This window comes from Chaetura pelagica, unplaced genomic scaffold (assembly GCF_000747805.2).
Source record: "Chaetura pelagica isolate M959 unplaced genomic scaffold, ChaPel_1.0 scaffold46, whole genome shotgun sequence".
Taxonomy (NCBI): Eukaryota; Metazoa; Chordata; class Aves; order Apodiformes; family Apodidae; genus Chaetura; species Chaetura pelagica.
Window position 1 is genome coordinate 6238309 of NW_009954102.1, and position 52176 is coordinate 6290484.

Here is a 52176-nt window from a genome sequence, read left to right on the forward strand (position 1 = left end):
CCCCCCCCCCCCCCCCCCCGGCCGCTGTTCTTGTCATCCTTGGGACAGGCAGGAAAGCTCCTGCCGCTCGCTGCAGGCAGCTGCCCTGGCTTGACACAGGAGTGTTTTCCAGCTGGTTTACCTTTCCAGGTAGGGCCCTGGCCAGTCAGCACTCGAGGGCTACAGTCCCTGTCTCCGAGGAGAGACGGTAATTCGGTGTGTCAGGCACACGCCGCAGCTGCTGCGGCTGGGGTGGGGGACTGAGGAGTGCACTTGCTCTTGAGCTCAAGGTGGGTCTTAGCAAGCTGGTGCTGGCTTGACAGGAGTCCGAGTAAACAAGAAATAATCTAAAGCTGGGAGGGCATTAGCTGGGAAAGAAACAGACTCCTTGCTTCTGAAGGCAAAGGGTGACTTCATGCAGTGTTGGAGCAGCCAGGGGCTGCGTGTGGTGCTGGCTGGGTCCTCCCAAGTGCCTGTTTCCTGCTGGGAGAGCAGTGTTGCTGCACATCTAGAAGATGAGATGCTGATGGGGAGTTTGAGATATGGAGTCCCAGCTGGGATCCTAGAGGTCAGTTGGGAATGGTGGGTATGGAGGGAGGAGAGGGGAAACGGGAGGGATACAAAGGTGTCGGGAAATACAGCAGCGGTTTTGCAAAATGAAGCTGGGACTCTGAGCAAACACACTTGTATACTGCGTGTATGCTTGTGTACTCAGACCTCTACATGTGCTGATTATATGAGCAGATGAACTGTAAGACAGAATTCCTGTTTGCTCATGAGCTGGCAGGGTGCTCCTGTGTCCACCAGCCAGGCTTTCTTCATCCGACAGCTTAGTCTTCCAAATTTTGGGCAGGTCCTTGTGTCCCCACAAGGAGTTAATGTCTTCCCAGGGTGGTGGAAGTGCATTCAGATCAGTAGTTGACGGGTCTCCTTCCTGGTGTAGCAGACCCAAATCTGCCTGGCCACCAGGCAGCAGTTGTGTAAGGCTGGTGATGGTCCTGATTTCCCTTGCTTGGCATGGGGTGTTGGGCAAGGTAGTTTCCACCATGTCCCCCAGTGCCCTCACCTCAACCCAGTGCCATGTCACCTTGTTTCAGACTCTGGGCTTTTGGGAGCCTGGGGCTATTTCATCTGCTCAGAGCAAAACTGTGGCTGCCAGGGATGCTTGTGAGCTCTGGTCGGCGCTGGCTGCAGGAATAGCTGCTGGGTTTTCCTTCATGGAGACCAGATGTGCCGGTCGGTGCTGCTGTTCTGGCACGCTCGGCTGCCTGCGTTTCACTCTCGCAACGTAGCAGGGAGACTGGTGAGCAGGGTAAGCCCCGGACTCTCGGTTTCACAAACCCCAACCCAGCTGAAAGAGCTGGTCACGTTGCGAGGAGCAGGAAACTTGCTTTGCTCTTCGATACTCTCCTCACTGGCGACTTTTTCGGAGTGAGTAACTTGATCCTTTTTGCAGAGAGTGAGGCAGGAGATGGGCTCCTTCCAGCTGCAAAGTTGCCGTAAGTCTTGCAGACCAGTTTTATTTGCCTTGCTGTGTTTGGTTTAGTATTTTATTCTTTTCTCCTTAAATGTCGCAAGCGACTTCCCGGTGCCGGCTGGCGGAGGGTGCAGCTGGCCTTTGGGAAGGGTGGCGGGCTGTGCAGCCTGTCCCCGACCTGTGCCAAGGCATCACCATGGAGCCTGATGCCATTTCTACCCAATTTTACTGGTTTTGCTCAGAAGCAGTTCCCAGAGTACCGATTTAGCTCTGTCGGTCCCTGCTTACTTACAGCTCTCCCTGCCTGTGCTCCTGCTCTTCTCTCCTGGGCTCAAGTGCCCTTTATTTAGTTGGCATTTGCCTTTGTACATTAAAAAAAATATATATTTTAGATGTATTGCAGCCTCCCCCTGGGGCTGGTGGTGAGGCATTGCTTAACACCACCTGAGATGTTGAGTGTCTTGAGGTGTCACCCATTTCGGGACACAAATGCCTGTTGGTTCCACCGCCTTTCAGCCGGCGCACTGGCTCTCTGGGACACTGAGCAGATTAGTGTCCCAGATGAGCAGCTCTATTCCCAGCTGCATTCCTGGTGCACGTGCCTGGGAAACTTGTGTCCCCTTAAAAGCTGTTTACTGTGCAAATTGCCCATCAGGTCTCTCTTTAAGCGTGCAGTTGTTTAAGAGGGTGGTGGAGGCACAGCATAGATTCAACTGCTGAGATGGAATCATCAAGCTGGGTCGTGGTCATGCCTGTGTCAGCTGTGGGGTGCTGCTGGCTCAAAGGGTTTGTTTGTAGCTGAGCATGAAGATCCTCTGGTCTGAGACATTTTCCCAGCATGGAGGTGAAAATTGAGTGAGGCCTTGTGCAGTCTGGTCTCCTGAGAAGCATCCCTGCTTATAGCAGGGAGATTGGAACCTGAATGGTCTTTAAGGTCCTTTCTAACAACCATTCTGTGGTTCTATGAAAATCGGAGCGTTCCCAAGCTGGATTTATTTTTCTTGTGGTGAAAAACCTCCAGGTGTTGGAATAGGTGGACACAGCTGGGAATTGCCTTTGTCCATGGGATATGGGGTGTTAGTGCTGAGCAGTTTGGGATCCTGGCTGCCTCATCCCGCTCAAGCCTTTTGGCTTCAGCATTGAGAGCTGCTTCTTCAGCAGGCACTGAAGTGGCTGGAAACCAGATCTGCTCTCTGTTGTGGTCTTGCACCAATTCCCTGTTTCTGTGTTTTTGGTTACCCTATACACTTGCTTTGGTATTGGAGTAATGAACTGAAATCTAGTGACTGAGCAGTGCTTACTTCATTACTTGCTTTTACCACGGGAGCTGAGTGTATCAGCTAGAAAGGTCTCATTTTGCATCCTGCTGGGCAGTTGTGAGGATATGAAACTAAACCAGCAGTCAGCCCTTTCTGTGTGTCAGTTTTAGCCAGTAACCAGGTGATAGATGCTCTCTGTTACCTCCTCACTATCTTCCCAGGGGAAGACAAAAAGGGGAATAAGGGAGGGAGACTTTAAGGTTGGGGAAAAAACCCAACAGAGTAGGTTGAAAGTAGTAGCAATAATAATGATGATGGTGAATTACACAAATATGTAAATATGGAACCGACGCTCCTCAGTCGGTAATTCCCAACCAGAGAAGTCCCAAACTGGACTCAGCAGCAGGTTGGGGGGGGGAGTAGATGAACAGGGTTGCGGGTACGAGGCTTGTTAGGAAGGCGATTTTAATGGCGTGTGGGGGGGGGGGGGGGGGAGGGAAAAGGGGAGCAGGAGGAGGTGACCTGTCCTGGTCCATGATATTTTTCAGCAAGAAAATGGGATGCAGGAGCAGCAGGAGAGAGAACAAACCCCAACCCTGCCAGGACACCAGCCAGAGGAGGGTGCTGGGGCTCTCTGAGGAGCCATTTTATACCGAGTGCCATGGGCAGGAACAGTGTGGTTGTTCTATGTTGGTCACCTGTCCCACCCTCTGCTCCCCACAGGCACAGCTGTCCCCCCACTGCCACAGCTGGGGGCATCCCAGGAGGTCTTGGGTCAGTATGGCTATAGGAAATTTTCATCCTGGTATTCTCAAACCGGGACACTATTGAAGACATCCTGCTCCTGGCCTTCTCGGACATCTGAGTGGTGCCAGCCACAAAACCTGAGCAGCTAGGTGTTTTAGGGACCAGAAACACCAGTAAATAGTGGATGCTCAATGTTGTTCAGCCTTCCCCCCTGGGACTTGCTGTCCCTAAACTTGGAAATGTGTCTGCAGCTGAAGATCTGGGGGTGTTCAAAAGCTCCGATTCTACTCTGCTTGAGATAGGGTTTAAAAAAAAACACAACACAACGAGCTCAAGTGAAAAAACCCCAAAACCTGATGCTGTTGCAATAGTGCAGGTCTCACTTCATCCAGTACCTGACGGGATTTACAAAAAGGCTGGGGAGGAACTTCTTACAAGGGCATGGAGCAACAGGACCAGGGATAAGGGCTTTAAACTGGAAGAGGGGTAATTTAGGTTAGATGTTAGGAAGAAGGTGGGGTGGAACTAAATAGTCTTTGAGGTTCCTTCCAACCCTAACCATTCTGTGATGATGATTCTATGAGTGATGAAAACATGCTGGAGATGGGAAGAAAAGGGAGAGCAGGATGAAACCCATGGCACATGCTTTTGCCAAGCTTGTCCACCGATTTTCTGAGGGCTGTCTTGGTGCAGAGGAAGAAATCTGGATCTGAGATGGTAGCACATAGTTCATCCCCAGCAAGGCAGGAGAGCTGCTGCCTGTCCTGCCTCTCCTGATGCCCCAGCACTGGCACAGGGAGGAGGATGAGTAACTCAGGTGACCTTCCACGCAACCTCAGGTGGCTGGATCCTGCTATGCTTGGTTTGCTAATTCAGGGTTACATCATGAAGATTACAGGCAGCAGGTTTCTTTAGAGCCAGCTAAGTGCTTCGTTAAATCATGTCTTAGGGGAGGGGAAAAATAAAATGCACCCTGTAAGCCTTTGCTGCCTGCCAGGGCAGCCCTGCTTTTAATTTTAATTTGATGTGTTGTAATTAGCCTGGCCACTGCAGGATCCTTGTCAACTCCTGCAGGCTTGCCTGCTTCTGCCTGCTCTATAATTGCTGCTTCAGGAGAAAAAAAACCCAAAAATTATTAAAAAAATAATAAAATTAAGTGTTTTGTATAAGATTTGAGCTGTAAATTATTTAGCTGTGTGTTTCCAAGAAGCAAGAGACTGCACCAAAAATGATGCGGCGTGGCTTGCGGCTCTGCTGCGATGTTCCTTCTGCAGAGTCATGTTGTTGGGAGGCTTTTTTTTTTCCCCTTCTGAATATATTCTTCCTGGCTGATAGCCCAGAATAGGTAGCAGAGCAAAAGCAAGGGCTTGTGTAACATAGCCAACTGATTTATGTGCTGCCGAAAAGCATTAGGGTCTCTGGTCTTTCTGCCTTCAGTGTAGGAAAGCACCTTTGGAAGTTCAAGGTAATGTTGGCTCATTCCTCCCTCTCTCTCCTAACTCAGCCTGTAGATGTTTGAGAATGTGTTTGCGTGCTGTGTGAGGTGGTGTCAGCCTTTCTTCTGATATGTCTTTAGGTGTTGGTATCGTGTCTGCTGGCATAACTGATGGTAAATCCAGGGACCAGAGGTCTTCTGGAGGAAGTGTAGGTTCTGCTTGTTAGACATGGCTTTTCTTGGTGGAGAAACCTTAATGGAAAGGAATTAAAGGAATAAAGCCCTGGCATTTGGCATAGATAGAGATAAACAGCTTTGTAGTCATCATGTATGAAACCCCATCTGGGTGCAGTTAGATGTCTGAAAATTGGAGACCTTTTACTTGTGTCTGATGCAATGAGGAACTGAGTTACAGCAGAACTTCTCAGAGAGCTTCAAAATAGCATCGTGTTTTCTCTCCTGTTGCTAACACATCTGGTTTAAAGTGGGTTCAGATGTGGTTGGAGGCTTGAAGTAGAATATCCCTTGTAGTCTCACTAAACCCTATGCTTATGCAGGGTCATAAAAAAATCATGGAAGGGCAGAGGGGCTGAGAAATACTCCGGTAATGCCTGTTGGCCTGGGTTGCATCCTGGTTGGCATTATTTAGAAAGGTAACTATTTGAACAAGTGCCGATTAATAAATACAGAGGAGGAAAGTTTTATAGGTCAGAGCTTGCCACCTGCGTGTGTTTTTTGTCTTCTTGACAAGTACCTGGCTCGTGTTGGAGCCTCTCAGCCTTGAAATGCAAAGCTACTCTGAATTCTCCTCAGGTGGCCAGGTAGCACGTACTGCTGAAACACAATTAGCAGTATTTACTGCCCTGGCAGGGCTGCAGTGTAAATGATGCTTAGTCTCACTGAGAAACCTGGTGTCAAATTTAAGGAATTATAATTGTAGCTGTTGATGTATCCGGAGAGTGTGCTGCAGTCTGCTCTGGTTTACTTCTACCCCAGCCTTGCTGAGCTCCTTTCCCTCCATGTGGGAACACCTCTGTGGTCCTGCAGCTCTGCGATGCGCTTCATGATCCTGCAAGGGATTGCGGGCAGAGAGGGCTCCGGCCACATGCTGTTGTTGACTAATACCTCCTGTCTGTCTTCCAGCTGCTCCTGCTCCTTGGCACCGCGAGGAGCCAGTCAGAGAAGACCTCTGAGCAGAATGCCATCAGCCTCTCCCCTGGCAAGTACCGCCACTTTGACCGTGCCACCAACAAAGAGCTGATCTGCGACAAATGTCCTGCAGGAACCTACGTGTCTAAACACTGTACGAAGAGTACCTTAAGAGAGTGCAGCCCGTGTCCAGATGGGACCTTTACTAAGCATGAGAACGGCATAGAGCGGTGCCATCCTTGTAGAAAACCCTGTGAACTGCCAATGATTGAGAAAACTCATTGTACTGCCTTGACTGACCGCGAGTGCACTTGCCTGTCTGGTACGTTTCAGACGAACGATACCTGCATCCCTTACACGGTGTGCCCGGTCGGCTGGGGCGTCCGCAAGAAAGGAACCGAGACAGAAGATGTTAAGTGCAAGCCGTGCCCTCGTGGTACCTTTTCTGATGTGCCTTCTAGCGTGATGAAGTGCAAAACGTACACTGACTGCTTTGGGAAAAACATGGTGGTGATCAAGCCGGGGACGAAGGAGAGTGACAACGTCTGTGGTTCTCCAGCATCTCTTCCGAACACGTCTTTGATTTCGTCAAGCACTGAAGCAGGTGAAGAGCCCTATGAAGTTCCACCAACCGCCCATCTTCCCAAAGGTAATGTCCATGTCAGTAAAACAGACATGTTTTGGGTCGTAAGATTGTGTTCCTGCCTCAGTCAAGACAGGCTTTAGGCTGTTAAATGGAAGCCTGGTCTAAAGCGTAGATTGTGCTTTTGCTTCATGGCCAGAAGGCAGCTCCAGGGTGCATCAGCTTCCTCTAAACTGCATTTAATAATGTTTCTGTTACCACTGGTGGGGAGGACCAGGTTGAATTCCCCACTATCTCATTTAATTGAAGTTAATATCATCACTGCCTTGAGGGAGATGCTTTTGCTGTGGCTAGTTGCAGTGGTGCTGAAGAACCCAGTTTGAGGTGGTGTTTAGCCTCACAGTGTCTCTGGTGGTGCATTTTAAGTAAAATGTTAACTTTTGTTGGTTTGAACACCTGAGTTGGTAAAATAGTGTTAAGAGTGGTAGACCCCCACTGCTTCTTTGTCTCAAAGTTTGGTATGATATTGGTGTGCCATTGGAAGAAGTTGGGAGGTTATTTCCTGAACTTTGAAATCAACTGTAGACAATTAGGTAGAAGTTAAAGCGTATTTGCTGTTTGTACCCAGCTCAGAGTGTTCGGGGTAGCCAAGTCAGAGGTAAATTCAGGTTACAGAATCACAGAATTATGGATGCTGGAAAAGACCTCTGAGATCATCAGGTCCATCCTGTGACCTAGTACCACCAAATCAGCTAGACCATGGCACTAAGTGCCACATCCAGCCTTTCCTTAAAGACCTCCAGGGATGGTGACTCCACCACTTCTCCAAGCTGTCCATTCCAATATCTGATCACCCTTTCCATAAGAAGGTGCTTCCTAATATCCGGCCTAAACCTCCTCTGGAGCAGCTTCAGGTCATGCTCTCTTGTCCCAGAATCACAGAATCTTAGGGGTGGGAAGGGACCTCGAAAGACCATCCAGTCCAACCCCCCTGCCAGAGCAGGATCACCCAGAGCACATCACACAGGAACGTGTCCAGGTGGGTTTTGAGTGTCTCCAGAGAAGAAGACTCCACAACCTCTCTGGGCAGCCTGTTCCAGTGCTCTGTCAGTCTTACAGGAAAGAAGTTTTTTCTGATGTTTTTTCTGTAGTTGCTAGTTGCCTGGGAGAAGATCCCGACCTCCATCTGACTACAACCTCCCTGCAGGTAGTTGTAGACAGTGATAAGGTCCCCCCTGAGTCTCCTCAACAAACCTCATACCGTTGGCCTCAGTCCGTTGATCCAGCCTGTCCAGGTCCATCTGCAGCATCCAGCAGATTGACACTCTTCCCCAACTTGGTGTCATCTGTGAATTTACTAAGGGTAGACTTGATCCCCTGATCCAAGTCATCATTAAAAATATTTCATAGGACTGGGCCCAGTACTGATCCCTGGGAGACACCACTGGTAACTGGATGCAGGTTACAGGTTGTTCCACCTGCTCTTTGGCTCAAATGGGCTGAGACATGATCTTCAAAAGCTGCTTCCAAAGTAAGCTCTAGTTTTTGGCCACAAAAGCCCTTCCTCTTCTTGCAAGGCTTTGGTCAAGCAGCTGGCAGGGACCTGAGAGCTGTTGGTTGCTAAGAAAACCCGATCAAGATGGAAAGTAGCTCTTAGAGGAAGGTTGTTTGCTTCAGAAACCTGTTTTGCAGTTGGTGCATCCATGGCTGCTTACAGTGTTGATAAAAGCATTTGTACTTCCTTAGCAAAACCAGGTAGAGGTAGCTAAACTAAGCCTCCAAATTTTCATGTGTTTCTAGCCCAGATACCATGTTTTCCACATTTGGAATTAAGCCCATGTTTGTAAACCTAGGAAACCTCAAAGTTGTAGGTTTTCTGAGAAGTACTGAATGTAGGAGAAACACAAGTTGACAACATACCTTTAATAACTTGTTTTTTAAACAAGTTGCCACTAGACTTAACCAGCAAGGGTCAGTTTTATCCTGAACCTATCTCTGTAACTATACCCATTTGTTCCTGGAGCCAAACCTCAACTTCACCTCTTCCCTTCCTCCCTGCCTGGCATTGGGTTTCTGTCTGCTGGCCCAGCAAAAGCTCAGGCAGATCTTAGACTGTGACATGATGCCGTATCACGTCTCCAGTGCCATGACACTGAGCTCTCCTCTCCTTTTGCAGGTTTGAACTCTTCAGCCCCCGATTTTGTCCCCTCTCCTGTGCCACACGCATCAAGTGGCACGGCAGAGCCAGCAGGCTTCTTCAACAAAACATTGGCTGATGAGACAGAAGCCACCAACGAGACGGACGGTACCAACAGGGCTCCTGCAGGCTCCATCCCTGCCAGCCAGGCACAGAGCTACCGGCACAAGCAGACCAGTCAAGCGCTGGAGAAGCAGCCATCACTGGATATGGCGGGGCGTGAGAAGTCCAGTGCCCCATACAGGCCCCCCCGGAGAGGTTCACAGAACATCCACCAGCACTTTGACATCAATGAACACTTGCCATGGATGATCGTTCTCTTCCTCCTGCTGGTCCTGGTGGTTATCGTCGTCTGCAGTGTCAGGAAGAGCTCAAGGACTCTGAAGAAGGGACCCAGACAAGATCCCAGTGCCATTGTGGAAAAAGCTATCATGAAAAAGTCCACCACCCCCACGCAGAACAGGGAGAAGTGGATCTATTACTGCAACGGGCATGGTGAGCAGTGGTGGCTGTGGGGGGTAATGTCCTCTCCACCATGCCATGTGGTTCTTTGGTGGGGGGGGGCATCCTCAAGTCCAACGACCAGTTGCTTTTCTGACTTCCTGGGTCTTGTAGCAAGAACAAAGCCCATATACTGGTTTCTTAGATGTTTCTTCATCCTTGCTGTCTCCCCCTTCCTGTTCCCATGGTGTATTCTCTAGAAGGAAGGGTTAATGAAGGGAATGTCACCTGCTTGCCCCAGCTCCTCTCCTTATTTTCTCAGTGACTCAGGCATGGGTCCAGTTGTCTTTTCGTGTGGCCCTTTTTCCCTCACCCTGTCTGTTTCTGGAAGGCTGAGTCATCCCCCGCCTCTTGGCAGCGCCTCAAGGGCTCTTAGGGTTCTTAGCCCTAAATCCAGACTGCTGGCTTGTGTTTCCAGTCCTTTGCCCATGCTGGAGCCAGGAAGGTTGTCCTTAAAGGCTGTCACGGGAGGAGTACAGCTCCATGAGTGCCATCGGGTCTTCCTGGAGGCTTTGCTTTGTAGTGTTTTCTGTTCTTTTTGTGGATGACTTGTCAGCTTTTTGATGAGACACTAAAGATGACCAGTTGTGGGCTTTAAATTTGTAAAAGTTAGTGATAAATTAATGGTGGTATGAATGTGAGCACCAAGCAGCTGTGATCTCCCTAGCAGGCTGCATGGTTCTTCCTCTGCAAAGCTACAGAGGCAATTTTGACCCTCCTTGTCTTGTACAGACAGCACTGATGAGTCCTTACTTTGGGTTGAGGTTGCTTAACTTTAAACATTTGTTTGCAGTTAACCTTTAGAAAAGCATATTTAACAAGGGGAGGAGGGCAAACAAAGAATGAATTGGAAAAAGATAGGAAGGTTTAGGAGATCAGTCCTTGATGAAAGTCATTCTTGAGTGCTTAAGTACAAAGCAAAGAAGGCTTTGAGTGGGGTGCCTTCTGTCATGTACTCTTTCTTCCTTCCTGCTGATTAATAGACCTACACTTTATTTGCCTTCATTAATGCATTTATGGAACCAGTAAGGTCTTGTTGGATTTAATTTTGTGCCTTCTCTTTTGTTTGTGCTACTTACTCAGTTTCCTTTTAACTCTTCTGACTTCTTGGAGTGTGGTTTCTTGAGCTTTTTTCTGGTTGCAATAGCATTTTCTGGTAACCCCTGTGTTCCATTGTCCCTAAGATTTGTCATACCTGTTGCATGATCCTTGAGGCTATAGCGAGTGATCTGCAGTGGGGTTGCAGAACCTTATTTCTGGGCACTACCAGAATTACTACATTACTTTGGCCATGGTTCATTAGCCAGAAGTGGCTGGTTGTTACTAACTTGTAGTAACTTTATTTTTTTTTCCCAAGATCTTAAAAGTTGGTTTTCCCAACCCAAAGGTGGTTTAATTTCTGACGCTTGCCTGGTTTTTGAAGCATCTCAAAGCTAGGGGCCGAGTTTGTACAGGGTGGGAAGTGCTTGAGTGCTAGGACCAGAGTGAGATGCTTTGAGAGGATGCAGTTCTGGTTCCTAACGTGGCATTTCAGACCCCATGCAGCTGGCCCTTCTCCTGGAGGCCATGTTAGAGCTGTCTTTCTCAGCAGTGCTCTGCATGTGGTCACCAAACATGATTCAGGCTACAGTGATGTGTGGTGAACAATGAAACTGTGTTAGCCCGTTCAGTTATAATCCCACCTCCCAGATCTCATTATCCTCTGGGGGACAGCATCATTCATGGGTCCTCCTGTGCTTCCCAAGATGAATCTCTTCTGTTATCCTTTAGCATCTGAATTCATCTAGAGCATCAAATTAACAAGATGCTTGCTAAGTTTCCCCTTGTCTTGGGGGAATAAGCTGGACCTAACAGCAAAAGCCATACTTAGATGACAGATATGACAGCCCATATCTGATCGAGTTGCTCAGGTCTGAAAGTGAGTTGCCCTGTTACTCAGGGTTCCTTGTTGGGCCGTTTTGTACTTCCCTCCCAGTCGTTCTTGCAATAGTCATGCTGGTTCCATGTTGGCCTGGGTGGCTTCATGACTTCCTCTGCCACTGTCCTCAGTTGAACTGTGTGCACTGAAGGCAGACGGGCGAGTGCAAACCGGTTAGTGCTTTGTCTTGTTTCCAGTGCAGCTCTGGCATTGCCTAAATCACGTTACATTAGCTGGAAGTGCCTTGCTCCTTAGTTCTTACTTCATGGTGGTGCTCTGGCATGTCGGATGTGGAAATTGTTCTCCGTAGTGATGTATAAATCCCTCTTTGGTTTTCCTATTGAAACACCCGGCTTGTAAGGCTGTTTACTTGAAATGAGAGAGGATGTAGTGCTAGAGAGGAACTGACCTTCGATTGACTAACTGGCTGTACAGCTGAGATGTACTGCAGAGCTGCAGCCTCATGGCTTCGCTTTCTGCTGCTCCAGCAATGTTCATACCCAAATTGTGCTTCGTCCTGAAGCAACGTTTCAGACAAGGGTGAATATAGCCAGGAACAAACTTCAGGCTGTTGCAGAGGGAAAATCTTTCCCCTCCCAAGCTGCTGGCACAGATCCCTCCGTGCTAGGCAGCCAGAGCAAAGACTCCATAGATGTGAGTGCCACAGCTGCGCCCCAGGTATTCAGGTGTCAGCCTGGTCTGTGGTTGCTCTAGGGCTGTGGAGGGTAAGCTGTTAGGTTTAAATCATCTTCTGAGCTGGGTATAAAGCCCAGGATTTCGTGTTGGCAGTGTGCTGACATCCAGATGACCTCCCCTCCTGTATGTTGGCTGGCCACGCCAACAAGGAGTTGGGGCGTGTTTATTGCTGGGGTGAAGCCTGTGTACGTAGCTGTTACGCACAGTCTCCCCTGGCTCCTGCTACTTTACCATCTCCTCCCTCCTAATCCTTTCAGTAAACAGCCTTAACCTTTGAAAGGGAAGAGACAGTGTCTGACGTAGGTGCTGCAGCCTCTGGTTGGAGGAGCTATGCTTGGGTGGCTGCCAACGCCCCAGCACCCTGCGCGCCTCCGTGATGCCGATGGGAGTGCAACTGGCATCCAGGGCTTTGTCAGTTTGGAGGAATTTCCAAAAGATTTTTATTACAAATTTCTTTTAGCCCATCAGTTCTGAGTGGAGCGTGGTCAGGGTGGCACCAGCACTGGAATGCTGTGATTTGGCTTCTTCCCGAAAGAGAAGAGTGTTTAGGGTGGAAGTAGTGGCTCAGACCCTTGCCCAGTTCCTCACGATGCTTGATATACTGGATGGCTTACATAGTTGAGATATGTGTGTGATCCTGAGCAGTGGATGTTGTCACGGGACATTTTGCTTGTCCTCATCTGCCCATGAGCTGGTGTCTATGCCCTGTGCTCTCTCTGCCCATAACACGTGCCTTAAATAACAGCCCAAACCTAAAAATAGCAGTAGCTTGGGAGCCTGGTGTTAAAGCAAGACCCGTGTCTGTAACATGGATGTGTTCCAGCCAAGATGGCAAATGCCAAGGATTCTTACTGGATTAAATTGTCTAGAGGTCTGGAAAGTGCTTGCAATGACTAATGGCCTGAGTTAGCAGCTGGCCTACCTGCATGTCTGTCCCTGTGTCTGTCCCCATGACAGGAGCTCTCCCAAATCCCCCAGGTCTTGTCTGTGCAGGAACTTGAAGGTGGAACATCATCCATGATGCATCTGTGGTTGAAGAAGCGGGGCCTCTTGCTGCTTCAGCTGGCTTTTACTTTCTAGCCAAGCAGATGGGAAATACAAAGGGGAAAAGCAGTTTGCCAAACATTTCCAAAGAAATTATTGTGGTGCCTGAATGACACAGGTACTGGGCTGATCATGCCTTGTGGGTTTGATCTCGTGTGACTGCTTGCCTTGAGAAGATCAAGAACAGCCTACACCCTAGAAACATTTTCTTCTGAACAGTCCCCTTATTTAGCAAATACCAATTTTATTTTTTCATCTGTTTCCAAGGGCAAGGAACTGAGCTTTTAGTAAAAATGGAGAACAGAAGCCTGTCTCTTGGACATACTGCAAATGCCAAATTTGGCATCAGTCTATGTCCAACATGAAGATGGGCCTGAAATCATGTTGCAGAAATTGCTGATAGTGTTGCCTTTGACTTTCACCCATTGAGTAGCAGAAGATAAAAGGCAAGAGTCTGTGTAAAGTGTTATGTTTTGGGGTAAAGTCTCTGTGCATAAGAAGCAGCTGCCTGACATGATGTCCCAAGAGGCAAGAAGAGAATTTGATCCATTATTTTTATTGGAGATGAGAGATGGAAGAACAGATCGTGGCAGCACTGGTCTGCCATGACGTGCCACTTCCCTTTTATTTTTCTTCAAGTCTTGTAATTGCACATTACTGGAGTGGGTGGTGAGAGCAAAGCCAGAAAGCCTCTGGTTAAATAATGAGAGAAATCAACTATTCTGCAAGAGCTGTTTGTGGCTGAGATGGAGCTGAGGCTTGACTGCAGGTAGAAAAGATCAAGTACTGGAAATGGCTCAGGAGTGAAAGCACAGTGGGGAGTTGAGGGATGATGCTGGAAAGAAGGGAAGCGCTGGGATCTGGGGGTCTTGGTTGCTCAGCTGTAGGGGTGCCCAGTAGTCCTTGGCTTAGCAGCCTGGTTGCTGTAGGAGCAGGGCATGGCTTGAACTTGGTCTGCTCCCAGGAAAGTTGGAGAGAGTGCTGAAGAGGGACTAGAGCCTTGCTGGAAAGCCCTGTGCCATGGAGAACCTGAGTCTGTACTGCAGCTCCTGGTGTTAATATAACCAATGGGTGTCTTGGCTGTGTGTGTCAGGACATCTCAGCTCATTGCAGGCTTGTCCTCACATGGAATCAGATACTCAGTTATGGTTAGTGTTGGAAGATGCTTATCAGAGTAAAATTACTTTGAGTCTTGGTTTTTGTTGGTTTTTTTTTTTGAGACAGCACTTGACTAAACAGGCCCACAAGTAACTGGAATCTTTTCTGTAGGTCCATTACCTCATGAAGGGAAGCAGGTACATGGAAAAGCCCAGCAGTGGAGATTTTTCCACAAGCCTGGTGTCACTCCCTTCTCAACTGGTACCCTAAATAAGGAAACCCAGCTGTAGGGATGGCATTTGCAGGTCTACAGGGTGACTCTACATGCTATTTTAGGTTGTCTCCTCAGGGCTCGTATGGATAAATGAGATGAAAACCACATAATGGTTTTGTTTTGTAGGGTTAGTTTTTTCTTTGATCCGGTCCAGAATGGATTACAGCTTGGTCACAGGAGCATCAGGCTGGGAGGCAGGGTGAGGATTCAGGAGATGCTCCGTGGGGTATCTCTTGTGCATGTTTCCAGAGCATGAGGAGGAACCATGGTGCTAAAAGCTGCACCAGAATCAAGCTGTGGTGGCCTCGAGGTTTTGTGTCCTGACCACAGGTAAGAAAAAGGTGGCCAGCAGCACCTTGTGAGGACTGTTGTGCCTGTTGCTGCTGACATGATTTGGTAATTGCGGTTACACCTGGAGAGGAGCCGCCCTGGGCTTGTGCACGAACCCTAATATGACTCTGGCAGGAAGAACATGAGATGAGGGATTAATGTTTGTCTACTTGCCAAAACGGAGAGGCAGAAGGTGGTGTTTGTTTTTCAAAGCAGCTTGTCTTCCAGGAGTGCATTAAGAAGAGTGTGTCCAGCAGGTCAGGGGAGGTTATCCTGCCCCTCTCCTCTGCCCTTGTGGGACCACATCTGAATTATTGTGACCAGTTCTGGGCTCTCCAGTTCAAGAGGGACAGTGGTATACTTGAAAGAGTTCAACAAAGGGCTACAAGGATGGTTAAGGGACTGGAACATCTGTCTTACCAAGAAAGGCCGAGACCTAGGTCTTTTTAGTCTAGCGAAGACTGAGGAGGGATCTTATTAATGTTCACAAATATCTGAAGAGTGAGTATCAAGAAGAGGGGACCAGTCTCTTTTCAGCGGTGCCCTGTGCTAGGATGGGGGGGCAATGGAAACAAACTGGAGCACAGGAAGTTCCACCTCAACATGAGGAAAAACAGAGTGACGGAGCATAGGAGCAGGCTGCTCAGAGAGGTTGTGGAGTCTCCTTCTCTCAAGACTTTCAAGACCCATCTGGATGCTTTTCTTTGTAATCTACCCTAGGTGACCCTGCTTTGGCTGGGAGGTTAGACTCAGTGATCTTCAGAGGTCCTTTCCAACCCCTACCATTCTGTGATTCAGGCCCCTGCAGCTCCACTATCTGCAGTTAACTATTGGTCCTCTAGTGTCAGCCTGTCCACCTCTAAAAAGTGAGACCCAGGCAGAAAGGGAGCTTGTTAAATTGGAAGGGGCAGGTATGTGCTGAGCCCCTAAGAAATACAGATGCTGTTGGACTGCTGAGCCTTGACATGGATGTTCCCTTGCTGGAGCTTCTTTGACTGTGTGGGAGTTCCAGGCTACATATGTGCTCCAGCATGCATGTGGTGCTTCACTTTGGGGTGGGATGAAGCCCGTTGTCTTGACGCTGACCTCTGCCATGGGAGCTTTGGAATGACATCTGATGTTTGGAACAACATCATAGACCGTAGAGCACTTGCCAGTACCTGAAGGGGCCTGCAGAAAAGCTGGAGAGGGGTTTTTTACAATGTCATGTAATGATTGGTCAAGGGGGAACAGTTTCAAACTGAAGGAGGGAGATTAGATATTAGGAAGAAATTCTTTCTATGAGGGTGATGGGTCACTGGCCCAGGTTCCCCAGGGAAGCTGTGGATGCCCCATCCCTTTAAGTGTTCAAGGCAAGGGGGGTTGGATCTTTAAGGTCCTTTCCAACCCAAACTGTTCTATGATTCTACAGTCTTCCTCAAACTACTGTACTTAAAACTTTTTTCAGGTTTGTCCTAAACTTATCCTTCACCTTTTGGGAAGCTATGTGGTTTCTAAAGGGTGTATGAACAAGCTGACCAAGGCTTTGTGGTGGAAGCAAGCCTTGGAAAAGGCAAGCAAGGGACATGGCTGTTCTGCTTAGAGAGGAGGAAACTTAATAATGTGCAAATTTATCATATCTTGCTCCTGAGCCTTATTGCATTAGCAGGCCTGAACACTGGTGCTCCATCACTTGTAATGTGTGTTGTTACACAAGCCATCTGTCTGCAACGTGCTGAGGTCTTTGCGGACCTGTCTTGGGAAGCTGGTATGTTTGCTTCCAAAAAAACCCCAAACAAACCCCAGAAAAACCAAACTGTTCCATGGTTAAATTTCCTGGGTGGTCCCTGGATTAATTTAATAAGCAATGGGGATTTGTGCCTGCCCATTAAGGTGTAGAGCTGAGTGTCAGAGGCAGGGCAGCCCTGCAGGTAGAGGAGGGCTAGGAGAATTGTTGTTGTAGAAAAACACACTAAGCTCAGGGGTTTTTTTGTCAAAAACTGGGCACCAGTTTTTGCTCCAGAAGGACTGTGATTTCTCATGTCAGTAGGGCTCTCACACATAACTGCTCAAATAACAAGGCAGATTATTTTTTTTCCTCTCTCACCAAGGCTTCGTCTGGGGAAAAAAAAAAAAATACAGGAGGTAATTTTAATCCTTGGGTTGGCATCTGTGGGTGTCTGGATATTTATATGGCTCTGCTTGCTCAGGGTTACCAGCTGTCCAAGAGGGTTATAATGAAGATTAACTCTGCAAAAGCCATTTAAAATTTAATAATTACATAAAATGCTTATGCTGGCTGTTCCCTTGTAAAGCAAAGGACGAACAAGTCTGTTCTGCAGGTCCCCAAGGCCAGCACATGGAGCTATGCAGGAAGGGCATCCTGTGGGCATTGGCAGGAGCTCATGTGGGTCCCAACGAAGTTGGACCAAAGGTGCCCAGAGATGATGTGGGGGCTCCATCCCTGGAGGTGTTCGAGGGCAGGTTGGATTGAGCTCTGAGCAGCCTGTTCTAGTGGGAGTTGTCCCTGCCCATGCAGGGGAGTTGGAACTCGATGATCTTTAAGGTCCCTTCCAGCTCAAAAAATTCTGTGATTCTTTGCTGTTGTAGAGGTGACTTCCATGTACTGTGGTGGGAGGGGAGGTCTTATCTTGTGCTGATGCTCAGTTTCCTGGGTCCAAAACATGTTTTTAATAACTGCATGTGGCAGGGATCACAGACTTTCCTCGACTGCCTGGTTTGGTTGAGTTATTTTCCATGGAGTGTGTGGGAAGTGTTTGTCTGGAGTCAGTTTCCTGCCCTGCAAGGTTTTAATTTTTTTTTTCCCTTTAAAAACAACAAACACCACCATTTAGTGGTTTGTTGCCCAAACAGCACTTGCTGAGGATGTGAATCACTGGCTCCTGGGAGGGTCTGGTACCATCACTATCCTCCATGGGAAAACTAGCAAATGGCTAACAAGTCTTTATGAGTGTGTCATCTCCTCTTGTCTGAACAAAGGCTCTCGTTAGAATCATGGAATGGTTGGGGTTGGAAGCTGCCTTCAAGGTCATCCAGTCTAACCCCCCTACCATGGGCAGGGACACCTTCCACCAGACCAGGTTGCTCCAAGCCCCATCCAGCCTGGTCTTGACCACTTCAGGTGATGGGGCATCCACAGCTTCTCTGGGCAATGTGGGCCAATGTGTCACCACCCTTACTGTTAAAAAATTATTCCTTGTATCCAATTTAAATCTTCCCTCTTTCAGTTTAAAACCATTGCCACTTGTCCTGTCACTACACAACCCTGGGAAAATGTCTCTCTCCATCTTTCTGATAAGCCCCGTTTGTATAGTGAGAGGCCTCAATAAGGTCTCCCCAAAGCCTTCTCTTCTCCAGGCTGAGCAACCCCAATTCCTTCAGCCTTTCACCATAGCAGAGGTGCTCCAGCCCTCTGATCATCTTTGTTGCCTCTTCTGGACCCTCTTCAAAAGCTCCATGCCTTTCTTGTGCTGAGGACTCCAGAACTGGACCCAGCACCGCAGGAGGAGTCTCAGTAGAGCATGTAGAGGGGAACAATCCCCTCGCTTGACCTGCTGGCCATGCTTGTTTTGATGCAGCTCAGGACACAGTTGGCTTTCTGGGCTGCAGAGCACACATTGTTGGCTCATGTCCAGCTTTTCATCCACCAGTACCCCGAAGTCCTTCTCAGCAGGGCTGCTCTCAATCCCTTTGTCCCCCAGCCTATATTGATACTGGTGGTTGTCCTGACCCAGGTGCAGGGCCTCCCTCACACATCTCCAAACCTCCTAGTTTAGTACCTGAAATATATTTGAAGGGGAAAGAAACTGAGTTTCCAACAACCTTCCCTTTTCAGCAGAGGTTGGTGAAATTTTCACATTTTGGAAAGGTATTTGTGTTGAGGATTTTTGGATTTGCCTGGTTTGGCTGAGCTGTAGTGTCTTTATCAACTGGTTGGGATATGCCTCATCCTGACTGGCTTGTACATGCAGGCTCTTGGTGTGTGCTCAGGGGTAAAAATAGGCAGCTGTGGCTGTTTCACATGAGTCAGGAGGATATTTGGAGGAGGCAGGTGGGCTGAGCTCAGGAACAGCGCTGGGCTTGCAGTGATTTGGAGCTTTTTGCTGAATGTATGGGAGGATGGGCCCGCATCACAGCAGTTCTCCTGTCTGATGTGTGTGTGCTCTTGGGCTCAGCTTTCTACTTGTGATGCTCCTTCCTCAAGGTCTGTGCAAGGGTCAAAATGTAGCCAGCCTGTTATGGTCAGGATTTATAACTGCATGTGGTGTACAAATGAGTGCTCCCTGTTGCTGGCATTCAAAAAAAAATCAGTGGGTAAGAGGTGGTGCTGAACTGAAGCTCCAGGTGCTTTAATTCACGTTGGTGCTAGGATGATGGAGGTCTGTTCCTGCAGGTCTCGTGAGTGAACTGGTGGGACCTGTCCCTGCTGATAAAGGACTGGTGCCTGGAGTCTCCTGAAATCCAGCCTTTCTGAAAATTCATGGAGCTGACTCTGGAACCCTGGAGAGATGAGCTGCTCCCTAGATGATGTGCCTCAGATCCTGGAGGATCTCCTGAGCTTTGGTTGCCAGATCTATAAGATTTCACTTAATGTTGTGTTAATCCTTTTCTCTGTGCTATGTCCCTTCATTATTAGTGGGACAGGAGGACATGTGGCTTGGGAGGGCTCTGTAGACTTAACCATGAGATTTCCTCTTAAAGGTGGCTGCTTCTCAACAAGGTGTCCTCTGAAAATTACAAAAAAGTGTTTCGCTTGAGCCCTAAAAATGAAAATAATGGTTGCTTTTTGTTTGAGAGAGGGTGGAGAGAGGAAGGAACTGAAGCTGCTCTGTGGCTAGGCTGTGGTTAGACTTTACTGTATCTGCTGCCAGGTGCTTGGGTGTAGCCTTTTGACAGGGTAGCTCTTCCACTTCTCTTGAGTCTGCTTGAAGATCTGAAAAAGTAATAGCAGAGAAGAGAAATGATTTCTTGCAGGTATGGTGTGTAAGCTTGCCAGCACTGCTGGTCATAGCCCTGTACCACACTGGCTTCTTGTCCTGCTTGAGGCCAAACGAACACTTGAGAACTGGATTCATGTCCAACCTGGAAATAGCAGGGCTATGGTAGAGGAGTGAGGCTTATCCAGAACAAGCTTAAGAGAGTCATTAAAGCTCAGCCAAGTCTCTGTCTGTTCTGGCTGTCAACATGCCTCACTGTACCCATCATTCTGTGTGTGTATGTCCACCCTTGGGCTTCTCATTTGCCTGTGCACCACATATTGGCCTTGTCCTGGCTTGAGGAGGAATTCTTGATTGCTCTGAGGTTATCACCACTTCAAAATACTAGGTATTTATGAGAAGTAGCCTATCACTACATTTAGAAAATTGCAATGTTTAGATGGTGGTGATTGAAGTGCCACCTGCCTGGGTACCCAAGACATACGTGGATTTTATAGATCCTTCACGTGCTGTTGTTGCCTCCTCTGGGATAGTCACGGCTCTGCTGAATGCAACCCTGGGGGTTTCATAGCACGGGCTCCTCTTTAATTCCAGTGTCTGAGGCAAGCAAATGGTGATGGTCCCTATTGGTGATGATGAAGAGGGTGGTGGTGCCTTCTGCATTACCTGCAGGGTGGTGGCAGCTCTCCCAGGCTGTTCCTGTGGCCCATGTTAAGACAGGAGGAGGACTTGGGCTGTTCTATCTGGTATTTGCAAGCTCAGAGCAGCTTTAATGTCCCACTGACATGGCTGTGACCAGCCTTGCGTGGGAAGCATGAAACAGGTGAGTTAAAGCACTGTCCTCCTGAGCTTAACCATTTCATTAGGGATTGCTGGGGTCTGGAGGGCTTTGAGCATCATCTCAAGCCTTGGCTTGCAGATGAGCATGGTGGGAGAATATTCAAGTGGTTTGGCGGTTGAAGAGGACCTAGGACCTAAGGTGGAGTTGGGGTTTTTCTCTCCATGCACAATGGTGGGCACCTTCCTATCCCAGCAGAACGCTCTGGTACTACTAGTGCTCTGCAGAGTAACTTGCAGGGCTCCTGAAAATATAGAAATAGTAGAACTGTAAGCTTATTATAAGCATTAGCATCTTATTTTAGTTTTGAACAAGTGAATTAAGTTACTGTGAATGGCTTGAGCAGTAATACTTGGCAGCGTGCAGCTGTAACTTGTCGTGTCATGGTTTTAATCTTATTTTTCAAGAACAGAGAGAGCAGTGGTTTTCTAACCGACTGGAGCCAAATCTGCGCTCGCGTCTGTGTCTCTTCTCTATCTCTCTGGGGTTTTGTTTGCACAATATTGTAGTGGATGTAGCAAACATATGGGGCTTAAATTCATTTAATAGTTGCAAGAAAATGAGTTTAAGGTTCTTATAGTATTAAGGTAGACATTTCCAAATTCATTTTTAATGGAACATTTGTTCTCCAAAGATTATTACGCGCCATTAAGCCCTCTGCTGCCTGGTGCATTCTCGTGCCCTGGGATCTTATTGCCAAGGGATATAAACATGTTTATGGGGCCACTTTATGGAACGGTGAGATTAAATATATACTAAACTTGAAAATGTCAGTAGCAGCACGAGCGCTTTGTCATAAATCTTGTGCAAGAACACTAGGATGTAAATGTTGTGCCACCGTATAAAACTGGTGCAAATCAAGTTGTGACCAGCTTGCAAGCTTTTATCACCAGTAGAGCAGCCGTAAATGCTGGGATTTATCAGCATTGAATACATAGATGGGAGCAGGTAATATATGGGATTTTCCTTTCCTGGCAGGACTAGATGGTGCAACACAGAGGTCGTAAACCAGCAAATTATGTTTCAATTCTTCTGTATAACTGATGTGCGTGGGAGTGGGCAAAGCTCCTACCTCTTGTAACACTTTGACTCATCACAGGACAGCATTCTTGAGAGCACCTTGTTCTGCTCATTTTGTGTATGAAATGGACAGAATTTTATATTTATATACATATATGTAAAAATGGGCAGCATTATCTTTAAATCCATATATCACTTCACCCAGAAAAAAAAATAAATCCCTGAATACAAAGGTAGAAAAAGCTTTGAGATCATGACTTATGTACTGAGACAGTGACTTTGGCACCAAGTAACAACTTATGCACTGGGATGTCTCTCCATATAGATATATAATGGGCAGCACCAGACTGGCTCGTCCCTCTTTGCATTACTATTGTTACCCTGGTGCAAAAGCTTTGCAGAGCTTTTTCTACCCTTAAAGTCAGGGATTAGTTGTTTTGGTTTTTTTTCCCTGGGTTGAGTGATAAAATAAAGTGTTGGCTGCATAAACTTAGTGTTCTGATGGTTTTATGCCAAAACCAGTTGAAATTGCTGGCTTAAAGGATCTGACTCCAAACATGAGTTAGCTTTTGGGCTTCTTACTGACATGGGTATATGATGTCTGAAGGTGCAGGGCTTGGCTGTCAGCATGAACTGGGCTGTGTGTCCTTCCTGCACAGGACTGACAGCCAGCCTGGATGGATACAGAGGCATCGAGGGAGAGGAATTTGTCTTGTCTTTGATTGAGTTAACAAGGGGAGTTAAAAAGCTTGATTCCTGCTATGATGTTGAAATGTGATGGGCAATAACATATTTTTGTGCCTTGGATAATGAGCCACATCATAAATCTCAGTAGTGTATTTGCAGCCTTTTCTTGTTCCTTAATGCTGAAGAATATTTTCTTGTCTTGGGTATACTTTGAATAATGAAAAAGGTTTTTTCCTCCCCCTCCAAACTTCTCTGTAGTTAAAACCAAGCTCTGTGGTTGCTTTTTGGAGGGCTGCATCCCTCACACGGCGTTGGTAGAAGAACCACCGATCTCACATCTCCATGTGAGATAGGACACGCCCACTGCTGTAATTCAGCTGGGGAGGGAGGTTTGGTGGCTGTGGTGGAAGGAGGGTAGGGATATGCAAAACACAGTGTGTACTTTGGTGTTTACTGTAGAGCAGGCTCAACACCTGCTGCAGATGCTCTGAGTTCCCTGGGGTCATGGCTACATTATCTACCTCAGAAGTGAAAACTGAAGTCTATGTATAGCAGGTCCTGATGAGCTTTTTTTTTTAGTAGTAAGGGTGTAGGTCAGAAATATTTATATGAGGCTGTATTGAGTTTTTAATGTGTATATATGTGCTTATACACACATACATAAAATATCTATATGACATATAGAGATATATAAAATCTGTATGTCATATATCTGTGTATATATACATGTGTATAAAAAAGGAGATTACATATATATCAGGCTGTAGAGTTTAGATACATATATAAAAAGATTCCAGTAATCTATATCAGGCTGTATGGTTTCTACATACATACAAAAATATATCAATATATCTATATCAGACTGTATAGTTTTAAAATTTGTATATATATGTATGTGTCTACCTGGCTTTATTGGGGCTGTGACCTGAAGGTGCAGTTGGGAGTTTTATCTAAACTGCATTAGAAATTGTTAGATTTTAGGCCAGCAGTTAATACCCTGACTATGACAATTCTCCACAAGCAGCTGGTCTTGCTGACACTGCTGTGGTGGCTGCAGAAGGAAGGAGGAACCATCCCTGTAGCACTGGGGGTGTGCTGGCTCGCCAGGAGCCCCAAGGTGTGGTTACCTCTTTGCAGCTCACCTACATCAACCAATGGTCCATGTGGTGGGTTGAAACAAGGCATTACTCAGTTTGATTGAACAGGTTTAATTAGCTATTATGGCTTTATTTGAAGGTTTAGCTCATGACCTCTGAGTCGATGGAAGGACGAGTGTGCTGTTTGCGTTGCTGCCAAAGCTAAAGGCAGGAAACCCTCACCGTATTGAACCAACGTGTCTCAAGGACTTTTCTGGGAGAGGCTCTGCCTTTTTTTTGTTCTTCAGATGCTGTAGAAGATCTTCCATTCACCCAACACTCTCCTTGTGCAGGGTAACCTGTCCTGTAACTCAGTCATCCCACCAGTCTGTACTAGAAATGGCTCTACATGAGATCATAGGTGCTGTGTTATGGAAATGTTTGTCTTTATAATGATGCTTTGGTGACTCACCTTTTAATCCAGCTTCTGTTCAAAGTGGTGGCTTTGCAGGTACATGGGTGAGCACGGTTGCCATTTCCCCTGCTCCTGCAGCCATGCAGTGGCTCAGAACCAGGGCTTTTCCTGTGCTGAAGAGCACAGGGAATTTTACTGTTAAATGAACATGATTAATTTTAGAGCATGTGTCTCAGTTGGACCAACCTGTGGGTCTGTCACCCCTTATTTACCTAGCAGGTGTTGAGCATCTTACAGATGCTGCTTGCCTGCAGAGCTCCCTGGAGCCTGGGCAAGCTGTGGAAGGTCTTTAATGATGATAATAAAATCTGCAAAGACCCCCCAAAGCACGGCTGTGCGGGGCTGGGAGAAGCTTTGCTGAAGCTTAGCTCTGCGATGCCGGGAGGCTGCTGGTGCCCGCCCCTCACCTGCAGCGCTTCTGCCCCTCAGGTATCGACATCCTGAAGCTGGTGGCAGCCCAGCTGGGGAGCCAGTGGAAGGACATCTACCAGTTCCTCTGCAACGCCAGCGAGCGGGAGGTGGCAGCTTTCTCCAACGGCTATGCGGCCGACCACGAGCGCGCCTACGCCGCCCTGCAGCACTGGACCATCCGCGGGCCCGAGGCCAGCCTGGCCCAGCTGATCAGCGCCCTGCGCCAGCACCGCCGCAACGACGTGGTGGAGAAGATCCGAGGCCTGATGGAGGACACCACACCGGTAACTCCCACGTCCCCTCAGAGCTCCTCTGGGGCTCGTAGTTTAAGCCTTAATGTTGCTTTTCAGCGAAGCTTTGCCGAGGGTCGCTCAAAACCTTGTCCGAGTTTGGACAAGCTCTTGAGTCCCGTGTGTTGTGGTTTCTGGGTGTCTTTGGAGGTCGCCAGGAGAGCTTGGTGCTTGAGCCCTTGTGTCGGGGAGGAAAAATCATCCCCCTTTCAACTTGCTGTTAAATGTTCCTGCTAAACCCCCAGGGTTTTCTGAGAAGGCCCTTCAACACTCAGCGTTGTAGAGCAGCGGGTCGCTTCCTCCAATGTTGTGATGGCATCGTTGGGTTTCCATGTGTGGTCACCTCCACTTGTTCTCCTCTGCAGCAGCTCTGGCCTTTAAAACTGGCCTGTATTTTGGGAGAATAAAGAAATTGCTGCAGAGTATCCTGCAGCAGAGTCATAGCTGAGTTTAAGTCATCAGAAGGTGCCTTGGTGATCTTTTCAGTTTGTTTTGGCCATCTCTGCCTTACCTGTCAGTATTTTTTTTGGTTTTTTTGGCTCTGAGAATTTGGTGGTCTTCTGGAAGTTTTCATAAAGTTGATGGATGGGGCTTCTTCTGAATGTGGAAGCCAATGTGGCAACACATGGATGGAGGTGAGGGTAGTTGAGGGAGGGCTCTTCCCCCTACACCTCCATGGGCATTTGGTGGGGCTCTGGCAAGCTGGACCTTCATGTATAGCAAAGACTGTGGGGCAGAGTGTTTTTCAAGGTAGTGGATTCCCAGGTCTGATTTCAGCTATCCCAGACTTCCCTCATAAGAGCAACCATGTGTCACGTGTCCTGCATGATTTCGTTTATTGCACCAAACATCTTGATCCCTAGTAACTGTAGTGTGAAGTCACAGGTTTCCACGTGTTAGCAGGAATCCTGGTTTTGAGACACCCAGAGTCAGTTGTGTGCCAGGCATCACCATGTGCATCCTGCCTAAATTTTGGATAGGCTCACTTTGCCAGCTTCTCAATCCCTCCTCTTCCCATTTAGCTGCTGTTCTCTTCCTTCCAGCTCCTGGTATTTACACAGTGTGTAGCTTTCTTACTTCTTACCATGCTTCAAGATATAATATCAAAGAGGGAAAGGAATGAAATTAAAAGCCTGAGAGACAGCTCTGGTTAAGAAAAGGAGAGGCAGAGAAAATGGTCATTTTGCACATGTGAATGAAAGTTTCTAGTGTGTGCAGTGTCCCAGAAAGCCACATTGTCCTCTTGCTCTCCTGGAGCAGGTAGTAACCTCTTTCCTCCTAGTTAACGGCTTTGACTTTGAAGGCTACAGCAAAGTGCTGGGCTAGGACGTGGGGCTTGTTCGTCAGCACAACACCTGATTACCAGATGTGGGTGTGCAGTGCTCAGTGTTCCTCATCACTGCACTGTTTCAGCCAAAGCTATCAGATGCTTCTCAAATAGCACAGAAATGCAGGTGGTAGCTTCAAGAACAGGGTTTATTGGGTGACCCATTGGGATGGTGGACTCCCGACGATGGAGTAAACTCAAGCTGTTTCCTTGCACGTGCCCATAACTCTGAAAATGCAGCACTCAAATACTCTGGAGAATGAGCAAACCCAAATCTCTTGGATACTTGTAGGCAAGTCTTATTTTTGGACTGGGTGACCAGCTCTCCTGGAGGATCTTCCTGTTTGTTCTTTGGAACAGTGTGTTGTATTCCCCAGTGTTCAGCAGCACCTGGAGCCTGGTGATTCCCTGTGGCTTCCACTTGCTTTCCTAGAAATTAGTGAAGTTGGTTGGCTAATATTTTCGGGAGTTATGTTCAGGTGGGTTTGCATGAGAAGCAGGGCTGGTTTCAGCAAAGGTGAATCTTTAGCTTTAGGTGTTGGCTGTTCCTCTGTGGTCCCTCCCACCCCAAAGGTCCACCGTCAGTCATGAAGTAGCGTGTAGGATGTTGAAGCTCAAAAGCACCCCAGGGTGCAGATTCAGCATCACAGCACACTGCATTTCTGCAAGGTATTACCTGCTGTAACCTGACTAGCTCCTGCCCTGTGGATGCAGGCAGTGATGGAATGGCCCTGGGAGGGATGCAGGAGGCTGTGAGAAGCAGCTTACACAAGGGAAAATGAATCCCTGGAGCCTTATGCTGGCAGCTGAGCTGCATCATGGTGGTCCAGACCACAGGCAGCTAGGAAACCAAATGTCAGGGCCAGGCGTTGAGGTCGTTTTGTTTAGGGTTCTTTTAATCTGTGCTAGTTGGAAAGCCCTTAATAAGAGCTAATCCACGTTTGGCTCTCAGTGGTTTGTCTGTCCAAATGCAGACAAATTGAGGTGGTTTCTCTTTGTATGGAACAAGTTTCATAGAAACATAGAATTTGGGTTGGAAAGGACCTTAAAAATCACCTAGTTCCAACCACCCTGCATGGGCAGGGACCCCTCCCATTAGACCAGTTTGCTCTAAGCCCCATCCAATGTGGTCTTGAACCCTTCCATGGATGGGGCATCCACAACTTCCCTGGGCAACCTGTGCCAGCGTCTCACCACCCTCACACTAAAGAATTTCTTCCTAGTATCTCATCTAAATCTCCCCTTTTCCGGTTTAAAACCATTACCCGTTGTCCTCTTACTAAAAGCCCTTGTAAAAGGTCACTCCTGAGCTTTCCTGTTGCCCCTTCAGATACTGGAAGCAGCCCACTCTTGTCCGGGCTGAACAACCCCAACTCTGCCTGTCTTCATAGCAGAGGTGCTCCAGTTTGATCCAAAGGAGCAGGTCACCCCACTGGTGGCAGCCATGGGTACAGAACTGCACCTCTTCAGCAACTGGCCCTGCAGAAGCTGTCTTGAGAAAAACCAGAATGAACCAAAAATAATAAAAAGAGCTATTTTTTGTGTATGTGCTGTGGAGGAAAGGAGGACTCTCTTAAGCAATGCAAATACATTCATCCTCCCTGCAGCAAGCAGTGTGATGCCTTTGGGGTGACCCAAGCCAGCAGTGAGCATCCAAACTTGCCAGTGTTTCCTAGATGAGCCCAGGAGGGATGCGTGGGTGGCTGTGCCATCCATGATGTCTTTGACCCTGCCTGTCATGCCTGGATGTAAATGGGTGCTCCTCCATTTCTCCTCATGACTCTGTATAATAAGAAAGCACTAACATCTCCAACTCATAGGTAAAAATGGTGTTACTGGGTGATCCAGCTCTGGGACAGCGCCTTGGTACCCTGCACCCAGGTAGCCTCCCTTTCCCATCCCACCTACTATCACATCCTCGTCCCTTGAGCTGGTGTCTTGTCTTTACCCTGTGAAACCTGCAGAGCCAAAGCTCCTCTCTCATAGCCTCCCACTCCCACAGCAGCCTTTTGGGCTCTGCAATCCAAATATTTATAACCCTTGATAGGAGCAGGGGAATTTATGGGAGTCTGGAGTGTTACAGTACATGGCAGGAACGTTTTCCTTCAAGTAGGGAACAGCTCCGCTGAAGGCTCATCGGCTTTTTCAGCTGCAGGAGATTAGGCTGGTTTTGCACCACGCTGAATGAATTTAGGTTAAAACCAGATTAGCCCTCTGAATCTCTTTGCTCGGGGTTGTTTTGCTTTTTTTTTTTTTCTTTTTTGCAGCTGATCCAGAAAATGTGGTGAGCACAGTAGCGGTGGGAAGGTTTTTCAGGGTGCATGTAACTCTCAGGGCTCCCGTTAAAGGTCGGCTCAGGCCACGAACGTTTCTCCAGCCTGAGGTTTGCAGGATCTCTGCCCTTGCAGGCAGCTCGCCGGGCGGCAGGGCACGAGCCTGGGCGCTGGTGAGCAAGCACAGGCACACCCCGAATTAGTGGTGCTGACAACAACAAAAATAGGGGGGAAGGGGGCAAAGGAGAGGTTTTTCACTGCCATCACAGCAAATTACAGTTTTCCACTTTGGGGTTAAAAGCAGCGAAGTTCAGTGTAGTGCAGGCACTGGGTAATGGGGATTTTTTTGGGGGTGCGTAACAGCATTTTGCAGATACTGAGGCGTGTCTGTGCTCCCCCAAGCTGGCCTGGGGCATTGCTAGAATGGCTGTTTGCTTTCGTAAGTGTCCTACTGTGAGCAATGCTTTAAGCTCTTATCTTTTTATTTATGTCTCTCCTGGCCTCGGCTGAAATACTTCAGGGAATAGATGGAGGGGAAGCAAACAGCCTTGCTCGTGGCACTCAGCAGCTCAGCCTCAGCAAAGCTAAAAACCAGATAAACTAATAGGGAGATGTTGAAAATGGAGTGGGGAGCAGCAGCCTTGAGCCCAAGAAGATACAGGTCCATGGCTAATTGCATGCTGTGGATAATCCCATGAATCAGCAGATATGCCAGGGCTGGGTCTGGTGTGAGGTTAAGCTGTGGGGTTTTGGGGGCTGCTGGAGGGGAAGAGGATATGAAAGCAGCCCCATGTCCAGGCACACAGCTGTGGCAGTGCCTTCTGGTTCCTTTTCTTCCTCTTTTTCAGGTTAAAACCTGCAGCTGGAGGTCAAGAGCCTGAAGCAGTGTTCCCCAAATCCAGCCCAAACGGCTCCTGCCCATCCCCTTAATTTCCTCTTTTGGCAAAGCACAACTGGGTTGGGCCCAGTAATTAGCAATTAGTTTTGCACTGCATTAACCTCACACGTTGGCAGCAGAGTGAGGGTGAAGCTGCTGGGTGGATTCCCCAGCCTGGGGCTGAGGTCTGAGAGCATTTCCCAGCTAGGAAAAAAAGTAAAAATTGCATGTAAATTTTCCATCTAGGCTTGCATCAGGCTTTATTTGAGGTGTAAAGCTGTAGAATAAATTGCCCAAAGCCCCAGGGAAGCTAGGGTTGGTTAGGTCGTGCTGGATTAGGCATCACTGTTTTCTTCCAGGTTTGTTCTAAACCATGAGTTGGTTTTCACCAAACCAAGGCTGGGTTTGAACTAGGCTGGAGAAAGGGCAGTAAGCAAAAACTTAGTTGATTTATGAAGTAATACAAATATAAGTGCAAAAATACCAATTTTATAGTAGATGCAGTTATAATTGAGGTTTCCCTGCTGTGGTAACCACATCTTGGGTGTGTATTCACAGTATACTGTGCTCAGGAGCCCAAGGTGAAGCTAGAAGATGGTGGTGTCAGAACAAGCCAAACTTGGTATTGATGTACTCAGTCTGTAGTTGATATTGGAAACTCCTTATCATGACTTCAATGAGTCTTCATCATGGTTTGAGTTGAAAAAATGGGTGGGCAAATCCATAGAAAGGAAAAGCCACCAGGAGCCCTCCTGGAGGCACCATCTCCTGCATGGAGAAGCATTTGGCCCACGAATGGCTGGGGCTGGTGGGGAAGAGCTGCTTTCTCCATAGATAATTGCATTTTGGTTTTGGTGTCTGAACACTTCCCAGACCTGATATTGCCTATCCTGGGTCACGTGAAGCTTGACTTGGTCTTCTCCAGGGCTGCCTTGTGTTGAGGGACGCAATGATCTTAAAGGTCTTTTCCAACCAGAATAATTCTGTGATTCTGGCACCACCACAGAGATGGTGTGGAGCAGTCTTCTGAAACCTGATCTGTGAGGTGAAGGGGACAATGTGGACATCTGGGCTTTCCCACTTCACAGTGCTGAACCCTCTCATGCCCTTCCCATCCTGGTGAAGGGTTTGCCTCCTGCTCTGCAGCACCTGCAGATGATCACTGTGTCTCTCTGCTATTTCAATGAGACCTGGTGGCCTGGCCTTTCAAGGTCTTCACCTTTCAAGGTCTGATCTGCCCTGAAGGTGGAACCCCAAACACCACATGTACCAGGGGGCTGTTCAGCCAAGTGGATCACCCCTATGCCTGTGAGGACCATAGTGAGAGCATCCCCCACCAATACCACCCTGCATCCACAGCATTGTCTGTGCAGGGCTGCAGCCTGGCCCAGCCCACCCTGCCCTGTCTGCCAGGGTTTCTCCCACCACATCCCCTCCAGAGGCATGTCAGACCTGGGAATAGGGCTGGAGTCAGCTGGGTGTCATCTTTCAGCAGGGAGACCGGGAAATGCTGGCTTTGGTGCTAAATTTATCCCTGATCCTGAGAGGGTGTGCAGCCACCCTCTGCTGAGGTTGCTTCTCTGAACCCAGCTCCCTGCTGACTATATATTTTTATTTATTAGGTTATTTTTGTTGTTGTTGTTTTTAAATCAGCAGTAGTTTGAGTCATGTTTATGTTGGGGCAAGAAAACCTGACTCAAGCCCAGCTGCACAAAGCCACCAGGCTGATGCAGCACCAAACCTGCCACTGGCTTTTATTACTGTCTGGTTGCTACAGGAGGAATTCCAGGGAAGCATTGCCCAAGGGAGGGGGTTTTCATGCCCATGGCTGCTCCTTCCCAACGTTAGAGCAGCAGCTGCAGTTTCTGTTTGTCTGAGCTGAGCTTTTATTGTGGTACAGTAAAACAAAGGCAGAAAATGGGACCAAGCAGTTCAAACAGAGCCATTGGCAGCAGCTGTGAAAAGAAAACAAACCGTGCCTCTGTCATCTCCTGCACCCATCCCCTTCTGTGCCCTTTTCTTCCTTGTAGCAAAGACGTTCAGATGCCCTCAGCTGCTCAGAGCACCCTCTAAGCATCCTCTAGTGCACATGCACTGGGATCCATGTGGATGTCTGTGCCTGAGCCACAGCCTACAGGGAGCTTTTAGGATTTTTTTTTTTTTGGTGTTGCAAACCTCTTGCTGCAATGCTCAAAACAAAATTTCATACTCAATTGGCAGAGTGCCCTGGCTCCACTGGCCGGGCACGGGAGGCTGCTGATGCCTCAGAGCTGCTGCAGTGCCTTTGGTTTGCTATGCTGGTCCTTGTGTCTGACTGTCTGCCATGTGTCTGTCTGTGCAGGTGCAGATGCAGCCCCAGTGGCAGGCACAGGAGCCTTGCAACGACGACGGAAAGGTGAGAAACTCTGTGGCTCTGGAAAGGCAAAAGGGCTTCAGAGGAGGCTTTTTTCCAGCCAGCACTCGGTTTTGCTTGAGCACCACTGGCCTTAAAAATAGGAATGGCCAAGGTGGTTTCAAGCAAATGAGTCACAGGCTATAAATAGCATATTTTTACACCTATTCCACAGTCTTCACCTCGCAGCAACCTTTTGCTCTCCCTGGCCTTTCAAAACCCTTGTTCCCACTCGCTTTCTTCCCGTGGTTTAAACATTAACACACATCTGAGCATCCTGTTTGCTTTGCCTCATAAGCTCTCGCAGTCGTTCAGCTATTTGGAAAGCTTTGGGCTCCCGGGACGCCTACAGTCAAATAACCTCGGGTGGTTTTTTTTTCCTTTTTTCCCTAGCTTGCCTTAGCAGCTGTTTAATTAAACTCCAAATGACTTGCACGCTTCTGGGAAGGGCTTTTCCCCTCTGCTGGGAAGGAGAGCTGGGGCAGCCGGCTGCTCCCTGCCCTCCCTGTACTTGCTGCTTGGCCATCAGGTCCCTTTTTGGAAGTGAGGATTTGAGTCTGTGGCTGGATATGACATAGATGAGTTGCATGGGGGAAAAATAAACCCCTAAAGCCTATTTGCATTGTGGTTGTATTTTTTCCTCAAAGGGGAAATTGGAGCATGTTGCAATTTGGAAAGCAGCCAGCTGCTGTCCTGGTCCTTCCTTTTTCCCTGTTAATGGCAATAGGCTGGTTCTTGTCGATTCCCCCTTGGAAGGGGATTTTCAGAGGAGAAGGCAGATTCCTTTAACTAAAAATTAAAGCTGACTTTCATTTTTAACGTGGCGGTTGCGTAATGTGCTGAGCTAGAACAAATCCTCCCCTGTTTATTTTCAATGGGGGCAAAGAAACCAACCTTTTATTGCTCCTAAGAACAGGCTTCAATGTTAATTTAATGTGAACTAATGGGCGTCTCAGCAGACATGTGATTTGTGGGTGGTGAATTCCTCGACACGGATGAGGAATGTGCAGGCACATCCATGTTGCCATGGAGGTGGCTCAGTAGCTCCCTGTTCCACAGCCTGAAATCTGAATTTTGCATTTTAATCCCTGGGTAGTAGGCAAAAGTATGTGAATAGGAATTGGCTGGTCTTGCCTCTGCAGAAAAGAAAACAGGGCTTCAAAAATGCTGTTGGGAGAGTGGGTTGCAGATAGGCCTCACAGATCTGTCCTTTGGCAGTTTGAGCAGGGATGTGGGGTTTTGGAAGAAGTTAAATATTAGGTGATCGTTAGAGCAATCTGCCTGGGGGTGACCTCCAGAGGTGCCCAAGCTGCCAGCCAGGGGATGTAGGGAGACTGTCCCAAGCTTCTTATCCCTGTGGAGAGCAGAAACCAGACGTTCTCTGCTCAGGGTTTGCAGCCTGAGGGGATGCTGAGAGATGGGGGCTGGTAGGTAATGTTGGCTGCTGCTGTGCAGGTAGGAAGGAGGTGCAAGAAGGAAGATGCAGAACATGGTCAAGTTAGGAAGTGGGTTCATGATGGCACCCAAGTTGTGCCACTTGCCATCACAGTGTGTCCTGCTCCCTGTATCTTCAGGACCCTGGGGTCAACCTCCTGTACTTGGTTCAGATCAGGGTAGCAAAAGGCAAAGGCACATGGATGACACTGTGGTCAGTGCCAGCCCTTGCTTGTTCTTTCTAGCCATGGACTCAGAGTCAGGTGGGATGGATTTCCCCATCACACTTTAATGGGGTGCTCACAGGAGCAAGGGTGAAACAGGGCAAATAAATCATTAACTCACAGTGTTACCAGACTCTTTGAGAGGTGCGTGCTGCAGTGGAGATCCCTGAGGGATCTCAGCTCTCACCCTGCAGCCTCTCTGCTGGTTGGAGGCCTGGAGCCAGGGTAGGACTTGCTTTTTGCAAGTGATAACCATGGAGCAGGTTTTTAGGGGAGCTTACGTGCTTGGTGGTCATCATCCTTAGCCCCTAAGAGTGGTACTTAGGGCTTTGATAACCTGGGGGTCAGAAGGAGAAGAAAGTTAAGATGCTCTGCTGTGTTTGCACGTGCCATCCAGGTGCTGAGGCTGTGAGGCTGATCCTACCAAGAGCGCAGGTTGCATTCACCCCCCTGCCTCTTGGATGCTGACATGCTAAATGCCAGCTTGATTTATGTCTACCCTAGGTCACCTCCTGTGCCCGTTCTGGGTCAGTGGGTCCCCTGGGAAGATGAGAACACCCAAATAACAGGGAGTGCTCTCCAAGGACGGGCTGGGGCCTGTTGAAAACCGCCACTAATCCCCATGGGGATGGTTTTGAGCCCGTTGCATAGCATCCCCCTCCCAAGTTAACTTTCCCTGTCTTTTCTTCCCCAAAAAGCTGGAACCTGACAGACTGGCGCTGCCGGTGAGCCCCAGCCCGCTCAGCCCTGCGCCCAACCCCAGCCCCAAGCCCCCCGAGGCTGCTGTCCTCACCGTGGAGCCCTCTCCTTCAGAGAAGAAGTGCTTCTTCGTGGACGAAGCGGAGCCCCTCCTGCGGTGCGACTCCACCTCCAGCGGCTCCTCCGCGCTCAGCCGGACAGGCTCTTTTATTACCAAAGGTACCAGAAATCAGCCTGGAGACAGGGTGGGAGGGCCGGAGGGATGTCATAGCTTGTCCCCTGCAGTCAGCACACGTGGCAGAGCTGCCCGACGTGGGATCTTTACAGTAAATAACTGGGAAAACTGGCTCTCCAGGATACGTTTATCGCATCCTTGTTCCAGCCCAGAATATCCTGTTAGCAAAGATGATACAGATTTGAGAGGGGAAAGCAGCTTTATGAGGTCTTGTAACTCTTCAGAGTGCTGCCAGAGAAGTTGTAGCATTCCTGGATGTCTGTAGGGGGTGTCTCCTGACTTCTAGCTGTTGTCTTGGCCCTGTGCATTATTGCATGAGATGAAACCAGGAAAATGTCATTTCAATATTAATTTTCGTTTTTTTTGTCTCCCTTAGTCCTGCTTGCTTCAGTGTGTGATTTGAGATGTAGATCACCATTAGTCACCCCTCTTTTATGAGGGGGTTTAAATTACTGCATTTAAATTGCTGCAATTAACGTTCTTTAACTTCTGATGAATGTGAAATACTGAGCTCAGTCAATCTACTCAGGTGCAGAAATGAAGCAGACCCAAAGAACACAACTCAGAAGAGCAGAATTCAGCTTTTTTTGCTCCCTTGCTGCCCTCGCTTTTCCATATTGGCCATCCAGCATTTATAGATGCTGTGTTTGCTCTAGTGGGATCCTGGGTGAGGTTCCTCAGCAGCTCTGGCTTCTCCGCCTTCTCACCTTCCCATCACTTTTCACCCTCCACCTTTTCCCTTGATTCTCCTGGTGACATGTCCCTCTGCAGAGCTGGTCAGAGACGGACCAAGGTCTCCAAGGAGAACAAGCCCTGGTTAGAAGAGGTTTCTTGAGGGGTTTCTTGACCACCCTCTCCTTTCCTCCTACAGAAAAGAAGGACACTGTCCTGCGCCAGGTGCGCTTGGACCCTTGCGACCTGCAGCCCATCTTCGACGACATGCTGCACATCCTGAACCCTGAGGAGCTCCACGTGATTGAGGAGATCCCACAAGCCGAAGACAAGCTGGACAGGCTATTTGAGATCGCTGGAGTCAAGAGCCAGGAAGCCAGCCAGACCCTCCTGGACTCTGTCTATAGCCACCTTCCTGACTTACTGTAGGCACTGGGTCACCACGCACTCTGAATATCTGCTAGAGCTAGCTTGGCACTCGTTAAGATGACCGACAATACGCGGGCAGGTTTTGTTGTAGAATATATGGCCAGTATTTTCGTTGAGGTGTCCTTGGTTTCTGGAGGGGGGGCAGTTTGCCAGCATTGCACCCCTCCACCTTAACTCTATCGCTCAGTCCAAGTCTTTGCACCCTCTGCCTCCTTCCCGAGCCTCTCTTCTCCTTGTTCTCATTCCAATCAGATCAGTCGATGCACTTTAAAGAAAAAACGCAGTTAACAAACTAAAAGACCACAAATCTGGTGTAATTTAACACGTTGAATTGGGGATGGCTCTGTAACCCACTTCTTCTGTCCAAGCTGTCTCTTGGAGTGACCCATCTCCCACTGCCTCTGTTTGCCTCAGAGTGGTAAATGGCAAATACACGCAAAGAAAAAACCAACCAAACACCGACCCAATTGTTGCTGGTTACTGTCTCTTAACACAGCTAAGCTTCCCACCTGAGCTGACTTTTTCCTTTTTAAAAAAATGCCCTGTGGTATGGCTCACATCCATTGCTCAGATTTTACTAGCACGGTTATTTATTGTATGGTTTTTCACCTGGACAGTGCATCGCGCTCCTAGAAGCTAAAGCAGAAGCGCCATGGCTGCAGAGAGAAGGGTCAGTCCCACCAACCTTCAAGGCCATAGATGAGACGGTCCTTTGCCTTCTAGTCAAGTGTAAGGAGTTACCTTGCCTTGCTACGTGCAGGGGTGGCGGGGCCCTGAAGGAAGCCAGTGCTGGATGTGGGGAGGTGAAGGTGGCCGCCGGCGCTCCTGCTCTCCCCGTGCTGTAAGACTTCAACAAAGCTCTGCTTTTACACTCGTGTCTCTTGTTTTTTATACAGACGTGGCCGATAGGTTCTCCAGAGACCTTACCCGGTCTTAATAGTCTCTCCAAATCACACTTCACTTTTTATTAAAAGAGGAAAAAAATAAATAAGGGGGTGGGGGTGGGAGAAGCTGCATCGTAAGAATCTGTCTGATTATATTTGCAACTATTATGCTCCCGTAACAAACAGTCTGTACTACGCTCAATTTGAAGAAATCATTATATGAGGGTGGCATGTGCTGCCCTGTGGGAAGGGGTGGGAAGTGGGGGAAGAGGGAATGAACTGAAAAATTGCCTTCCAGTGTACTAATTTATTAATAAATACTAGGTGTTTGTTACTTGACATGATCCTGCGTTAAGCTCCTTAACACCTGCCTCTGCTCGGGGACACCTGGGTTGGAGCAGGGACTGTTCAGGGTGCCCGTGGGGGAGTGAAGAGATTTTTTGGGGGTCTGAGGGTGGTGATGGATCTGTCTCCTTTAGCTTTGAGGCCAAAATGTGATTGATTGATTTTTAATCTCTGCAGTTGCTGCTGGAGCCCTCTGCAGCAGGGGTGAGGGGCATGCTTCCCTGCAGGGCAGGTCCCTGCACTGAGCTGGAGTGGGGGGCATGTGTTAATCCCCACAGTGATGAGCAGATGACATGGCTGATGGGGCTTCCAGGGTTGGTTTTTGCAAGCTCTGAAAGGCTTTGCAGGCATTTTGGAGGGGCTGAGATATTAATTTTCTAGGATGCAGCTGCTGTGCTGAGTCATTCCTGAGCAAAGGTCCCATAGTCACAGCATTTCTTTTGCCCTGTTATGTTATCAATGTCCTTAAAACCTCAGCTTCCAAATAACTCATCCCTTGTTATTCTCTTTACAAATGGAAACCTTAATGAGACAAAAGCTTCTGGTTTATAATACTGTCACTTTGTATACTGAGCTCCAGAGTGCTTTCCCTTAACTAGGGTGCTGTTTTTCCTTTCTGGCTAGCATTGAAAATTGCTGCTACAGGACTAAACAAAGGTACAGGATTAAAACTTTTCAACACATGGACAGATGAAATACATTGCAAAATAGCACGAGCTTTAACTGGGAGTGGTGGGTTTGGGTTTCCCCTTGCTGGCAATGAAGCATTGAGCTCTCAGTGGCTGCAACATGTCTTCAAATCATCATGAAGAAATAGCAAGTGTGGCTCGTGTGTCTGGCTTAAACCAGGCTGCTGAAAGCTTTTTTTATGAGGTGGAGCCTAGTACCATCCTGTTGGCAAGTGAGGGGTGTTTTTTTTTCTTTTCATCTCTGTGTTGGGAGTGGTGGTGGCTGCTGTCAAGCTGCCTTGGCAGGAATTGGCAAGGTGGGAAGGAAGGCGTGTGATCATGGGCTCGATCGATAGCTTAAGGCAAGCACAAACTGATGGCTTTAAATTATCCTTAGCAGGTCTTTGGAGTGAGTCCAGACAGGAAATGGGGGATTTGTCCTTTTCTGATGGTCTAGATGTTCCCAGCTAAATCCGGTGCTGGTAGATGCTGGAGTCCTCAGAGCCTCTGAGGGCCACCCTCAGGGGGCACTGCTGGCCCTGTCCCACAGCTCTGCTTTCCATCCTGGCAGCTGCTCACATTTTCTGATGGGGTTTGAAAATTAAGCAACAAAAAGTGGTCCTGGGAGGAGGACTTAGCAGCCAGCTGAAGAAATGCCATGGAGCAGGCATGTCGTGGAGGTGCCTTGGATGGGAGGTGCTAAGGAGGCACAAGGAAACTCTAAAACTGGACACAGGTCAGTTCTCAGCCTTTCTGGACACATTTAAGTCATCATGGTGGAAAGTCTTGGGACAGGCCGAGATCTGGGCAATCCTCAGCTCCACCTGTGGTGTGCAGACTTCCAGCATGGCTCCCTCCACCAGGATGTTGGTCTGGTACCTGGCTCCATCATTTCCCATTTCCTGACTACAACCTCTGAAGAGCCCTTTGCTGTGTGCATATGTGTGCAACATGTTTGTTTGTTAGATACTTATTATACGTATATTAATATAAACTGCATAAATATTTTCTACACTATGCATTTATATATTTGAAAAAATTATGATGTATTTATATACACGCATAATATATGTATATGATATTTTATGTATCTGGGGGTGTGCAGGGGAAATGACTGAGAACAGCTGAGCCACACATACAGGCAGGGTATTTCCTGGCAGTGTGGGAGGTGTAAGGAGCAGCAAGCCCAGCTCTCCCACCCTTCCCCTGATCCAGCTCCTTCATGCCTTAAGAAAATAACCCAGACATCTATGGGTTTGTGACCTGGAGGCATAACTTGGCTGGGGGAGAGACTGTCCTCCTTGGATGTGGCTTATTTGGGGCATCCAAGAGCAATGCCCAAACTCTGAACGCTGCAACACAGGTTGTGTGCAACTCAAATGTGTGAAGTTTTCAGGCAAATGAATTTAGCAAAGCTGTGAAGATAAAGGCTTTGCTAAATGTATGCATAGAAATACATGCATTTTGCATTTTATGCAAATTATGTAGTAAAAAAAGGACTCTCAGTTCTGCATCGTAGGTGAAAGGTGCAGGTTTGCAGTGTGCAGCTTGGCCTTGCCTCTTGCCTGGCCTCTCTTGCTCTGTCATCACAGACTGGTTTGGGTTGGAAGGGACCTTAAAGATCATCTAGTTTCAACCCCCCTGCATGGGCAGGGACACCTCCCACTAGGTCAGGTTGCTCCAAGCCCCATCCTTGAGGGAGGCCAAACCTGGCCTTGAACACTTCCAGGGAAGGGGCATCCACAACTTCCCTGGGCAACCTGAGCCAGTGTCTCACCACCCTCACATTAAATAATTTATTCCTAATGTTTAACCTAAATCCACCCTCTTCTGGTTTAAAACCATTACCCCTCATCCTATCACTCCATCCCCTTATATAAAGTCCCTCCTCTTCTTTCCTGTAGCCCCTTCATGTATTCTAAGGTCTCCTCAGAGCCTTCTCTTCTCCTGGCTGAGCAACCCCAACTCTCCAGTCTGTCTTTGTAGCAGAGAGACCCTTTGAACACCATAGGGGACAGAAAGCAAGATAAGAGTGCAGCTGTGCTCCCTTGCTCTGCCTGCTGTGTAGGTCACACAAACCAGCAGCCACTGCAGTCTGGTTGCTGCAAGCTTGGACACGAGGAGTGAAAACTGTGTCTTCTCCTAAGGTCACAGTGTTTGCTGGGATAAAACCCTCTGGAGATATTTCCAGTGTGGTCTGGCATCCTCAGGACTGCATGACTCTGCTCTTCAAAGGTCTTTTAATGCCTCCAGTGCAAATGAGGCTTAGGATTTTTATTTATTTTTAAAATATATATATAATTTTTTTCCCCATTAATTGCAGGAACTCCCTGCAGAAGAACAAAGTATCTGGTGCACTTTCCTCCTACCTCAGCCCAATTGGAATTTATCCTAATGGGGAATTAATTGTAACCCTCTGGGGCGGCTGCTGACATTCCAGGTTGGAAAAGCACCTGGGGTCTTGTGGGAGGTTACTCAGCCCTACGGCTCCTTTTATATCAGATAATTGCTGGTGAATTGCAACACAGTCTCAGTGTAGGAGGAGACATCTGTGCAGCCTTTGTATGAATAACCTGTGGGGAGATGGGTGGTGATGCCACCCGACGATGCCCAGTGGGCTTGGCGTGGGATGCAGGGGTTGCTCAGGGGGGGTCTCTGCCCATCCCTGGGGCTGTGGGGCTGAGCTGGGCAGCACATGGGAGGAGGCATGTTGGCACAGGGATTGCTTGCACAGAAATCCTCCTCTGACTTTGCTTGGTCATGAGCTTGGAAGTCATGAAGGCTTTGCTGCTGGGTTTTTTTCTCTTGGACTTTGCTCCAGAGAGTACTGCAATGGGGGAGTTTCCAGGGCAACTGGTAGGAAATGGGAAAATAGAGGAGAAGTAAGAGAAGCCATTATTTATGTACTCATCAAGTAGTTGTCTAGTGGTGGCAACCCCTGACATGTTTATCAAACCAGCCTTTAGGACTTGGCTGCTTCTTCACTATGTGAACATTTATGAGGTTTACAGTTTCCTTTCTACTGCTGCAATTGAATTTCCCCCCCCCCAGCTTCCCTTCCTTTCTGAATTTAATCCATATAATCCAGAAAAAGGGGGGGGAAAAACCCCAAAATTAAACAGAAGCATTTGAATAATGTTGGATTGAATGTTGATGAAGATGCTGGTCAGCAGTCCAGGCAGGATCTTTGTGGGGTCTCCGAAATGTGCACCAACCTTTCTGCTAATTTAGGTGCTGTTATGGCCATGCAAGGCTCTTGTCTCTGTGCTTTAAGTGCACAGGCAGGAGCCACTTGGTCAGCACCAGCAGGTCTTGGTGGGAAGCTGAGCCAGCAGGACCTCTGCCCAATTTTTTGTACAAAAAGCAGGTCGTTAGACCACAGAGGAGATGTATATTTAGGTCTTCCTTAGCCCAAAGAGGGTGTCTGAATAATGTCCAGGCCATGTATCCTGTTATTTTCTTCTGGCAGTGTTCTACCCTTGCAGGTCCATGAATCCAGCTCCAGTGCAAGGAGGCAAAAATGCTTTATATTGTTGGATGTGTTGTCATTCCTCATCTCACCTCATCTCTAACCTCAAAACACCTTTTATCCAAGATGAAACATTTCTGTTTTGCTGTAAAAATCAGCCATGCTGTCATGTTTTCTTCTCTTCCAATTCAGTAGTGGGTTTGGAAGGGGTTGGAGTTGCTTTCCATTAGGAGTTTGGAATCTATATTAAACAGTATGTAGGGCTTAAATTGAAACAAGAGAGGCTCCAGATGGGTATAAGAATCACAGAATCTTCTATCCTACCCTGGAACACTTGAGCAGAACCTTTTCCACTCTGAGGACTGTGGAGCAGGTCAAGTGGAGAAGCTGTAACCATATGAAGCCCTGAGCAAACCCTAGAGCTGGCCCTGCTAGAGCAGGAGGGCTGGGGTGGAGACCCCTGAAGTCCTTTCCACTCCCAGATATCTATGGTTCTATAGGTTACAGCATGAAATAATGAAGCCTTTTTGCTTTGGACTTGTTTTTTTTTGGTCTTGTGGGAGGTTATTCAGCCCTACGGCTCCTTTTATATCAGATAATTGCTGGTGAATTGCAACACAGTCTCCGTGTAGGAGGAGACATCTGTGCAGCCTTTGTATGAATAACCTGTGGGGAGATGGGTGGTGATGCCACCCGACGATGCCCAGTGGGCTTGGCGTGGGATGCAGGGGTTGCTCAGGGGGGGTCTCTGCCCATCCCTGGGGCTGTGGGGCTGAGCTGGGCAGCACATGGGAGGAGGCATGTTGGCACAGGGATTGCTTGCACAGAAATCCTCCTCTGACTTTGCTTGGTCATGAGCTTGGAAGTCATGAAGGCTTTGCTGCTGGGTTTTTTTCTCTTGGACTTTGCTCCAGAGAGTACTGCAATGGGGGAGTTTCCAGGGCAACTGGTAGGAAATGGGAAAATAGAGGAGAAGTAAGAGAAGCCATTATTTATGTACTCATCAAGTAGTTGTCTAGTGGTGGCAACCCCTGACATGTTTATCAAACCAGCCTTTAGGACTTGGCTGCTTCTTCACTATGTGAACATTTATGAGGTTTACAGTTTCCTTTCTACTGCCAATTGAATTTCCCCCCCCTCCCAGCTTCCCTTCCTTTCTGAATTTAATCCATATAATCCAGAAAAAGGGGGGGGGAAAAACCCCAAAATTAAACAGAAGCATTTGAATAATGTTGGATTGAATGTTGATGAAGATGCTGGTCAGCAGTCCAGGCAGGATCTTTGTGGGGTCTCCGAAATGTGCACCAACCTTTCTGCTAATTTAGGTGCTGTTATGGCCATGCAAGGCTCTTGTCTCTGTGCTTTAAGTGCACAGGCAGGAGCCACTTGGTCAGCACCAGCAGGTCTTGGTGGGAAGCTGAGCCAGCAGGACCTCTGCCCAATTTTTTGTACAAAAAGCAGGTCGTTAGACCACAGAGGAGATGTATATTTAGGTCTTCCTTAGCCCAAAGAGGGTGTCTGAATAATGTCCAGGCCATGTATCCTGTTATTTTCTTCTGGCAGTGTTCTACCCTTGCAGGTCCATGAATCCAGCTCCAGTGCAAGGAGGCAAAAATGCTTTATATTGTTGGATGTGTTGTCATTCCTCATCTCACCTCATCTCTAACCTCAAAACACCTTTTGTCCAAGATGAAACATTTCTGTTTTGCTGTAAAAATCAGCCATGCTGTCATGTTTTCTTCTCTTCCAATTCAGTAGTGGGTTTGGAAGGGGTTGGAGTTGCTTTCCATTAGGAGTTTGGAATCTATATTAAACAGTATGTAGGGCTTAAATTGAAACAAGAGAGGCTCCAGATGGGTATAAGAATCACAGAATCTTCTATCCTACCCTGGAACACTTGAGCAGAACCTTTTCCACTCTGAGGACTGTGGAGCAGGTCAAGTGGAGAAGCTGTAACCATATGAAGCCCTGAGCAAACCCTAGAGCTGGCCCTGCTAGAGCAGGAGGGCTGGGGTGGAGACCCCTGAAGTCCTTTCCACTCCCAGATATCTATGGTTCTATAGGTTACAGCATGAAATAATGAAGCCTTTTTGCTTTGGACTTGTTTTTTTTTTAATATATTATTTAAAATTATTTGATTCTTGAATATTACCACAAGGCAGCAAGAAAGCATCTGCACCTTCCTTGAAGACAGCTCATGCTGGATTCCTGCCTACCTGCCAGCTTGGACATCAGCAGTGAGCTTGTGTTTCTTCTAAAGGGCTTCACAGTATGATAGATTTTCATCCAGAGCACTCTGCTAAGTACCAGGAACGTATTTTCCTGGGCAAAAGGTGTAACCCAAACCTAGGACTGATTTCTCCAACACTGTCCAGCTTCTCAGGGCAGCAAAAGGGCTGTGCACCTTGGACAGAGCACTGACGTGTGACATTTGTGCCCACAAAGTAAAAGCAATCTCCAATTAAGTAGTAACAGGATTTAGGAGGCTGTGGCTGAGACAGGCATTTATGGAAGGTTATCTTCTGAAGTAGTTTCACAACAGAATAACCAGCAAAACTAGCTGTTCCTGGGTGCACCACTTCACCTCCATAGTATCAGGACAAGTTGTGTGGACCCCCTGGGACAACCTGGACTATTCCATGGAGCCGCAGAAGGAACGAGAAGCAGGGGTGGAGCTGGTGTCAATCCATAAATCACCTCAGTCTCTGAGGTCAAGATATGGTGAACCTGTACAAACAGCCAGGAGAATCACTCTGTAGGATCTCAAAATGTGCCGAAGGTTTAATCACATTTTATGATTATTGGATTTTTTAGAACCATAACATCAACTTAAACTGGGAAGAAGCTTTTAAAATCACATAGTCCAGCTTCCTTTTCAAAGCAGGAACAGCCTTTAAATTTAATCTACTCTCAGACTGAGATCAAGGCTTTGCTCAGCTGAGTTTTGATCAGCTCCACATGTTCCCTGGGCAACTATCCACAGAAAAGGTAGCAAAAAATGGAGGGGAAAAGAAAGAAAAATGCTGTGAGAGAACCATGTTTATGTATCACAGCACATTAAATGGTCTCAGGGAAGGATCTGCTGTGTAAAACTCCCACGTTGTTAGAGTGCTTACAGGCACAGCCTGGGCTTCCCAGCAGTTCCCAGGCACAGGGCTGGAGCTGGCTCTGACCACAGACCACTCCCAACACGCCAGACCTCCTAGGGTGACTAAGAAGGTCAAGTGGTGTGGACATGGCTAGAGCATGCCAGCTGGCCACCTTTCTGACCCCTTGGAGCACATTTCTAGTACCTCACATGGGCTGTTAGATGCTGTGAAGGTCCTCAGTTCACATATGCCAACTGTTTGCTCTGCCTCCAGCCCTCTCCCAGATGATGGGTCCATGGCACCTTCAGCTGAGGCAGTTTAACTCACTGGAACTGCAGATCACAGCCTGCTTTCCTGCTGGGGTGGCTGGGAGCAGAGGGACCTGCCTGTCTTGGCAGCTGTGAGCATTTCTGGCCACCCATGGTTGTTGCACCGTGCCCCCTGCCCTTGAGCTTTGCCATGCTCAGGGGAGCTGAGCCAACACACCCTTTTCTCTCCGTGCTCCAACTACCCCATCTCTGCTCCAAGCCCTGCAGGGACCCCTTGGCTGCCACATCAGCTTCACCTGTCTGCTCCCTCCCCACTACAGATGAGATTAATTTGGCTTTAATCTAATTTGAAGGGAATGAGTTACTCTGTGAGCACACTAGTCCCAAAATACATTTCTGGCCACAGAAGCTTTTGCCAGGACCTGTCAGGCTCAGTGGGAAAGCAGGACTGTGGGCAGGACATTAATCTGCCTGACTTTGTTTCTGGCAGCTCAAATCTTTCCAGGCTACTACTTGGCAAGGATTAGATTGATTTAATAATTGATCTTCCAGGGTGTTTTTATGGGTTGATGAGCATTTTTCATGGTAACTGCTTCTTTTCCTCATCTGCTAATTTACTATAAGAATAAATAGTTGTCTTCCAGCTCACCCGGTGAGCAGAGGCTGGCAGAGTTGTTATTTTACAAGTGGGAAAACTGAAAGACTGAGATGAAACTTCCCATCAACAAACTGATCAGAAGAAAAATCAGGGTGAAATGCAGAGAGAAGTGTCAGCCCATCAGGCCCCACACCAGCCTCCCTCCAGGAGCATATGGGTAAGATCTGGGGTATGAAGTGCTGAGGCCCAGCAAATGTGGGCAGTTGGAGGCAGCATTCCCAAACTGGGCTTTCTATTAATTCATTTGCCCATTACATCACTTTTTGAGCTGAAAATAAACCCATGTCTTCAGTGGCTTCCTGGTTAGACCATCTGCCTTCCTCCTGCCCTAACTTGCCAAGTGCAGCTGGAAGGAATGTCCAGCTCTGGAGCTGAGCCAACAGCCTCCCAGCCTCTGCCTCTGTTTCCCCCTGGGAAAACCACTCACTTCTGCCTTTTACTCCAGCTTGTCCCATCTCCCCAGAGCAGGGATGCTCCTTCTCTCTGCCCCATGCAGACCACAGCAGCAATGCCTGTATGGCTGCTGATAGGAGAAAAATGGGAAATTAGTGAGCTGATCTCTTGCTTCTGCAAGCAAAGCAGTTCCATGTAGCAAGGAGATTCAGACCTGGATATCACAGCTGGCCACAAGCAGTGGAAACCTTCTGTCATGAGAAGGAAAAAAGCCTTGAAGTGTGTGTGTGTGTGTGTGTGTGTTAGAGGGGGACCCTCCCATTGTAGCCCCAGAATTTCAGACTCCAGCCCTGGTCCCATCTTACCCCACAGAAGTACAACACCATGGTACTGTTGCAGACACTGTACCAAGACAACACACAACAAGGGGCTTGCCTTACGGGTAACAAATTACATAGTTCTAGCAGCCCTCTTGACCCTCCCATTGTAGCCCCAGAATTTCAGACTCCAGCCCCCTTGCTGTCCAACAGCCCTGCTGTACTGAGGTGCTGGGGGTGGCTGGTCTGCTGTCTTAGGTCCCAGGTCTTCATCAATGGTTTATGACTAAAGGATCAGGTGCATTTATGTGTCCAACCACTTAACGTTTGTCTGTCCCACGGTGAGGGCTGCCATGAGAACAGATCCACAAAAGTGGCAAATACAAAGTAGATGGATGGAAAGGGAAGGTGGTTTATTAAGGCGACAAACACAACAAGTTCAAGATGCCTGTTGGTAAATGCACTGACTACAACAGGGTTAATATTGCAGCAATAATACTAATAAGTATAGAATCCACAATCCACCTGGGGATGCTTCCACCCCTACCCAAAAGGCTAGAGTCACAATATCTCACCCAAGGAGACATCCCTGCCTGGGGGGGAGAAGTGAGGACCATGGTTGGAGGAGCAGGGACTGGCAGCAATGGGAAAAGAATGGACTGGTGCTATGCCATCCTACAGGATGGGGACACCTCCAAATCCCCCTCTGGGAAGGGAGCACTCACCTGCCATCTCCAGCTCAGATGAGCTCTGCCAGCTGGTTGGCAGCTTGCAACATGACATGCACCAGAGCCAGTTTGGGGACTGTCCAAAAGTTCTTTAGTGGACAGCAAAGATTAATTAACTAGACCAGATGCAGTCAGACCTCCTAAAGGAGGTGTCAGAATGGGGCATCAACCTTTTCCCCAACCCCTGCTGCTGCCATTGTTTACAATTTCCTTTTTTAAAATGACATTTAATCTTGAAAACAACTTCCCCTCTCCCCCCCCCCCCCTATTAGCTGGGAGGTTTCCTCTAATTAAATGTATCCATGAACAGATAATCCTGTTTTGCTCTTGTGCCAGTATGTTCCCTTAGCTAAATTAAATATTTTCCCTGCCTGATGTTTATCCTTCCCTGCCTGCCCCTTGGCTCCCTCCTGGAGGTATTTGAAGACTGTGATCACATCCTTCTCTTTCTTAATTTTCTTTTTCTCATATCAAGAAGTCAGGTTTTCTGAGGTTCTGACTCCTGCCTCGACATTTAGGGGGTTCCTATCCCCAGGTATGTGCTCTCCTCATCTGGATGTTTTCAACCCTGTAGCACAGGGGAGGAGGAATCCATCATCTCCTAGGCTGCCACAGCTAAACCCACCAGGAACCGAGAGCCAGAGCCCCTTTTCCTTGGCTGAGTGAGTCTGTCCTGCCCTGTCAGAGCCCTTCCAGCTCAGCTGAGCTGCAGTGCAGGAAACCAGGACTGTGCCTGGTGCTGCTGCTGCTCTAGACCTCAGGGACATCCATCATACACCCAGTGTATGAAGACAACCCCATGCCATCAGCACACATCTCTCATGAAAGGTGAAATAGCACCCACCTCTGCACTAACCTCTCCTTGCAAGTTCTGTCCAACTTTCCTCTCTGCTTTTGCTGGACTCAGGACAGTGAATGGCAATTTAAGAAGGTAGGTATTTGTTGAATACCTGCCCCTGTTCTGGAGCTGCACTTTGTCTTGTGCTCCACATTTCTGCACGGGGTGGTGGGTCTTCCTCCTTGAAGCTCTTTGCTGTCTGGTGGGCTTGGCTCCTGGTTGCTCTTCTCTCCCCTCCCCTCATGGACATCCAAGGAAGGGCCCTCACTGCTGGGAAACCTTGCTTATTTTAATTCTTTGCACTCCTGTTTATTCCTGATGTCCTTGAGATGGAGAGTAAACTCAACAGTGCCAGGGCTAGCTGGTACAGTGTGACCCTTCTCATCCTCTAGCATGGGGTGGTGCCATCCAAATTCACCCATAAACAAGGCAATGGCCCTGTTCTCCCCTAGGAGCAGTGCAGAGGAGATCTCTGTGAGGGTGTGAGCTCTCCTGGGCCAAAACTGGGCCAAGAATGGTCCTCACACTGGTGACATTTACAGCCAGGTGCTAGCAATGCTCAGCTTGTGAGCTTTGACCTTGTGAAATCTGGACCATTCATCATGGCCCTGTGTTTGCTTATACTTTCACTTCACTTGCATCAAGCACCCTGTCTGGACTCATTCAGCCTTTCTCTCCTCCAAATTTCTGTGACTGTGATAAATAATTTATGTAACAGGCTGAGTCAGGATTTGTTGCCTGGGATAAAGCACACAGGCTTCTGCAAAACCTGCCTTGGTCTTGCTGTTAGCCTAGAAATAGGGCCATTAATACAATAAACATGTAAGATTCTTGGCTCTTCTCCCTCCTACAGTGACATAAATTGGGGGTCACACTTGCTTGGTAACTGCAGCTATTTGGTTGTGCCATGGGTGTGCAGGATGAAGTGCACATGAGATGAACCTACAAGGTTTTCTGGATATGCAGGGAAATAAAAGCTGGTCCAGCAAGGACCAAATTCTGTCAGGTCACCAGCAGATACAGTCTTTGAACTCACCAGCACAGGCACATGCTATGGAAGAAGTTCAGCATGCCCCTTGGATGCACAAGTAATTCCAAGGTGAGGAAAACAAGTGCTATTTTGATGGGAAAAATAAAAGTAACCTGTGTTTTCTGCACCCTCATCTTCACAGTCCTTTCCCACTCCCTTCATATTTTTCTGCTTTCCCTTGCTGTGTCCTACAGCAGCACCCTTGGAGGACCTCAATGTAGGTGGGAATGGCTGGGGGGCCTTTTCTTCTGTGGAAAAGGCAGTGATAGAGCAGCTGGCTTGTACCCTAACACAGCACTCAGCTTCACTGATTTGTGGATGCTTGTCCCACCGTATGTACAATAGCTGTGGGGGACTCAACCCTTCGATTTGGTTTTGGATGTTTGAAGGAGTAAAATACTCCTCGAGGGCAGCAAACCCTTCCTTTGGGGTTAAGCCCTGTAATACTACCCTGGCACTTGGTGCTGCCCTGAGGCTGGGACCCCAGGTCCCAGCCCCCTTCTCCAGTGCCATCCACTGAGGTCTCCACAGGACACCCATCCATCAGGCTGGGTAGTGGCTGTAAAGAATCCCAGCACTGATATTTACCAGGGTGATGAAACCCGTGCTCAGCAGGGGTGGGCACACCCAGGGAGACTGCATGTGGATGAGTCGCCTGAAATAACCCCTGGTTTGTCCGGAGTCGCAGCAGCTCCTGGAAAAGGAGCTGAGTGATTAACACTGCGGCATCCAGGTGCTGAGGCAGCGCTGCTAATTATAGAGCCCGGGCTCGAGCAAGCCCAGCACACTTAGGATTTCTTGATGAGGCTGCAAGAGGGGCAGGGGCTGCTCAGCTGGCCCCAAACCTCCTCCAGGCTGAATCCGACAGCAGGGTTCCCACCAGGAGCTGCCCTGGCCCCATGGCAGTCCCACAGCCAGCAGCAGGGATTTTCACCCCGCTGCTCCGAGGGGGGTGTCTGGGCTCAGAGCCTGGTCTTGAGTTTCAGACCAATACATTGCAGGTGGGTTTTGGAGGAAGGCCAGATGCTCCCCACTGGTAGCTCCAGCAGGAGGGAGGGAAGTGGCCAGAGTGTGACATTAAAGTTTGCAGCCTCCATTCCCTGAGTCCCGCCCTCTCACCCTTCCTTGAGGCTCTGTTAAAAAGCACAAGGTGCAATTTTCAGAGCTGAAATGCTGGCGTCTTAACCACCACCTATCTCCAAATATACAGCCATTTCCTTGCAGAGGAGACATTTTCCTAAAGATCAAAAGAAATGCATGTCTTGATTAGACCATGCGGTGATTTTCCTGTGCATCCTGTTTTTTTGGAGCATTTGGCAAACTGGGGTTACAACATGAAAATCCTACTTAATTTAATCCTCACCACAGTGCCCCATAGACCCTCCATCCTCAAGCTATGGGAAACCTCTGTGACAGGCAACACTAAAGTGCCTGAAATTCCTCATTAAAGACCATGAACGGTGCTTGTACCCCAGTATGTGCTGTCCAGTGCTGCCATGACTGGTGCCAGGCTGGTAACCAGTTCCAGGCTGGAGTCTGAGGAGATTAAGTGGCTGTTAGCAGGGCCACTGTTGAGATAGGACAGGGGGTAGTGGTTTCAAAATGGTTTTAAATTAAAAGAGGGTAGACTCAGACTAGATATAAGGAAGAAAGTTTTTTATGGGAAGTGTGGTGTCACACTGGAACAAGTTGCCTGGAGCAGCTGAAAGATGACCCATTCCTGGAAACGTGAAAGGTCAGGTTGGATGGGGCTCTGAGCAACCTGATCTAGTTGAATATGTCCGTGCTTACTGCAGGGGGGTTGGACCAGATGACCTTAAAAGATCCTTTCCAATCCAAACCATTGTATGATTTCTGATCAAATGGCTGAGCAGGACTTGCAGGATCTCCTTGTGGGATGCAGATGTTCAAGTCCTGTGCCAAGGACCTGCACCTGCTATCTATCCACTGGGGAGGTGGTGCAGGGGAAGTACCATCAAGCACCATGTGGCTCTCCTGGGACACACTGTGGTTTGGAGGTCATCTATTCCCATTGCTGTGGTGAGCAGGTTCTCTGCTACCCCCCCAGCTTGCAGACCTGTGTCCCCGGGGGCTTTGCTGGGTGTTTGGGATGAGCTCAACATCCAGCACATCTCTGCATCACATCTCACACCTCTGCATTTTCCCACCACCTCCACCCCAGCAGCCCTCAGCAACGTTGGAGCTGGTTAATCAGTTCAGCTGAAGAGTTTGATATTTAATTCACTTCTGCAGCCCGACGGAGGTGGGAGAAGTGACCCAAGGAGATCTCGCCCTAGTTCAGCCAGGGAGATCACGTCCTGTTCTTTAGGCAGGAAGAAAAAAAACAAACTTGGCCACAAACATGTTGCATCTTGTAATGCACTGGAAGTATCTGCTCCTCACCCAGGCTGCTGTCTCCTCCTCTGACCCCTTGAGGGCTAAAAACTGGCACGATCCCACTAGAACAGCATCATAACGACGCACGTAACTGCCTGGGGCTGTTGGCAGTTTTAAAAGGGGGCCCACATGCTGCTCATCAATTAAAAACAACCCCCCTCATGCCTGGGGTTGGGTTTGCTCCATCTCACCCCAGCAACGACTTTGGGTTTGTGCCTGTCTGCGTGTGTCATTGCACATCCCATTGCACCAATGGTTCCGTGAGTCTGAGCAAACGAGCACGGAAAAGTCAGGCCGCACCAACTTCATGTCACTGCCAGGTTGTGCACTCAGCTTGGGTAGTGGCAGCCAGGGAGGTAAAACACAGCTCAGTTTGTTCATGTTGATGCAGTTTGAAATTCAAGACAAATCAGTTGCATCTGTTTTGATCCGTAAAGGCCATTTTGGTGAAGCATTTGGTAAAGGTGCCGCTCAAGGAGGAATTTCCCAATTGCACAAATTAATAACTTTAAAACTGCTACTCAGGCTCCCTGCAAATGAGGCTTTGTGCTGCAAAATCTCTTTGAGACTCATAATTCAATCCTACTTAGAAGCAAATTTCTTAGATTTAGAGCAATGAATGTTTAAACACTACCAGCTGAAACATGTTCAATTCTGAGATCATTTCGAAGCCGGGAGAGTTTGTAGCATTTGGCTGCTCTGCAAAGTTTCAGCCTCTGAATTGATCTGAACTGGAACTGAATCTTAAGCAGCTTTAACACCTGCGAAGGGCTAGAGTAGTTTAAAGAGTTAAGGTAGTTTAAGCAGCATATCTTGTTTTCAAGGCTTTAGTGAAAGAAATGGGAGTTCACAGCCTGTCAAACCAAGCAGCTCCAGATGAAGGACCTGACAAACATTGCAAGAAAAAAATCTCTGAAGCTCTTGGCATATTCTCTGCTTTCAAACTTTGTCTACTTTATTTTTCCTAAGGAACGGGAAAAAAACCAAACAACACAACAAAAAACAACAAACCAGAACAAAACCCCAGAAAAAAACCAAACAAAATTAGTTATTTGAACATTCACACAAAGTGCAGAATAAAGGCAAAACATCAGAGAAATCCTGTGAGGGTGGGTTTGCTCTGACAACAGGTTTGTTGCTGCTCTCTGGTATTTGATGCTCGTCTTACTTCAGTACAAAGCACTTCAAAACAGAATGCTGTGGGGAAAAAAAAAAAAAAGTGAGCTTTGCAGTGCTCCTGCTTAGCCCTTTCCATGTCACATACCTGCAAATTAAAAATTGAAAGGCAGAACTTAAAAGAATTAGTTTGTGAGCCCAAGTCAGTTCTGTACAACTATTTGGCCAGGATGGGAAGGAAGACAAGGGGAGATGGAGGGGTTTTTTTGCAAGATATATATATGCTGGTCCTAGCCATAGGAAAAAGCCTCTATGTACTATTATAATTTATTCCTCTCAACTAAAAGCCATGCATATTCCAGGATAGTTGATCCACCTGTGCTGTTAATGCTGGACTGTGCAAAAACAATTCAGGATTTATTAGATATCAGAGGCAGCTGAGGCAGAGGAAAGACTCCTTGGCCTGGCATGATGCAGATGGATGAATGTGGGGGTTCTGTTTCCAGGTGGTTCTCCAACTGGACTGACAGAAGGACAGCATCTGGGCTGGCAGAAGCCACCCATGCCTGTGTTACAAAAAGCAAGGTGAGAAAGAGTGCAACTGAGGTGACCATGCAAAGATTCTGGCCAGGGTTGTATCTGCTGCAGCTTCTTCCCATCAGCTGAAGGGTTTATTGTCACGATCCGGTATTCGGGTATGTGGCAATTTTAATAAATAAAGGTGATCCCAAATGGTGAAATTAAGACACAAACGAGGTCAGATGTCACTCACACAACAAACTTTTATTGCAATAACACAACAGAAGTCCCTAGAGTGGATAGGACAGGCAGGAAAGAGAGGAGAAAGCAGAGATAGAGGACAGCAAGTGAGAGCACAGTTACCACCCACAGTCCAGCGATGTCATCGATGTCGTCGGTGGGGAAGTAGTTCCAGGTGGAAAAGTGCTTCCAATGCACCAATAGTCCCAGATTTTTATACAGTCCTTGCCCAC

At 48.1% G+C, this 52176-nt stretch overlaps 2 protein-coding genes across 2 annotated transcripts in view; one reads left to right on the plus strand and one right to left on the minus strand.

Moving 5' to 3' along the window:
- CD2AP (CD2-associated protein) overlaps positions 1-1027 on the minus strand; it is a 136846-nt gene extending 135819 nt beyond the window's left edge. The window contains exon 1 of the mRNA XM_010002423.1: positions 664-1027. Within this exon, the coding sequence (XP_010000725.1) occupies positions 664-1027 (364 nt within the window). The remainder of the gene's footprint in view (positions 1-663) is intronic.
- Positions 1028-6028: 5001 nt separating this feature from the next.
- TNFRSF21 (tumor necrosis factor receptor superfamily, member 21) lies at positions 6029-35255 on the plus strand (the record flags this gene model as incomplete). Its single annotated transcript, XM_010002424.1, has 6 exons — positions 6029-6695; positions 8806-9321; positions 24150-24415; positions 31240-31293; positions 33647-33866; positions 34754-35255. Coding segments are annotated over 6 exons (1953 nt in total), but the record flags the coding sequence as incomplete, so codon positions are not given.
- Positions 35256-52176: the final 16921 nt, after the last annotated feature.